This window comes from Diabrotica undecimpunctata, chromosome 8 (assembly GCF_040954645.1).
Source record: "Diabrotica undecimpunctata isolate CICGRU chromosome 8, icDiaUnde3, whole genome shotgun sequence".
Lineage (NCBI taxonomy): Eukaryota > Metazoa > Arthropoda > Insecta > Coleoptera > Chrysomelidae > Diabrotica > Diabrotica undecimpunctata.
This window is the reverse complement of record NC_092810.1, coordinates 96,607,423-96,679,511: the sequence shown is the minus strand read 5'-3', so window position 1 is coordinate 96,679,511 and position 72,089 is coordinate 96,607,423. Positions and strand designations below refer to the sequence as shown.

The window sequence follows — 72,089 nt, the reverse complement described above, 5'->3', positions numbered from 1 at the left end:
GCCATGACGAGTTTTATAGCGGCTTTTGTTTTTCTAGCCACCTTGGTTGTTATTCAAGAGAATCCACCTTGGTTTTTATTCAAGAGAATCCACCTTGGTTTTTATTCAAGAGAATCCATCTTGGTTTTTATTCAAGAGAATCCACCTTGAAGAATACGAAAATGAAATTGTTTTTTTTTGGAATAAGAAATCCATCTCGATTTTGAAAGTCCGCATGGCTTTGGATTGGAGAGGGATCCACATGGTTTCGGCTTAGCGGCATGGTTTTTGCAGACATTGTATGGTCCGAGTTGAGAAGGAAACAGCAGGAGGATTTCTCATAGAGTAGAGCTAAGTTTCTTTATTTCTTGAGATTTTGTATATAGATGCTTAATTCCCTGTTGTTAAAACCTCAATTTAATTGTTATTACATTTTGAATTATTAAAATATAAATAAATAAATATATGTGTTAAAGAAATTATTTTATTAATAATTCCCGATTCCTCAAATTAAGTTAGTTTATGCCGAACATCACCCCTGAGGGGTTTCAATGTGCAATGGGTGAGCTAGCCGTTACACAATTGGCGACCAACGTACGTAAACTATTTAATTTGTTGATTTTGGGTTTTATTAATGGATTTTTCTCACACTTTCTTTATTAAATTTGTTTCCGTAAAATCTATTTCAATTTTTTACATTTTTTTTTCTATCAATAAGTAATTTAAATAAAAAAACGAGAACTCATTTGAGTTATCAGTTTTTGTGTATATTGTGTATTTTGTGTAAAACAAGGTATTTGTTTGACCATTTATTTAAACGTTTACTTTAGATATTTGAAAAGCGAAGTTTTTTTTCTAATTATATATATATATATATATATATATATATATATATATATATATATATATATATATATATATATATATAATAAATCTTATTTTGATATCTACATAAAATAAGAAACTTTTAATACTATACTCACAACGATCTAAATCTAGATGATAAGTTTATAGTAATGGTTACAAAGATTCGAAGAAGATTTCAGAGGTGCAACAACAACTTTAAAGGAATTGACTACAATTATAAACAATTTCACTGGCACAAAGAACTTATCACCATATAAACAGTTAACGGATAGATTGACACATTTGTCTGGTAGGATTTCCAAATTGAATGCTACTAAGGATGAGGAAATTAAAATTAAGCGAGAAATTAGGAACAACCTCGTCAACTTAGAAGGAGTTTTGGCTGAGAAAATTCAAGTGGACTTACAAGAAGACGCTAATGATGAAATGCTTCCCCAAAACGCTTCTACGCCTATTGCATCAGGATCCTTTGGTACTGTTGTTAAATCCGTCCCGATTTACAAATGGGGAATTAAAAAGTTTTCCGGTCGAGAACAAATTATTCCGTTTTTAGAGCAAATTGAAGCATTAAAAGCCTTAAGAGGATGTACGGACCAGGAGTTATTTCTATCTGCTGGAGACCTTTTTGAAGGCTCTGCGTTTGTTTGGTGGCACAATCATTTTCTTTAGAGATCTTTTCACGATTGGTCAGAACTTGTTACAGCTCTTAAAAATACCTATTTGCCTGAAGATTATGAACGTAATTTATGGTATCAAATACGTTCTACCAAGCAAAGTTTTAGGGAACCCGTTACTACTTTTATTTCAAATTTTGAAGCGCTTTTCCACAGGCTTCCAAATAAAGTACAAGAATGTGAAATGGTTTCGGAAATCAAAAGAGGCCTTCTTCCAGACTACATTAAAGCCTTAGCCTTGCACGAAGTAAGCACAATTGCAGATTTAACAAAATTTTGTAGAAAAATAGAGTCAGCTTTATCTATGTCTACTATAAGGACTCAAAATCCTACGTTTCATAAAAGATTTCAGGAGACAAATTCTTTACAAGTGATTTGCTGGAATTGTGGTATTAAAGGACATTCATTCCCGGAGTGTAGATCTGAACGTACCGTATTTTACCATGGTTGCGGTAGTAAAAATGTCTATAAGAAGAATTGTAGTTGCTCTTCAAAAAACGAGCAATCTGGTGTCAACATCAACTTACCAGCCCCGTCTACGTCGAACACAGAAAAGCCGACAACAAAAGACAAGCACATTCCAGGAAAATCTCTACAAAAAAGGTCACGACAATAGACCGACGACAAATTAATTTGCATAATAGTGATTCCCATTCGTCTTCTAATACAGTATTGCATAACAATGATAATAAAATTGTCTCTTATTCTAAATTTAATTCAAACAGTAATATAGACAAAAACGTATCTAATTTATTACCTACTTATTCTTCAAAAGTTGACGATTCTGATGATGAGTCTATCATTTCTCTGAGTAATAATTTGACTTCAGATAGTAATTTAACTTTAGTTCCTATTTTGCCTTCTGAGAAACTAACTACTAATCCATTGTTGGACAAGCACGGTTCTGATAATCGTCCATATATATCTATTTCAATAGATGGTGAGGTTATTTCTGCACTTTTGGATTCAGGTAGCAACGTTTCTGTCCTGGGTTCATCATCATTGTATTTATTAAAAAAGTGTAAGCTAACTTTAAATTATGATGTTTCTATTTGCTTAACAACAGCTGATGGTAGTCTTCAAAATACTATCGGTTCTGTTGATTTACCCGTATCTTTGCAGAATATCACACATATATTGAAATTTTTAGTAGTACCTTCTATTTCTCAAAAAATAATTTTAGGTATGGACTTTGTAAGAATTTTTAAACTTAACTTAGATTTTTCCAATTTTACCTTTAATTCTGTCAATTCAATGGAGTTTTCAACATGTGTTGTTAACACTATTAGTGACAAACACAGCCTAACACCTTCTCAATCAGTTCAACTCGATTCCGTGATGAAATTATTTAAAGAAATAGGTCCAGTAGATTCTATTGGTAGAACTCATCTTTACACTCATCACATTGATACAGCAGGCAATAAACCAGTTAAACAGAGGCAGTATCCTTTGTCTCCTGCCATGCAAAAAATTTTAAATGAAGGAGTTGATGAGATGCTACGTTTAAAGGTGATCCAACCCTTAACTACTCCCACTCCTTGGCTTAGCCCACTGTGGCTTGTTAAAAAAAAAAGACGGTACATACCGCACATGTTTTGATGGTCGTAAATTAAACTCTGTTACGATACCAGATAGTTACCCTATGCCACTTGTTGATACTGTAATTTCTAAGGTTCGAGATGCAAAGTATATTTCATCTATTGATCTCCGTCATGCATTTTATCAGATACCTCTAGATGAAGAATCTAGATTAAAGACTGCGTTTTCAATTCCTAACAGAGGAGTTTTTTGTTTTAATGTCTTACCGTTCGGGTTAAATAATAGTGCACAAGCTATGAGTCGCTTGATGGACTATGTCATTGGACCAAAACTTGATCCATATGCATTTTATTATATTGATGACATTATAGTTGTTACCCCAGATTTCGACACCCATATAAGAGTACGCAAAGACCTGTTCAGACAATTAAAATCCGCTAATCTTACTGTTAATTTTGATAAATGTGAATTCTGTAGACCCTCATTGAAGTTTCTTGGTTTTATAGTTGATAAAGAAGGTTTACGAACCGACCCAGATAAGGTACAGTCAATTCTTGACTATCCTGTGCCGCAAAATACGACACAGATACGTCGTTTAATTGGGTTGATAGGATATTATCGTCGTTTCCTCCGTAATTTCAGTACTGTTAGTAGCCCCATCTCCGATTTGTTGAAAGGAAAGAAAAAAGGACAATCTATTACTTGGACCAAAGAGGCAGACGAAGCGTTCATCAAAATAAAAGAACTTTTGACTAGTGCTCCTGTACTAGCCAGTCCAGACTTTTCTAAAAAATTCTACTTAGCTTGCGATGCTTCCGATCATGGAGTAGGTAGCGTTCTTTTTCAAAAAGACGATGGTTTCGAACATCCCGTCGCTTACTTCAGCAAAACGCTAAATAAATGTCAGCGTAAGTACAGTACCACTGAGAAAGAGATGCTTTCAATCTTACTATCCATTGAAAAATTTCGAGGATACATTGAAGGTACTGACTTCTGTGTTATAACAGATCATGCTTCCTTACAATGGTTAACTACGATGAAAAATCCATCACCTAGGTTAGCTAGATGGATAATGAAATTATCTTGTCATAAATTTTCGATTATACACCGCAGTGGTTCATTAAATGTAGTGGCAGATTCACTATCTAGAATTCCCAATAACATACCGGAAGTTTGTGTCTTAAACTTGTCTAATTTAAAGCCAGATGTTTTTTATAAGTCATTAATTAAAAAGTGTTCAGAAAATCCAGAATTGTATCCTTCTTTTCGAGTACAGGACAATGTTCTTTATAAGCACGTTTTCCCGAAAACTAAATTTGGTGAATCTTCCACCGAATGGAAGGTTTTTGTTCCTGCACCGAACAGACAAGAAGTCCTTAAGATGTACCATGATGAACCTACAGCTGGTCACTTCGGGGTGTCTAAAACACTAGGGAGAATATCTGAAATTTACTATTGGCCAAGAATGAGATCTTCGGTGGTGAAATATATCTCCAAGTGCAAAATTTGTGCATCCTGCAAGTCATCAAATCTACCTCCAGCTGGTAAAATGGGCAATTATAGAGATATTAATTATCCATTTCAGTTTCTTTCCGCTGATTTATTAGGTCCCTACCCTCGGTCTAAAAACGGGAACCGTTATCTTTTAGTCGTCACAGATTGGTTTACAAAATTTGTGTTTGTTCATACCATGTCAAGTGCAACATTTGAGGGAATTGTTAGGTTTATGGAAAACCAAATTTTTTTGTTATTTGGAGTGCCTCAGATATTTGCATGCGACAACGGCTCACAATTTATTTCTAAGGAATTTAAAGATCTTATGTCCAGGTGTGAAGTGAAAAAAATTTGCTATAACGCAAGGTATTTTCCACAGATTAATCCAACAGAAAGGGTAAATAAAACCATAACTACAGCCATTCGTTCTTATATACACGACAATCACAAATATTGGGTTAAGGAAATTTATAAAATTGCACAGGCAATTCGACTTGCCAAACACGAAGTCACGAAATTTTCTCCGTCATTCTTAACCTTTGCTAGGAACATTTCTACAAACGGTTCTTTCTTCGGAAAAATAGGAGACAGAGCAGATAATGACATTAACATTAACTGTCATTTGTTTTCTCCCAAACCTCCTGAGGAGCTATCACCTTTGTTTTCTGAAGTGCAAAAGAGGTTGCGTCACTCGCATGCAATTAACTCTAAGCGTTACAACTTGTGTAAACGCACACTACATTTCAATGTAGGGGATAAGGTCTGGAAGAGAAATTTTGTACTTTCCAAGGCTGTCGACAACTTTTCAGCTAAACTAGCACCTAAATTTATACCCTGTGTTGTCCATAAGGTAATTTCACCCTTAGTTTATTCCTTGAAAGATCTGGATGGCAACATCCTAGGAGATTTCCATATTAGAGACATCAAGTTAGATGTTACTGACCTTTCTAAAGATGAGTCCTCAAAATAATCATTGTTTTGTTGCTTTACTTTGTCTATGATCTTTTGTACACTACATTATAGTGGATTATCTTTTGTTAGAAGAAAAAAAAAATTAAAATCAATTTATTACACCTTTTTATCTATCTGTTATCCTTGCCTTGTTGCCTAGTGTTTGTAAGGGATTACACGTGGTGTCATTTTGGTAATGTAAGAGATGTTCATTTTTGTGGTTGATTATTCTTTATTTTATTCTCTAGGATGATATTGATTTATAATACATTCTGGATATTCTATTTTTTGTTGATTTTGTTGATTGTTTATTAACCAGTAGTTATTCTATAACTATCTCGGTTGAGTTGCTTTTCCTATAGTATAGGTTAAGTTAACTTATTTTAGTGTCAAGACACTTTCCCTCTTCTGAAACTAAAGTAATTTTATGCATTACTCTTCATGAGACTCTAGTGTAAATTTATGGCGTTTTGGAGTAATTTTTGCTAGCTTTTAATAAAACTATGCACCCTTTGGTCGTATTTTTTCCGCATGGTTCATGCATTATGCAGTTTTCTAATTTGTGCGTAATCATCGTTTCCATTTTAACAGAAAAACTATGGCAGTTTATCTTCTATTTATATTTGTGTTTGTTCTATCTATTTCAACCACATACACTAGTTTTTGTATATTTTTTATCAAAAATATACTGGCGTCCAAAACAATTTTCTTGGTATAATTGAGCATCGTATTCTTTATTTCCACTCGTTTTAGATCTCAATAACAGAGTGTTTTCGTAGTATATTTAGGAAGACATAATATCAAGAAATTAAATTTTGTTTCTTTTTCTTCTTTGAATCTATATAGGATCTTAGATTATGGTATTATTTCATGTTTAAACGATTATATTTATTCATTTATTTTGTTTTCAATGATTATTAGTAGCGTAACATATTGAGACATACTTTTGTAAATATTTACCTTAACTTAATTAATCTATACTGGAATAATTTTATTTAGTAATTTTTATTTAACTAATACAATTTTATGTATTAGACCAGTATAGTTAGCAAATTTTATTAATACTGATTAAATTTTTCCTGGGATACGTTTAGTTACCTACCCCAACTTATTATTAATTTGACGGTGTATAATAATTTACACTTAAAATAGAACTTGTTATTTTTGTTTTAAGAATTATTAGTTCATTTTTTTTTTTCACTAAACTTTATTAAGAGTTATAGTTTTAGAATAGTTTTTTTAGTGCGGTGACACTATAAATCACTATTTGATTTTTGTTGACAATAATATTAATTTAATTAAAAAAAAAAATATCAATAAAATTTCATGAGTATCTTTGAGATATTAGCTATTATTTGTTTCTTGTTATTTTTGTTACCTTTAACGGATTAACCGTGATATGCAAATATTGTTTTAATTTCAGCCATAAAATCTCGCTCTTCAATTTAAAAGTAAAAGACAGTTTTTTTTTTCTCTATATTGCAGAATTTAATTGTTACAGCAAATCTTGATTAATATAACTAAACACAGCACTTTTTGATTACATTATCACTATTATTTATAATATGTTCAGCAGTTTAAAAAAAAAAAGACAAAAAATATTGTTACTTAGTGTGTTCACATTTCGGATCTGTAAAACTTTTATAGAAATATGTTGTAGTTTCGATTTCTAATTTTTTGCATCTTTAATTCAAATTAAAAGTTGTATTCTGTTATTTCACGTTGTAGATAGGTCGTTTCTAGATTTTTATTTTACAATGTGCATTGTATGATCCTTCGTATTTTTTTTTTCTTGATCGTTTCTTATGAAGTAGAGTTTTGTATTCCTTATGATTCGAATATATTTATTTTATAGGAGTCACGTTCGGTATTTCCCACTTCTTTTTATTTTTCTGTGTCACTTTTAAGCCTTCTTCTTTGGGTATTTGTACTATTGTCTCATTTTGCCTTCTGTTCTTGTTTTGTCTTAGTTCTGCTTTCTGATTAGTATTTCTCAAAAATTTTTCAGTCAGTCTTCAAAATTTTTTTTCCTGGTGGGGGGAGTGTGTAACGTTTAAAACGTTACATTTTTGTTCTTATTAATTTCAAAGTACTTTCCACTATTTGCTGCGCATACTATTTGATTTTTATTGATAATAAGTTCTTTTTCCTTTGTTTGTATTCCTTTATTTTATTTCAATATTTTCCTATTACAAATAAATCCGCTGATTAATTTCTTAAGTCCCCTTGTAGTCCTACCTTCGCTTATTTTATCGTACAAGAAACAGAAACCCCACTCCTAAATAATTTACTTCTATCAATCCGACCCGATTTAATTTCTTTTTAAAATGAGCCAGCAAACGAGAAGGTATTATTATTAAAAATATAAGTCCTCGTGGTCAGAAACTTCCAACGGTCTGGGTAAGTTAATACTTTGCTCTTTTTACAACAACATATTTTCATACTTTAATCAAGAACACTTTTAGTTTTTCGTATAATTTTGTGTACGCAAGTACTTAAAAACTGCTTACAATTTTTATTTTCTTTTTACCTTTGCTGTAATAATAATAATTCAATATAAATCGTATTTATCGCACAACTTTGTCTTTTTCATTTTTCATTTAATAATTTATCTATTAATTACAATTATTAATTTGTGAGTTTTGGCAACATCAGAGAATTCTGGATCGGTATACAGGTCTCGGAGAGAAGAGCTTTCCACTTGCCAGAATTCTTCTGTTGTTGGACAAAACTCGTGCCATGACGAGTTTTATAGCGGCTTTTGTTTTTCTAGCCACCTTGGTTTTTATTCAAGAGAATCCACCTTGGTTTTTATTCAAAAGAATCCACCTTGAAGAATACGAAAATGAAATTGTTTTTTTTTGGAATAAGAAATCCATCTCGATTTTGAAAGTCCGCATGGCTTTGGATTGGAGAGGGATCCACATGGTTTCGGCTTAGCGGCATGGTTTTTGCAGACATTGTATGGTCCGAGTTGAGAAGGAAACAGCAGGAGGATTTCTCATAGAGTAGAGCTAAGTTTCTTTATTTCTTGAGATTTTGTATATAGATGCTTAATTCCCTGTTGTTAGAACCTCAATTTAATTGTTATTACATTTTGAATTATTAAAATATAAATAAATAAAGATATCTGTTAAAGAAATTATTTTATTAATAATTCCCGATTTCTCAAATTAAGTTAGTTTATGCCGAACATCACCCCTGAGGGGTTTCAATGTGCAATGGGTGAGCTAGCCGTTACAGAGTAAACCCATTCACGGGAGTAAACCCACTCACATGAGCAAGTTTGTTGTACTTTGTATGTAGCATGTAAAATAAATATTACTTCAAATCATTGATTTATTCATTCGTACCAACTAGCTCATTTTAATTTCGGAATAATTATTTAAATAATTTTGCATACAATGACACATTTAAATACATTTAAAAACAGACAGGGTTATGTCTACACAAAAAGAAGAAGAATCTAACAAAACATTTTTAAAAACTATATTTTTAGTGAAAACTCGCTTCCTTGGATTAATTTTCCTTGCGATGGTGTATCCAAACCTTGACGCTTACGTTTGCCTTTTTTCTCACTCTTAAGAAAACAGATTTAACATAATGCTTTAAATTATTTTGCTAAATAAATCTGACCTTTAAATTAGAGCAACCAAGATTTTTGTCAATTTTGCGAAAAAAATAATAATAAATATTCGTATTATTAATTATCGGTAGTAATATCCCTAGGACATTGAAAACAGACGAGATAATTTCATGACAATCGAAAGCTCGTTCCTTGGTAACATCACGAAGCCGAAGGCCGAGTGCTGTTACCAAGCAACGAGCTTGAGAAATTTGTCATGAAATTATGAGGCATTCATCAATGTCCGAGGGATATTCGGCGGATAATTTTTCGAAAAAAAAAATCATAACTCAACATAACGAAACATTTATTTATTAAAAGTACAGTTAGTGAATATACAATTATTAAAATTTAAGTTAACATTAGATTCGTTGCTGTTCTCTACTATAGAAGATCTATTACCACGCATAATATTTATAATCTTGTTGTGGTGTTCTTTTCAAAACGTGACATTTTGAAATTTATTTGGATGAAGTTGTCAAACTCGATCGTGTTGTCATAGGGATTGAAAATTGCACTGAATGCAATTACCAGTCTAATGTTGACATGATTGGGTGAAATTGTTCCACATGACACAAAATGACGAAATTTGAATGGTTGTTAGAACAGTCGAAAAATTATCTATGTAATTAATCTGTTTTAATATATGTAATTATTATTGTTGGTATTTTTAATTGAATGTATCATTTTAAGAACAATATATGAATTAAATGTCAGATGTTAGTAGTTCTACTTTTCTTTCCTAGATGGTGCTAGGTTTTAAATCTAAAATAACGTAAATCTTTAAATTATTTTATAATAAATTCTACCTTAAACATAATATTAAAATTAATTATTAATAATATTAATATATAATTAATACAGTAATATTTATTAAACGTTTCGTTTCAAGAACAAAATATGATTGAAATATGGTAGTTTATATTTCTTTCCTATATGTCGCCGTATAAGTCATTAATAATCGTTAATAACTTAAATTAATTAACTTAATTAATAATAAGTTATTAAAAAAGTTATTTAAGAACAAAAAACATATTTTTATTATTTGTCTAAAAAGTGTTTAAAAAATAAATAAATAGTAATAAATAAATTAATAGTTTCCATAGAAAATTTTTCCATATGACAAAAATCTCAAATTTTTATTTAATATTTTTTATTATTAAAGCATAATTATGTAGAAAGAATTGAATAGGATAATTTGTTTTTTCATAAAATCTATTATAAATAAATTATATATAAAGTTTATTAAAGAAGTATATATTAATCATGAATATTTATGTTTTACAATAAAAATTACCTCAAACAATATTAAAAAAATTAAAAACTGAAAAAAACTTTGGTTTATTTAAAAATTTAATTATTTAACATTCGTAAAGTACGCAAAAAGTATATAGAAATTAAAAAAGAAACGTATCCATTAACAAGAAACAGAGATAGAGTTAACACCTTCCCCCTCCTACGCTCTCACTAGTGTCAAAGCTGGCCGATTTAGAGGACCGCATTTTTGAAGCTTTGTGAACGATTCTAATAAAATGCAATATTTTTCTAATTTTGCACATTAAAACTTTACAGCATGTTTTTTTAGATGACCCTAATAAGATCTTTTAATTGTTATAAGGAAAGCTGCTATGGATTTAAAAAAGCAATAATTTCGTGCCAAAGTGTCCTAGGTATTTTTTTTAATTTGTAACAAAATACAGCTTTTTAAATACGAAAAAATAATTTTCTTCCAGGCAGTGGTTAAAAAGTTATTCGAATTGTTTTGTAAGCAAAAAATCAATATGTATTTGCAAAATTCTTTTGCAATATTTAAAATTATTTTTTTTAACAATAATAATACAATAAAGTTTCTTCTTTTATAAAATATCCGTATATTTATTATACCTACATAAAGTTCTGACTTATATTGTTGCAAAAGAATTTAATTTGGGATAAACAAATTAAATAACTTTTAAACTATTTGAACGATCGCCTTAATTTTGATTATATCCACACCACAAGCACCACAAATTATTGTATCTAATATAAAGGTTATATGTTTATTTTAAAAAAGTTTTGAAAACCGAAATTTTTTAATTATTTTGCAACTTTATAAGCAAAAAATAAGGGTAAAAACATTTAAAAAATGACATTTAAAATTTTTTTATTCTCGAATTTGTTTCAAATGCTCCACTTTTTGCTGATTGACGTAAAAAAGCGAAAATTTACCGTTTTTTTTTAAATTGTAATTTGTTAATAACTAATTAAGTACAAAAAATCAACTGCAGCAAACGGTCTTGTATAGAGGTCTACGCTACTCAAAACAACTGTCGTTTGTCTGGACGGACGAGTGTCACGAAAAAAAGCTTATTTCCCTAGGCTATCTTGGCCATGAAGCAAAGTAGAATGGATGTAATATTTTACTAGTCGTAGTTCATACTTTCAATTCTCTTCCTTATCTAAAATGTTTAATGTTTTTTAAGTTCATAAAGGCACATGCTATGCTACTTTCTTAATTCCTATTTTAATTTATTTCGGTTCGATTCGGTTCATTTTTAATTTGAAGACTTACATTACGATTGTTTTAAAATACGATAAAGTGAGCATTAGTGTTAATCATTAGGCTGTAATATTCGTCACTATTTTTACGATTTTGGTTACGAATCTATTTAATTCAAGTCATTTTAAATAATAGCTTAATTAAAGATTGATTTAGTAGTTATGTGGTCTAAGTTAAATAGTATTGGTAATAGGATACAATCCTCCTTGTCGCTTCTTTCAATACTTATTTTCTTCATTTCATATTTCTTCGTTTTGTGTTAATGTTTTTTAGTTTTAATTAAAGTTAAAAGATGCGGTTTTTCTCTTTAATAACTGTATTAGTTTTTTATGTATTAATTAATTTGTTTGTTGCAATAAAAAAATATTATACATAAATAATTATATATAAATGAAAATAACTACATAAATACCTACGTGTTATAAAAAACTAAGGAATTTTTTAAAGTAAAAGTAAATAAATTTACAATCTGCATAAGCAACAATAACACAGGTACAAGTAAATTATTTAAGAGATTACTTAAGTTGAAGAGCTATGTAAAAAATATTCACCGTAACATACCTTTTGTTCAAAGCAATTTTATGGAGAGGGACCGGCCCTGGCAAGGTACGGTTAAATTGTACTGATATCGTACTCCTAGTTTTTAATAAAAACAAGTGGTTTTATTAAATAGTTTTTTAAAATTAAAGTGTTTATCTACTAGATACTACTACGTAAGTCATCTATACGTAATTATTATTTTAATAAAAAGAGAAATCAAACGATTTCTACTTAGCGAAACCGAATTCAAATCTTAACCACTGTGTTTCCTAAAATTTGCGAAACAAACAGCTGGATGAATTACTCGGCAAGGGAATCTAAAATTGCATTCCACAAGCCGTTCATCCTAGTCAAAATTCGTAGTGAATTCAGTTTCTCGTACTTCCAACGAAGTAAATAACAAAACAGAATGACGGTATTAGATTTTTGTTCTGATACAGTGCAGCAACAACCGCTGATACGTATTTCGACCTTCTTAGGTCTCTTCAGAACGGTATAGTCACTGCTCTGAACCAAAACAAAAATCTCTCCCGTCCTAGACAATAGTTATTAAAATAACTATATACGGACGTAACTACGCCATCTAAAAACAAAAAGAGAAATCAAACGATTTCTACTTAGCGAAACCGAATTCAAATCTTAACCACTGTGTTTCCTAAAATTTGCGAAACAAACAGCTGGATGAATTACTCGGCAAGGGAATCTAAAATTGCATTCCACAAGCCGTTCATCCTAGTCAAAATTCGTAGTGAATTCAGTTTCTCGTACTTCCAACGAAGTAAATAACAAAACAGAATGACGGTATTAGATTTTTGTTCTGATACAGTGCAGCAACAACCGCTGATACGTATTTCGACCTTCTTAGGTCTCTTCAGAACGGTATAGTCACTGCTCTGAACCAAAACAAAAATCTCTCCCGTCCTAGACAATAGTTATTAAAATAACTATATACAGACGTAACTACGCCATCTAAAAACAAAAAGAGAAATCAAACGATTTCTACTTAGCGAAACCGAATTCAAATATTAACCACTGTGTTTCCTAAAATTTGCGAAACAAACAGCTGGATGAATTACTCGGCAAGGGAATCTAAAATTGCATTCCACAAGCCGTTCATCCTAGTCAAAATTTGTAGTGAATTCAGTTTCTCGTACTTCCAACGAAGTAAATAACAAAACAGAATGACGGTATTAGATTTTTGTTCTGATACAGTGCAGCAACAACCGCTGATACGTATTTCGACCTTCTTAGGTCTCTTCAGAACGGTATAGTCACTGCTCTGAACCAAAACAAAAATCTCTCCCGTCCTAGACAATAGTTATTAAAATAACTATATACGGACGTAACTACGCCATCTAAAAACAAAAAGAGAAATCAAACGATTTCTACTTAGCGAAACCGAATTCAAATCTTAACCACTGTGTTTCCTAAAATTTGCGAAACAAACAGCTGGATGAATTACTCGGCAAGGGAATCTAAAATTGCATTCCACAAGCCGTTCATCCTAGTCAAAATTCGTAGTGAATTCAGTTTCTCGTACTTCCAACGAAGTAAATAACAAAACAGAATGACGGTATTAGATTTTTGTTCTGATACAGTGCAGCAACAACCGCTGATACGTATTTCGACCTTCTTAGGTCTCTTCAGAACGGTATAGTCACTGCTCTGAACCAAAACAAAAATCTCTCCCGTCCTAGACAATAGTTATTAAAATAACTATATACGGACGTAACTACGCCATCTAAAAACAAAAAGAGAAATCAAACGATTTCTACTTAGCGAAACCGAATTCAAATCTTAACCACTGTGTTTCCTAAAATTTGCGAAACAAACAGCTGGATGAATTACTCGGCAAGGGAATCTAAAATTGCATTCCACAAGCCGTTCATCCTAGTCAAAATTCGTAGTGAATTCAGTTTCTAGTACTTCCAACGAAGTAAATAACAAAACAGAATGACGGTATTAGATTTTTGTTCTGATACAGTGCAGCAACCACCGCTGATACGTATTTCGACCTTCTTAGGTCTCTTCAGAACGGTATAGTCACTGCTCTGAACCAAAACAAAAATCTCTCCCGTCCTAGACAATAGTTATTAAAATAACTATATACGGACGTAACTACGCCATCTAAAAACAAAAAGAGAAATCAAACGATTTCTACTTAGCGAAACCGAATTCAAATCTTAACCACTGTGTTTCCTAAAATTTGCGAAACAAACAGCTGGATGAATTACTCGGCAAGGGAATCTAAAATTGCATTCCACAAGCCGTTCATCCTAGTCAAAATTCGTAGTGAATTCAGTTTCTCGTACTTCCAACGAAGTAAATAACAAAACAGAATGACGGTATTAGGTTTTTGTTCTGATACAGTGCAGCAACAACCGCTGATACGTATTTCGACCTTCTTAGGTCTCTTCAGAACGGTATAGTCACTGCTCTGAACCAAAACAAAAATCTCTCCCGTCCTAGACAATAGTTATTAAAATAACTATATACGGACGTAACTACGCCATCTAAAAACAAAAAGAGAAATCAAACGATTTCTACTTAGCGAAATCGAATTCAAATCTTAACCACTGTGTTTCCTAAAATTTGCGAAACAAACAGCTGGATGAATTACTCGGCAAGGGAATCTAAAATTGCATTCCACAAGCCGTTCATCCTAGTCAAAATTCGTAGTGAATTCAGTTTCTCGTACTTCCAACGAAGTAAATAACAAAACAGAATGACGGTATTAGATTTTTGTTCTGATACAGTGCAGCAACAACCGCTGATACATATTTCGACCTTCTTAGGTCTCTTCAGAACGGTATAGTCACTGCTCTGAACCAAAACAAAAATCTCTCCCGTCCTAGACAATAGTTATTAAAATAACTATATACGGACGTAACTACGCCATCTAAAAACAAAAAGAGAAATCAAACGATTTCTACTTAGCGAAACCGAATTCAAATCTTAACCACTGTGTTTCCTAAAATTTGCGAAACAAACAGCTGGATGAATTACTCGGCAAGGGAATCTAAAATTGCATTCCACAAGCCGTTCATCCTAGTCAAAATTCGTAGTGAATTCAGTTTCTCGTACTTCCAACGAAGTAAATAACAAAACAGAATGACGGTATTAGATTTTTGTTCTGATACAGTGCAGCAACAACCGCTGATACGTATTTCGACCTTCTTAGGTCTCTTCAGAACGGTATAGTCACTGCTCTGAACCAAAACAAAAATCTCTCCCGTCCTAGACAATAGTTATTAAAATAACTATATACGGACGTAACTACGCCATCTAAAAACAAAAAGAGAAATCAAACGATTTCTACTTAGCGAAACCGGTCTCTTCAGAACGGTATAGTCACTGCTCTGAAGAGACCTAAGAAGGTCGAAATACGTATCAGCGGTTGTTGCTGCACTGTATCAGAACAAAAATCTAATACCGTCATTCTGTTTTGTTATTTACTTCGTTGGAAGTACGAGAAACTGAATTCACTACGAATTTTGACTAGGATGAACGGCTTGTGGAATGCAATTTTAGATTCCCTTGCCGAGTAATTCATCCAGCTGTTTGTTTCGCAAATTTTAGGAAACACAGTGGTTAAGATTTGTATTCGGTTTCGCTAAGTAGAAATCGTTTGATTTCTCTTTTTGTTTTTAGATGGCGTAGTTACGTCCGTATATAGTTATTTTAATAACTATTGTCTAGGACGGGAGAGATTTTTGTTTTGGTTCAGAGCAGTGACTATACCGTTCTGAAGAGACCTAAGAAGGTCGAAATACGTATCAGCGGTTGTTGCTGCACTGTATCAGAACAAAAATCTAATACCGTCATTCTGTTTTGTTATTTACTTCGTTGGAAGTACGAGAAACTGAATTCACTACGAATTTTGACTAGGATGAACGGCTGGTGGAAAGCAATTTTAGATTCCCTTGCCGAGTAATTCATCCAGCTGTTTGTTTCGCAAATTTTAGGAAACACAGTGGATAAGATTTGAATTCGGTTTCGCTAAGTAGAAATCGTTTGATTTCTCTTTTTGTTTTTAGATGGCGTAGTTACGTCCGTATATAGTTATTTTAATAACTATTGTCTAGGACGGGAGAGATTTTTGTTTTGGTTCAGAGCAGTGACTATACCGTTCTGAAGAGACCTAAGAAGGTCGAAATACGTATCAGCGGTTGTTGCTGCACTGTATCAGAACAAAAATCTAATACCGTCATTCTGTTTTGTTATTTACTTCGTTGGAAGTACGAGAAACTGAATTCACTACGAATTTTGACTAGGATGAACAGCTTGTGGAATGCAATTTTAGATTCCCTTGCCGAGTAATTCATCCAGCTGTTTGTTTCGCAAATTTTAGAAAACACAGTGGTTAAGATTTGAATTCGGTTTCGCTAAGTAGAAATCGTTTGATTTCTCTTTTTGTTTTTAGATGGCGTAGTTACGTCCGTATATAGTTATTTTAATAACTATTGTCTAGGACGGGAGAGATTTTTGTTTTGGTTCAGAGCAGTGACTATACCGTTCTGAAGAGACCTAAGAAGGTCGAAATACGTATCAGCGGTTGTTGCTGCACTGTATCAGAACAAAAATCTAATACCGTCATTCTGTTTTGTTATTTACTTCGTTGGAAGTACGAGAAACTGAATTCACTACGAATTTTGACTAGGATGAACGGCTTGTGGAATGCAATTTTAGATTCCCTTGCCGAGTAATTCATCCAGCTGTTTGTTTCGCAAATTTTAGGAAACACAGTGGTTAAGATTTGAATTCGGTTTCGCTAAGTAGAAATCGTTTGATTTCTCTTTTTGTTTTTAGATGGCGTAGTTACGTCCGTATATATTTATTTTAATAACTATTGTCTAGGACGGGAGAGATTTTTGTTTTGGTTCAGAGCAGTGACTATACCGTTCTGAAGAGACCTAAGAAGGTCGAAATACGTATCAGCGGTTGTTGCTGCACTGTATCAGAATAAAAATCTAATACCGTCATTCTGTATTATTTTAATATTATGAAAAGAAAACGTTAAATAATAAATATACACTACCGTACAATCATTTTGTGAGGTAAGCTGCTATAAGTAGCTTATAGTAGCATGCGATTGGTTTTTCATTTACCAGAGTCGGAGTAAGGCCTTCGCCACCGCAGCTTAAAATGACTTCACACAATGTAAACACACCTTCCGATCTAACCAGTCCAGTAAGTCAACGTTCGAATATCACAAACAGTTATGCTTCAACCGCTTCGCATTCTTTTCCGAGTAAGAACCAAGCAATTGTATTTAGTTGTATCGATAATGCTAAACTGCAGGATTATCTCATTCTTTTGGGTACAATCATTAACCCAAAAAATATTATTTTTTTATCTAGATTATCTCATAATAGAATATGCATGTATTTGGCAAAAAAAACCGTAGTAGATAACTTCATGACACAACATGGCTCTATAGAAGTACTCGGCGAAGTTGTAACAGCACGAAGACTTGTCTCTCCAGCAGAAAGACTAGTCTTGTCTGGAGTCTGCCCGTCAATTCCTCATCAAGTATTAGTTGAAGAATTACAGAATATCGGTTTAAAGCTTATTTCCCCAATAACATTTCTGAAAATTAGCTCGACTCTTTACGAATATAGTCACATATCGAGCTTTCGGAGGCAAGTTTATATAAGCCCTATAACATCGCCAATTCCAGATTCTATTCTAATAAATTTCGACCAAACACCTTACCGCATAATTTTGTCACAAGGTACACTCACCTGCTTTATTTGCAAAAATACAGGACACATATCATCCCAATGCAAAAACAGTTCAGTAACGGAATCAACTCATATCGAGTCAAACAATGAAGTACCAAATCAAACAGCTTCAACAAGTATACTACACAAGGTACCAAACACCCAGCAGTCATCAAGTTATCCATTATGAAATTCGAGTATATTACCTACACCTACAAATCTCCACGACAAAGAAACTACTAATACTCCTACTCATAGCAACACTTTTAATTAACCTCATTCAGCGGCAATACCGTTTTCACAAACTTTGGAAGCAATATTTTCCAATCTATCAGCTCCTTTTCCATTAGATACAACTGCAGAAAATTCTAATAAAACTGATACATCACCACAATTTTTTGAAACAACCATTTCAACCAATCTTACAAATAAAACTACAATCTCGACTTCTGTCACTACCAATGAGTTTGCTCCAGTACTTCCAAATGTAATAAAGCCACATCATCCAAGTGAAAACTCTAATAGCAATTGCGAAAACGCAAGTTTTTCCATAAAACGCAGTATTGGTGAGATCGACACTCCTCCTTCAGATTCAGCAATTTCATCAGAAAATCTGTTTGCAAAACCCAAACTCTCTAAACCAAAAAAACCGCTTTCATCTAAAGTCCAATCTACACGGGAAACTCTTGAAAATTTCATTGATAATCATACCCCACCATTCGTTTTAAATTTCCACCAATTGTCCTTACTGATTGATAATGTCCAAGGCTCCCCCGACACTATTAGCGTCGTTAAAGAATTTACAACTGATATGTCTGGTTTACTCCCTCTTTTACAAAGCAGCTATCAATATGCAAATGATAGATCTATAAAAAGCAAGTTTACAAAACTTCAGAAGAAACTACACAACCATTTAGAGAAAGAGATTTCTGACTTAAATAGTGACTCTTTTGTAGACAATTGTTCAGTGTCATCTAACTCTGAATCTGTTAACAACATTCAACTCGATACATCAATGGAACATTGATGAATTTTTCCATCGTCTTCCTATGCAACAGCTCCTTTTATCAGAATATTGTCCAGAAATTATTTGTCTACAGGAGACAAACTTAAAGACCAATCAGTTGTACAATTCAAAAAATTTCACTTGTTTTCGCAAAGACCGTACAGAACTTCTTAACGAGCTTACACTCACAAAATCCCTGATCACAACAGATTCCCTTAGCTCTCTAAACTCTTTAAAACACATTTTTCCGAAATATCCTTTTGAAAAGTTGCTAAAATACCAGCTTTTCCAAGCTCATGAACATGGAAGAAGCGTCCAATTTTTATGGGTTCCTCACATGTCGGAAAAAAAGGAAATGAAGAAGCTGACAGGAGTGCACGAGAGGCAATTTTAAGTGATTTGTCGGAGCCGATAGACAAATGTGTTTCCAGTGACTTAAAAGCTTATTTTAAAAATAAAGTGTTGTATTTGTGGCGAAATGAGTGGTCTTAAACTAATTCCAATCTAAATAAAATCAAAAATAAGGTGTCTCAGTGGTTTCTATCATCGCGCAATAGACGTGAACAAATTGCGGTTGCGCGTTTACGTCTAGGACATACCAGATTAACGCACTCCTACCTTTTCACAAAGAAAAATCCACCTATATCTGATCAATGTAACGTCCGATTAACAGTCGAACACTTTGTAACAATTTGTAGTAAATATAACCAAGAAAGACAGCGCTACAAGATGCCAAACGCTCCACCACAGGCTCTAGGTCAAAACTGTTCCTGTGACAATATAGTGAATTAATTTAGATTTATAAACATTTTGTACAATCTGTAGGTATTTAACTTAGTTATTTATATTTTGTTCCATCGCTAATAACCTTTTGGTGGATGCGACATCTTTTTCTAATAAAAAAAAGTAATTTTATGCAAGTTAACTGTTGATTTAAAAGGAAAATTCACGTTGAGTTCACATCACTTTAAAAACTATAAAACTTCCAATAACGAACACCATCGGGGAATCAAAAGCTGCTTGCTAAAGAATAGTGCTTGTTCAAGAGGAAACAGAAATATTAAAGCAACTGATCTGTATTTAACGTTGTCTATTTACATATTAAATATAATTTTAATTAATTGTAATTTCAATTTATCAGATAGGTACATAAACTAATACAATGACATATATTTAAGAATAGGCTGCATGCTTCTTTGGATACATTGTATAGTAAAATTTTTATGTTTTTTAAATAATCGGATTGCTTAATACTTTTATACTTTAAAAAAAATCAGATTCACAGTTTATTAAACAGTTAGAAATATTTTGGGACATGCCAAATTTTTTCACATTAGAGACTTACACACTTACACAGGTTTCAAATGGATTTTGGCTTTTGGACCGCAGGCCTATAAAGTAACTTTTTCAGATCAATTTAAAATTCTGGATAATACCTTGGTCCAAGCGTTGGCAACGTGAGGTAATATTGGTCGGCAGAAAAAAAGGTAATAATAGTCATATCTTCATAATGTCCGCTGGTATATATGCCTTTTTATTAGAGACCCATTAAAGAGACATTTCGATATGTGCCCCCTTAAAACATCGATGATGTTTGCTAAGTACTATTGAAATCATAATTTCATTCTTTCTTATTAGAATGTTCTTAATACTTAGAATAGTCTCTTTTCCTTAAGAAAGACAGCATTAAGGAAACCCACCTCTTTTAGTTGTTTGGATGAGTATAATACTTATTGGCATATTGTTTCACACTTCACGTAATGTGTGTCACGGTCTTCAACTTGTAAACATTGTAGTGATTTTACGTAATCACTAGTTTGATTACATCTTTTTATATATAACATCATTTATTAAAAATTATTACTATTTTCATTGGATGATGGACGGAGTGGGTGTTTACCAATTCATCTACATTTGCTATCATGTATTTCCTTCAAGCCTGTTCCCACTATTTTTTGAATGCCGTCATATATTCTGCATATTTAGAAAGGCTTTTTGGGGATATCAACTTTGTTAGCTTATTTTTAATATAAGTTGGGTGCTGAATCTCTTTACATTTATACTACTTTTCCTTTGTTAGCTCGAAAGACACTACCTACTGGAAACTTATTTAACACACTCACATTTTGACGATTTTTTTTTTCGGTTTGATAGTATGCATAATTTTATTATTTTAGTATTATTGTCTGGATTTGCTCGTATTCATTTGTTCCCAGAAACTTTTGACGTGACCTATCTGGTCTCGGAAACCTAATACCTATTCGGGGTCGAAAGAAAAAAAAATTAGCTAAGAGAGGCTAATAGGAAAGATCAAAGATTTGCACTCAAAACAAGTAAAAAAAGAGTAAAATGTAAAGGCCCCTATTATCCGCCAGGGCGTTTTATAAGCGTATAAGTATTGATACACATAGCATACCATAGAATAGAGGACAGAGTGTACTCTATTTTTACAATGTAGATACCCCCACTTCATGGCCTGTCGAAGTATTAAATATTATCATGGGTCAACTAATAAAAAATGGATTTTAATAAAACGAGCCAAATAAATAATTTATCATTGTATACTTTCCAGATGATGTAGTGCTAGTTGCTAATAACAAAAATAATCTGTAATATCTTTTTTTTTATTTAAACAAATATACCCGCAACAACCACTAAGGGTTATTAGCGGGGGGACATACACAAACAGTAAGATACATATTGTTACATAAAAAAATATTTTTTACAATCTGGTATATAGTTTAGTCATTTTAAGATAACTTAATAAAGACTGTAAATTTGACGTTAGTATACTTTTTAAATTACCACTAAGGGCACACGCGATACTTTCGTTCTGGTACACTGGACACTCAACAATTATGTTTCACTGAAAACTGAGTGTTGCACTTGGTACACATCGGAGCAGCCTCCTGGTTGAAGATATGCTTGTGTGTAAGGAAAGTATGTCCTATTCGGAGTCGGTTGACGATGACTTGGTCTTTTCTATTATTTGGTAAGATGAGTTTGGTTCCTACTTGACTTAGACATTCTTTGAGTTATTTAGTCAGTTTCGTCAGTAGAAGAAGGACTGTTGGGAAGCAGTTTCTTCTTCAATCTGGTGATATTGTTTTTTAAAGTTTTATTTTGTATTTGAGAATATATAAAGTTTAAAATTTCTTTTATTTCTTGGCTTTCATTTGAATAATTTTTAACAATGCGTTCAGGATGTTTTGAGTCAAGGGAATTTGCCAGAAAATCACATATTTCATGAAAAGTAAGTGTGAAGGAAGGGTTTCTATTTTCAATTTTTTCTTTAATTTGATTTAGAATAATTGGAATATCTTCTTGGGTTTTAAGCTTTTTCTTAGGTTTTTGAGTATCGGGAGGAGGTAGGTCATTTTCAAGAATTTCAGGAGAGGATATTTGTCTTTTAGTTGCAGGAGTAATTTCAGTGGTTTTTCTATCGCTTTCAATCGTATTGGTTTCGTGGTTGATCTTGTAGCTGATTATATTTTTCATTGGTAGAGTTATGTATATTCACGTGGTGGTCAGTTTTCATTTGATTAATTGAGTTGCTTGATGATGATAAAGAAGACAGTCAGAATCGTGATGTCCGACAATCTTGCATCTGGAGCAGTTTAAACCATCTATGGAAATGTATAGTCGATATGATGTATTGTCGAATGAGATTGGAAATGAGTCAGGAATTGATGCATTTTCTAAAGGACTTATGAACATTTGCCTCCTAAAGCTGAGTACGTGGCTGTATTATGAGTCTTGCATGCCTACTCGTAGAAACGTCATGTTGGAGGCGGATTTTATACCCATAGTTTTTAAGTGCTCTTCAATTATGCTATTAGGTATAGTAGGACATACATTAGATATGATGAGTCTCTGGGCAGGGGTTATGAGACTTCTTACTTCAATCTGGTTACCATCAATATTTATATATTTGTGGGAGCTAAGAAATTGATCAACTACATATTTAGAGGAGAGGTAGATGCAGATGCGGTTGTTGGCTATTTTGGATGCCCAAACAACATTTTTGGGCTGTACTATTGATTCAACAGCTTTTATATATTCGAAAACTTTTATTCCTTGTATGGTTGAAAGTATAATACCTTGGTCTTTTAAAGGATATTTGAAACTGTTTAATGCATTGGAGTAAGATATATGTGACGTAGTGGGTATATTTCGTGAGGTAGTAGCTGATTCCGGTTCATCCATCTTCCCGCTGAGAATTTACGTACATTGGCACAGAGGATCTGAAGCCGGACCTAGCCACTTAATAAAATTGAACAGCAGCCTTACCTAATTACCTGTTAGAAGCAATAACCAGCAAAAAGTTGTTGTCGATAATCGATAAGTTGAATTGAAATCGATAAAATATTTTGCCTTTTAAACTTCTGATTTTAAGGTTATTAATAATGCAGTTTTGTACTCACAGAATTCTACGATTTTCAGTACACTGTCACATTTGACTTTAAGTTGCAAACAGTATAAAAATTAAATTATATTTTTAATTTTAACTACCAGTAATAATTAACAAATTTGTCAGAACCGATATAAAGCTGTATGATCTGCTAGATATCGGGGCCGGACTCCCTGTAATATCTATTACATTAACAGTTTAATATTTCGACCACATTATTTTGTTCTCTAGAAAAGCAAATGCAAAGTGAAAACAAAATCAAGATTCTTTAAAACACTTGGGACATATCTAAAGAGAGAAATAAGTCAAATAATACAGAAAAACAAGGTTAAAGAGATTAATAACTAAATAACAAAACTTGACAAAAGCTATTTGACTAAAATCCAACAACTCATCTAAAATCAAGAAGGCGAAAAACTGTGCAGAAGTTCACTATAATTTTTGATGTAGAAATAATTTTTTACTCTTCTTTATATTCAATAATATTTAATAAACTCATTCGTGCAATATAATGAGAAAGTCTTTGTGGTGAAACAATTTATTTTAGAAATAACATTTAAACTCAAATGTTAATTTAATACAGTTGACAGAACAAATCGGCGCTAATACCTCGTCAGCATAATTGCATGTGCATCATTCATGTTTGAAAATGTTTGCTCACCTAACTACGTTCGCTTCCTAGTTTAAAATGGATGAATGTTAGCAATGCCAACCTCAGAGAATTCAGATACGACGAGTGTTAAGACACGTGTATCTAGTGTGAAATGATTAAAATAGTTGGATCTCCGCGAAACTACTACATATGTTTTGATTATGATTTGCATCCAGGGTACAAGTATTAAAACACACAGTTTCAGTAAATTATTTCAGTATTTCGTCCTTGATTTATGTCATTAAGTTCAATAAATAAATTGCTCTATAAGTTTTATTTATATTTAATTTTCCTAGTTCTAAGTTTATTTGACCTCTAAAAATCATACAATTAAGGTGAATTTAACTGAGAGTGTCAACTTTTGGATCACAAAAGATGCAAAAAAAATTTGCTACTCCTACCCCGGGTTCTCCTAAAACCCCCCTCGTAGTCTCACGTCTCCGAAAATACCTCCACGAAGACGTCATTAAATAAGGTTTGTAGATAAAATTGTATAGTTTCAAAAAACTTACTTCGTGACGTCGAAAAGAAAGAGTTTTAAATATTTTATATCGTTTTTAATGTAAAAGTTTAAATTCAGTGTTTTTTAGGCATATTTCAAATGGCTCACGTTTGTTAGCAAAACACAAGATCGAAATTACATGTTATAGGTTTTAAAGATTTGACTCTAAGAATGGAAATTCCATAGAGACCGGTCAATGAAAGTAATAAACATTTTATTGGTTTTATGAGAATCGTAAAAGAAAGTGAAACAGTAGGCGGTACTGTAGACAAGCGCGAAGCTTGATACTAAGTTTTCTTTATTTTTAAAATGAAATAAAGTAATTTTATTACTTATTTACTTTTTGCATTTTAAACAAATTCAATAGATGTTTATGTTTACTCCTAACTCTACCTGTTAACTTATTAACAAATCATACGTTGTTTACTTCTGACATACCTGTAAAATTCAGACCAAATATTAAATTAATTAAAAAATATGTATAGGGGACGGAAGGGTAAAGTGAAATAGCACGTTTTCAAATTCTTCCGCGAACGGAGCCGACACTGTTTACAATCTAGTCAATATTTAGAAGTAGGACGTGCTTATCGAGCATTTTGTGGCAGTCGTCTGTCGATGTTATTGAAAATATCACTGTTTATACATTTTTGTGCGACAATTTGTAATATCTGCAGGTGACTGTAATTGCTAAATCTTTTATCTTGTTTAACTAAACATATTTTTGAAAATAACACACAAAACCAATTATAGTCAACCATCTATTATACAAAATATAGATTTTTAGGTTAGGGTTAATAATTTTTACTGGACCAGTATTGCTTTTAAATCCATTTGGGGCAATGTGAAATGATAATAGATGGGGCAAACTGAAATATCGTTTCACTTTGCCCCACATGTAATTATACTTGATTACCACCATTAAATAAAGAATATCTGTCTTTCCAGGTGTAAATGCGAAATTATAAACGAAAAACGACCCAACAACAATGGTCTGTGGAGTCAATGAAATCTGCAATCAGGTTTGTGCGAACTGGCATCCTTAGCAAAAATCAAGCTGCTAGGCAATACGGAATTCCTGTTGCTACGTTAAATCGGAGAATCAAATTCGGTAAAAATGAGGAAGAAGCGTCAAGAAAGAAGCTAGGCCAATTTCAAACCGTATTCAGTCCGGAACAGGAAAAAGCATTAGTTGGCCACCTTATTGGTATGGATAAGTTATTTTTTGGTCTTTCTTATTTAGAACTAAGAAGTTTAGCTTCCCAGTATGCAGAAATTAATCAAATTCCAAACAACTTTCATAAACAAAACTGTTTAGCTGGTAAATACTGGTTGTACCTATTGTTAAACAGGCATCCCCAACTGACATTGAGAACACCAGAAAACACATCAGCAGCTAGAGCTTCTGGCTTTAATAAAGTTTCTGTCGACACATTTTTTGCTCTATTGGCTGAACTTCAAGATAAATATGCTCTTTCTGCCAGCAGAACCTACAATTGTGATGAAACTGGTATAACTACTATCCCAAATAAGCCAACAACAATTATATCCGTAAAGGGTAAAAAGCAGGTGGGGAACTTGACATCTGGTGAAAGAGGCATTCTAATTACAGCCGAAATTTGTGTTAGTGCTGCAGGTCATTACGTTCCACCTCTTCTTATTATTCTTCGTCAGAGAAGAAATCCTATTTACGAGATAAACTTGCCTCGAGGAAGTATTGTGACTTTCCATAAGTCTGGATGGATGCAGACAGAAATAATGAGCAATATCTGGTTCCCTCATTTTCTGAAACACATACATCCAACTGAAAATAATCCTGTACTCCTAATATTAGATGGACATTCAACACACGTTAAAAATTTGGCTTTAATTGAAACAGCAAGACAACACCATGTTCATATTTTATTAACTCCTCCACATACGTCACACAAGCTCCAGCCCCTTGACGTAAGTTTCATGTATCCTTTAAGCAATTATTATACAAGTTAGAAACTGGCAGAGAAACAAATCAAATAAACTTATTGAATTAAAAGGTGTTGGTCAAATATTTGGTAAAGCGTATGCAAAGGCAGTCACACTCTCAAATGCAGAAAATGGTTTTAAGTCAGCAGGTATTGTCCTATACGATAATACCAAATTTTCATAGATTTTGCACTGTCACAAAAAACAGAACGAGAAAATATTTTTGAAAAAACCCCAGATTATTTTCCAGCAATAGCTTCTATTCAACCTGAGAAAATGAGTTGTGAATCTTCGGCTTCTCGTGATTCAAACAATCAGGTAACTAAAGAAACAGTTGAACCTAATATTTAAACATCAGCAGGTAACAATAATGAAAACGACCAGACACCTCCGAGCAAGAGTGATTATCAATTTCTTGTCGTTTATTTTATAATGTAAAGAACACTTCCGACAGCTCACACACATCTCCTTTAAAAGAATTACGATCTCCAAGTGATATTCTTCCATTACCAAAAGCAACATCAAAACTGACAAAAAAGGGTGGAAAACGTAGGCATGATAAATCATCACATCTTTCCCGTATTTGTTAGAGCTAAAGCAGAGTTTCGAAAAACCAAATACAAAAACCGTAAAAAATGTTAAACGAAATTTGAGCCAAGAAAATATTAAAAGTAAAGCTAAAAAAATAAAGTCCCGAAAAACATCGATGGAATCTGAAAGCTCTTCGGAAGAGTCCACGAATATATGCCAGGATTCTAATTCAGAAGAACTTATTTCACTAGATGATGAACTCGAAACAACAGAGGTACTTCGTCGAAAAGATAAGTAATTTACTTTAATACAGAAGAATATTGAAAATAATGATTATGTAATTGGTAATATATATATTGTAATTTTAACAGATAAGAAAGGGAACAGCCATGAAATTTGTTGGAAAAATTAAAGGATAGTGTTTAGAAAACATATTTTATTTTATTTTACGACAATATTTTAAAACGAAAAACATCATAAAAATTTAAACGGGTAGTTTTATGATGACTTTTTGACAATTGCTTCAAATCGAATATTTTAGTGACATATTCTTTTAGTTTTTTACTTCCCATTTAACGTCTATATTTTATCAATAATATTTCATGCAGTTTTTAATTTAAACATACTTAGAGTAAATATATTACGATGACTAGAAACGAATTGATTGAATTTAATATTAATTTCTGTAATAGTAATAATCTTAGATCTAGGTTTAATTGTACTAACCGCGGAAACATATATATATATATATATATATATATATATATATATATATATATATATATATATATATATATATATATATATATATATATATATATATAAGAATGTAATATATAAGGTGCGCACAAGTCCAAGTCGCATGGTTAATGCCATAAAATGAATTTAACTTTCATACATAGGTGTGATTTTTAAACACAAATCACATTCTATGATTTTTCTGACAGACGTTCTAAAGTTAAAGATTTTTTTATGTATGAATGAACTCATCACAAGAACGCAACATAAAAATATTGACAATATTAAATCTTGACAATATCAAATATTGACAGTATCATTTGAAGGTTATGTAATTTAAAAGGTATAATATAGGACTGAATTGTCAATATGAATGAGGCAGATATAATTAAATTCATAAATAATTGATGTGTAACCAAGTAATAAAACAAAATTTGTTTAATTTGTATTTGGAGAAAGGTATATACACTCGAGGGAGTCGAAAACGCCTACAGGGCGCATCACACCAAGTGATAGAGAAGAGAATTATCTCGCTAGAATTTTCAAGTGATAGGAAATATGGTTTTTGAGATGATATTTTAAAGGGGGATGACCAGTAAGAAGGCCAGTGACCATTTTAATAACTTTTTTACTCATTTCAAAAAGGTGGTCGACAACGAGAACCTCGACCCTGGAATGAGGTGTTAACCCCTTTTTTGTGGGGCTGTGAACTTCCTTATTTTATACAATTTCCTTGTGACCTGACACTTACACAAAAGTTACTTTGATGCGCTACGAAAGTTTCTTAAGAGATTGTTTACAGTCTCACAATAAAGTTGACTCGCAAGTTCATGACTTAATAGCTTATAAGACAGCTTGGCTGTCTGATAAAATAAATACTCCTTCCCTATGAGTGTCTCGGTTAAGATATTTTTGTGCGCTAATGTCGATAGCATGTATTTCCGCCTGAAAAATAGTTGGGGCGTTTCCAAAAAATTTAAGTAGCCTGAAATTGAGCCAGCAACTCCCACTCCTGCTCTTTTATCTATCTTAGATCCATCCTTATACAATAGTTTGAGTTTAACTTCTTTACTCATTTGATGGTTTTTTTGACTACTTTAAAGGGTATTTCAGTCGAATTTGACTGGTATGGCATCTGTCGGCCTGTCCTTAAAATCCAATGGAATTTCTTCCAAGTTATTAAAGTGATCAACTGGATCTTCACATTTCGTTATTTATGCCTGTCGCAGTTTTAAGGCGATGGTTACTACCTTTCTTCTAATGCAGAACTGCAAAGGAAGATGCTGCACTTTCTGCAGCTTGGCATTATCTGTTGTTTTTTGTATTTTTGGGCACCATACGAGTGATGCGTATCTGACCAAGGGCCGAATAATCGTTAAGTATGACCAGAGGGTCATTTTTGGATTTAGCTGTCAAGTCTTTCCAAATGTTTTCTGTCTATTAAGAAGTGTGTTTTTACCCTATTTTCAAAGATATATAGCCAAAACGAGAACATCTGCAATTATTGTAAAAATCAAGGTTTTAACTAACACCTAATTCGAATTAAGTACTTACTTATCTACTCAGTCACCGTTATCAATAGTATTACTCGTATCTTCTAAATTTTTAGTTAATTTGGTTTTTATTCTTGTAATGTTTATCCGTTTCGGATGTTGGCGACAATCATGGTAATCTGTATTTTGCAAACTGCGGCTCTGAAAAGATTTGTGGTTGTTGTGTTGAATCACGCACGTAGTTTTTTCAGCCAGGAAATCCTTCGCTTTCCTGGTCGTCGGTTTTCTTCTACTGTTTCTTGAAGATTTAATTGCAGTAACCCATATTTTGCGCTGTTCCTCATGATGTGACCGAAGTATTCAATTTTGGCTATTTTTATTGTGGTTAACAACTATTTTCCTTTTTGCAATCTTAAAAAAACTTCGTGGTTAGAAACGTGGTTGGTATAGGATATCTTCAGGATGTTACGATAAAGCCACATTTTGAAAGCTTTAATTTTCTTACAGGTAGCGTCTGTAATAGTCTACGGCTTACAATAGCATAGAAAAGATATAACATCGTAGTAACCTGATTTTTATCGGTACTGATAAATCGTGGCATTTGAATAGCTTAGCCATTTTTTGAAGTGAAGATCTTGCTTTCTCTATTATAAATTATTTTTAGGGAATAGTCCCAATTTTCATTGACGTTCGTATCAAGATAGGTGTATATTTTTCTTTTTTTATTGGTTGACCATTCACCCTGATTCTTTCAATTTGCTGTTCCTTCTAAGAGATCGTTATACATTTTCTGTTCTCAATGTTCAGTGAAAGTCTACATATCTCACTCTCTTATGTGATTATATTTATTAGCTCCTGAAGGGCTTCATATCTGTAAATTTCGTTATTGCTGGTAAATATTTAGCATAGTCATTTTCCACTCATATTACATGTTTGACTTCATTTTTCTAGTTGGTTGCTGTGATCTTTGTAACTTCTCTTCTAATTAAATGCAAAACTGTAGACGAAAATTTAGGAGCCAGGTTTCTTCTCCTTATATGTTCTTTAAATTGAGTCCCTATCAACTCTAATGGGTTTAATATACAATAATAAGGAGAAAGTCTAAGTACGTAATGCCCATTACTGCGAGCAGAATTATTAACAAGAACTTCTTTCTGGTACTCTCTACTATGAGCAACCTCCAACAATTGCTTTTTACTATCTGATGCCTCAAAATACAAATCTTTCTCAAATTTGTTCCAAGTAATACTTAAAATTTTTTTTATTAATCTTGAATAGTATGTGCGTTGTTCATGACAATAACACTATTTTTAGGTAATTTTGGAAGAAGAGATTTATCAAACCATGATTTATAAATTATTGAACATTTCATATCCTTATGATAATCTATCGACACGTCTAATTTTTTTTTGCAGATATTATTGATACACCGTGGATCCATCCATTTTTTTCACCGCAGTGTAAAATTATAATTTTCTGTCGTTAATTGGACAGTACTGTATATAAAATACTTTTTGTTATCATTCGTTAAACTTTTTTCACGGTGTCATGAGTATCATACTAGGTCTCATTTAAATAAACAATATTTAGTTTCGTTTTTGGATACTTAGTTATATTTGTGATATAATTGTTTCTTAAAGCAATTATTCTAGTACTTTCCATTAGTGACTGGCGCTTGTCTATAGTTTTGTACTTAAAATTATTGGCTTCAAGAAATAATCGAAGTGTTCTTCCTAAACACGAGAGAATATTTTTTCGAACCAATTCACTTCGAAGGCTTTCAATAGCTTAAAAAATATTAGCCGCAGACATTTTGTATATTGTTCTGGTTATAGGCTCAATTAAGTCTAGTCTACCCAAATGTAAAGAACTGGGTGGTTTAAACGTGTTTTTTTTTTATAAACTACTGTATGGTTTCGGTATCGACATTCAGTCTGCCGATAAAAGATAACGCATTATTATTTTGTCATAATAGCGATATATGATCTTTTTATTTGCTCTTGGTCTACCTGGACTGATTAACAGTTCGAATAAAACTTCAACTGGGTTACTGTCCATATTTTTAAACATAATGCCAGGCACATCTGAATATAAATATCGATGAGAATATTAAAACTTTGTATTATTATACATCTCAATCATTGATAATTTTGCAATTAATAACTACTCTTGGCAGAGTACTTTTATTTTAATGTTTATTGCCTGCTTTTATATATATTGTTTTAAACACTCTCACCGAAATACGAGGCGACCATACCTTCAGATGTTTTACTCTTTGGAATAGTCTAATGCAATGCTATTCATAATTGGAGCGTGTAAATTGTATTTAAGTCGTTTTTCTTATGTTCCGATTTAAGCCTTTCTTCGAGCAGCAACTTTTAATTTCGTTAAGAGCAGTTTGCATGAGATTAGAAATAGCCTTGTTATGCTTGCTCCTAATTGAAACAATTAAGTTCTCTGCGTAACCTTGCGTTGCAAAACCAGAACAACCTAGAGAGAAGATCATCCACGACTACAAACCAAAGCAGGGGCGATAGTACTCCTCCTTGAGGGCACCCTTTTAATGTCGTCAAAGTCTTGGATTTTCCCCAATAATAGTATTGAGCTCTCCCTGTTCTTGTAAAAAAATAAAAGACGTTTACATGAATTTACAGTTCTCAAAGTAGATATAGCAATTATTACTTAAACAAAAAAGAGGGCAACCTTAAGATGGCAGCTTAAAAGTTTGGGAAAATACGATCATTTCTACAGTGGAATACCAAAATAATATACCTAGAGCTTAACAAAGAAATATCAAAAATGTGTCAATCACGGGAAATAGTAATAATGGGAGATATTACTAGTAAAGTTGGAAGAAAAGGTAGGGATGAAATAGAGATAAAAATAAAATATGATTATGATATCACGGAAAACAATGGTGAAAGATTCATGGATTTATACAACCAGAATCAACTCAGAATCAACTCAGAATTTGTACACAGGTATACGTGGATTCAAAAAACAAGACATATAAAATTTATATTTAAGTATATTGTAAAAAACCAATAACCTCGACTGGTAGTACAGTATGTAAGAGTTCAGAGATGAGCGACATCTGATAGTGATCTGATAATGGCTATTTACTAAATTCAATAATACAATTCACAATCCGAAGACAAGAGAGATAAGATAAACACGTACAGGTATAAACAAAAAATAAAAGCTAAACGAATGAGAATAAAATATCAAAAGCCTAGATAAAGAAAGTCCCCAAGAATTGTTCAAAAACAGATTGGACTGCTATCGACAAATCTAAAAATTTCCGTTTTTAATAAAATATTGATCAACTATAATAATTATGGTCATGTAAAAAACTGTTTACAGAAAGAAACATTTGAAGTAGTGGAATAATACCACGTAAAACCCAAAATAAAGAAACCATACTGGTGGGATAATTTATTAATGGAGAAAACAGTCAAATGTAAAAGCCAATTACGCCAACAATATTTAAGTTTTAATTTAGTACAAGACAAAATCAAATAAAAAAAAAGCAATACGTAAAACAAAAAAATAGCAATGCAGTACAAAACTTAAGATATAGAGGTTTAAGTTATAATATTATTATTGTATAATAAATACTTTGAGGTTATTATACGATAAAGATTAAATGACAACACTGTAGGAGCATTGCATAACGATAATGGAGAGGGTATAAATGAGCAACGCGAGTTAAATAATCTATGCATAACTAACGGGTTCTATCGCCACAAGGACATCCATAAATATACCGGCACCCAGGGGAAAAGGAAACTAAAATCTATTATCGATTATATAATTACAAACCTTAACAGTATACCACAGTTTAGATCAAAAACTAGAATAATTCAGATTTGAAACCACTAGAGTAACATATGACAAAAACCGATTAAAGAGACCATTATCATGCATAAAAACATAAAAAAAATACTGTATCAAAAAAATATCAGCATAAATCTACACTTCTAGCGAAGTCAACATTAATATTTTGGTTTTACAATTGGTTGTGTGATTTGACGCATTCTACAATATTTATCCTTTCTTTAATGTTGTTGCTCATGATTTTTCTTTTGTTACCTTAACCCTGCTTTACCGTTCGAGTCAACTATGCAAATGTGCTGTTAGGGTCAATATGACCCAACTATGGTTTACGGTCCTTAATCGAAATAAAATAAGCTAACGGTGCTAAACAAAACTTTATTAATAAAAAATTATAGTTAGGTAAACAAAAATTATGTTGCTAATGTAAATTAAACCTTATTAACAAAAATAAAAGACATTTTTTTCTTTCCCAGAAAAGCCTAAGAACAAATACCTACAAAATTTAATTTAGTTTAAAACTGGGAGAGTAATAAAAATAATGGGTTTTACAAATATGTTTGTGACATATACAACATAAAATATTAGTCTTGTTATCATTTTTAGAGCAAAATTTACAGCGTGCTCGTTTAGCATGCAGAGTTGGATTGTCCATAGACTGTTCTTGTGAGTCTTTAGTTCTTGGTAAATTTTTCCTGGAAAGGATAAGTGGTTTCACCAGTATATTTCCCATTTCCTCAAGAAAAATTCGCCGTTTTGTAAGTTGGTTGGTGTTTTATTTGGGATTTATTAATGTTCATAAAACGAACGCATTGTAGACAGAAATGTCCAGCATATTATAAAAAACATTCATAGTCCAACGATTTGCCTTCCCTTTAGATGTATATGTACCAACAAGCTGATCTAGAGTATCCACACTGCTCCCTTACTGGAATTGTAATCTAAAATAATTTGGGACTTTTTGTCATTTCTGTCACTAATAGCCTTACCATTATTCAAATTAATCATAAGAATAACATTTTTATTCCTTTTGGAAATATAGTTAACAGTTATAACAGTAGTATCTCGCTTGGAGTAAAAAGAGGAACTACGAACTTCTGTATTCGCAATTTGTGCTGGAAGCTGTGGCTTATTTTTTCTTATATTCTTCAGCATTGTATTTTTTCTTTTGAGAAGAAGTTGTTTTAAATATTTTATGATGTAAAAAAGTTATCACAAGTAATATTGTGGTCTTTCAAATCACTACACAAGTCGCACTCCACACGCATTCCCTGATTCCGTTCCGGCGCGTCACCTGCTTCCTTTTATGTATAGATCTGCAATTTTCGAGCACACGAACTTTTACTGTCACATAACGCCCAAATTTTTATGCCATATTTCGCTAGTTTGCTTGGAATGTACTTGAAGGGACAGCGGGCTCTAAAGGCAACTAATTGCTCGTCGACGATAACATTTTCATCAGGTTAAAAAATTTTGGTAGATTTTTTACCCATTTTTCCCAAATTTCACTTATTGCAGCAAATTTATCAGTACGTCTCCTATCCTGTCTAGTAGTCTTGTTATCCTAACGTATTACTTGCGAAATTTTTGTAAATACTTCAGGGAACATTGTTGCTCGAAATACGCTACGACCCGTTTCTTTATTCCACAAACTTTTAGTTGATTCGCCACGGGACTTAAAAACTCCAGCTAACAATAAAGGACCAATGTATGCTTGAAAACCAATTTTATCCAAGTCTTTCCAGTTGGTTCCAAAAACATGCTGTCCTTCCATGTTGGTCATATTTATAATTTGGTTTGCACCTATGTCAAACAAGAATGCGTCAAATGAATTTTTGATATCGACAATTGATGCACGTGCGTACCTTGTAACTCCTGGAGCATTATTTATAACACTGGTCGTGGAAAACGACCGCGTTAATAAGAAGGATCGATAGACCACTAGATATTACCGTGTTTTGAATAAACTGTTACAGAAGGTTCTACAGGATGTTGTACGCAGAGCGGAACAGCAGAATCATCACTACTTTCTTCCTCACTCTCACTACTTGTATTGTTTTCTGTTTCTGATATGCACTCATCACTCTCCGACACGTTCGCGAGCTCGCGAAGCTCATCTTCGGTTAACGTTCTTCGATGCGACATTATCAGCATGCAAACATATACTGAACTTTAAAATGTAAATGAATGCGCTTGGCATATCAGTGTCCTACCAGCCTACCACTTTTATATTCCTTCCTTCTACGTAACACTTCCTTCTACGTAACATGCCCTTCTAAATAACATCGTTCAGCTACACTACACATTTTTTATAAGTTTTAGCTTGCAGAAACTTGTTTCTCTTTATAGACGTACCTAAATGACAGACTGTTAGAAAATATATAAAATACTGCCAACTAAACATACGTACACAGGTAATTTTTAACGGTGTTAACACGTGGGTCATATTAACCCGAACGTACTATAGGAACAATTTAATTTCTATCAAAAAAATCAGGAAGTTGATTTTTTATCTCGTATGCAATTGAAAGACCTCATATTAGGTAATAAAGTCACGAAACACCAAAATGTTACGCCGTGTAATAATTTGCAAAGTAAGAAATAAATTTTTTTGGGTTAACTAGGCCCGAACATTACAGCAGGGTTAACATTAACACATCTTCTTAAGGCTCGAAAATATCTGGTTTCTCCCATCTAGTTTCCTTCCTGGTACTCCTGATTCTACTGGTCTCCGTTTGTTGATTTTCCTGATAGCTGCTTCTGGATTTCTCCTTTCTAGATGTCCATCTCAGTCTCTGTACCTTGATAAATCTGACGATATTTTCTTCTTTTAAAAGTTCTCTTACTTCGTAGTTTATCAGTTTTATAAATTTATTATTATCTACTTTTAGTGGGCCTGCTATTCTCCAAATGATTTTTTTCTATAAGATCCTTAATCTATCCTACTCGTTCTGTGTAAGGTTTATTATTTCAACACCATATGTGATGACGGTATAATTGCTGATCTGAAAATGTTCAGTTTAGTATTCTGAGGTTTGGTCTCAAGTGGTTGTATTTTCAGTAAGTTGTGCAAAGAGAAAAATATGGTAGTTAAACAAAGCACAGGAAAAGAAAATGATAAAAAGAGGGAAAAGTCATGCCAAAATATCAAGCAATATCGTGAGCTCTGAATCTTGGAGAGTACTTAAGTCATCAAGAAACATCACTATATAACTGATCAACATTGGAAAAAATACTACGGTAAGCTACCAACAGAAAACCGACCCATTTTCGTAAAAAAATACAAAAAGACTAGAACATAAGAACTAAATGCAAAAAAATTTGTCTATAGATGAGGGCTATTAAGATAATTAAAAAGAAATCAACTGAGCCTGACAGAGTAGCGCCGAAACTAATTTGATTTTTATCTGAACTGATATTTCTCATAACATATTTTATTAAATGTTTCAAAAATCCATCAAGAACCATCCATTGAGACTTACTTGAATAGTGGGCAAATGCTTATTACATCAAAATTCAAAACAGAAAACCAGACAAATGTGAAAATTATAGTGGAATTAGCATAACCTAATTAATAGGTGGAATGTATGGCAAGGTTGTCAAAAAAAAACTAGAAGAGAGTATCAGTTATAAAATTGACGAAGACCAAGAGGGCGAATTACCATAATCTCATTAACGGCTCGATTGTATGGCAAAGTTGATACAAACAAACAAGAATATATTGGTAGTATAGCTTGTGGATTTTCTAAGCAGCTATAACCGTGAAAATATCGGCGCGCCAGCTCGTTTAAAATTATTAAAATTTGTACGGTCGAAGCGTAAATTTAAACTTTGCGCATGCATGGCTCACAGCCGTTTAAAAAATAACCTACCTCTAAAATTGGCCAACACCAAGCATGGTTTTCTGCAGGACGGTCCTGTATCGACCAGATTTACATGTTTCGACGGTAATTGAAAAACAAAAATCACAAAAAACGGGGCAATATGGTGGGCCCCCTATATATAGCTAAAGACAGCATATAACTCCAAGTAACAAGAGTCAATTGGAGTTACAGTGCAAAAGTCATAAATTCCGCACGCGTTTGGTCAGCTAAAAAGTTTTTATAGCTTTTATAAATTGTTTCGTTGTGTGTTTTGTCACCGTAGGATATGTACTGGGTGACAATCGGGAGTCAGATGATTTTAAAACGCATAGAACGAAGCTTGAGGGGATGATGGTGGGAAAACCGCGTGGTTACTACCTCTGTAGTAGTGTGCCATTTCAGTAAACATGGAGTAGTGGACGGTCGAATATCGCACGTTGGCATACGATACGTTTATCCGAAATCAAAAATTAGTGATCACTACAGCAGCTTTTTCGCACTCAGTTTAATATTGGTAGGCGTGGAGCGGTTACATCTCGCAACACAATCTCAAGATTGATAAAGAATTAAGAACAACAGGCAGTGTCATGAAAGAAAAGCAACAAGGTCCAAATAGAACAGTAAGAACTCCTGTAAACAAACAGTAAGTGAGAGATGCCATCGTCAGAAGCCCTACATGGTCCGCCCGAAAACATGCAATTGAGCTAAACATTAATCGGGAAACGTTCAGAAAAATGTCGCATAAGGACCTAAAATTTCATCCGTACAAATTTCAGATTGTCCAGAAATTAATGAAAAGAGATGTTGAATAGTGTGAGGATTTTGCTACGATAATGCAAGTTCTTTTGGAGGATCAGTTAGGTCAGCATCTTCTAATAAGCAACGAAGCTTATTTCCATTTGGACGGAACCGTTAATAAACATAATTACAGGTACTGGGCTCCTGAAAACCCACGAAATTTCTATGAGCGTCCTTTACATTCTTAAAAAGTCACAGTGTGGTGTGCCATTGGTTCGACTGGCATTATTGGGCCATATTTTTTTGAAGAGGATGGCCATGCTGTCACCGTTAATTCTATGCGCTACGTTGATCCAAAACTTTTTGGTTCCAGAACTACGCAGAAAAGGGATAAACCCAAGGAATGTGTGGTTTCATCAGGATGGTGCCACGGCATATTCTGCCCATGCTTCAATACATTGTCTCCGCAACCTATTCCTAGAACAACTCATTTTACGTTTAGCAGATTTGTCGTGGCCTCCAAGGTCTCCAGACCTGTCAATTTCTGATTTTTTTCTATGGGGGTATTTAAAGAGTCGTGTATATGCTAGTAAGCCTCGTAATTTGATCAAGTTGAAAAACGCTATTTGCCAGGAAATCCTGACTATTGTTCGAGAGATGTTAGAGCATGTTATGGAGGATTTCATAAGAAGGATCGAAAACTGGACCCAACATGATGGTTACAATCTTGATGAAATTATTTTTCATACTTAATTAGATTGTAAATGGCATAATATAAGCTTTATTTTGATGTTAATAAAATAATATTTTCTTGCAAATTTCTTGTATACCATTTAGTTCAAAAAATCGTCCTATTGCCAATTGTCACCCTGATTTAAATATATTGTCATCCTGATTGTCACCAATTTAAATATACTATTATACTTTTGGCCTATTCTTTGGTAACCTTTTAAGTATACCTCTTTGTCTTTTATTGCAGTTGGAAATTCCGCATGTGACATCAAATTTTAAATTACTTTGCTTACTTTGCAGCAAATTACTATTACGATATTTCATATTTCCTTTTCTTGAGCATCAAAAATTTATTTTTCAAAATTTTTTAGTTTCAGCAAACATTTGCCTGTAATTTGTTCCCCTTTATTTTCAGAATTGACCATGAGCAAAAACACAGGAGACTCTAAGCCCTCCTGAAAGAAGAAACGTTTTATATAGAATATGACGACGATGATGATGAGAATAAAGTAAATCCGGAAGTTAATAATGGGAGGACTCAAGATTCGGAAACCGAACCGGAACAGGATTTAGAGGATATAGGAAAAGTTATACTGAATAACATAAAAGAAAAAAGTGCTTTTAGGGAAAAAGAGGTACAATGTGGAGAAAGCGTCCAAAAAGAAACAAAAGAGTACGTATAAGCATCACTAATATAATAAAACATTTACCTGGCTCTATTAGGTCAACAAAAGATATGAAAAACATTTATGAAATATAGAGGTATTTTATTGATAGGGACATTATTTACGTAATTGTGAAAAACACTAAGAAATATATTGAAAGTATAGCAAGCAATTTCTCAAGAAAGAGGGATGCAACGCATACAAACTCATCTAAAGTTTGCGCTCTTATAGGCCTTTTATATTTAGCTGGGACACATAAAGCTCATCACTTAAATACATAAAATATATATGGTAAACTAATGGCGAAAGTATCAAAACATTTGGACTAGTTATGTCTATATTACGATTTCGGTTTCTTCTAAGACGTAATAGATTTGATAATAAAGTCGATCCTGAAGAACGTAGAAGACTGGGTGAGATGGTTGTTATCTTACTTTTTGTTTTTTATTTCGCAAAAAAGTGTAAACAGTTCAAAGTTCAAGCCGAGCTTCTATCTCGCGCTCGGCTCAAGCTTTTGACAAGCTTGAGCTCGGCTCGGCTTAAGTCCATCCTTATTTATATGATGCCAAAATGTATTATACCATAAATATAGATATTTATTATGTAGGTGGTCAACCAGTTGGCCCATTTATATAGACAATTCTCCAGACAAAGCTATAAACAAAATATGTGCGCTAATTAGGCGAAGAAACCAAGCACTAAACCTACCAATTTTTCGCAGCAAGATGAATATATATGAAACTTTTTTCATTTATTTCGGAAAGGGTCAGGAAATATTCTGAATGAAACGATTAGTGTTAAAATGAGAATTGCATTTTGTGCATAAGAAAAATGCATTTTTAAAGTGCATAGAAAGTGAAAAATTTGTAAATAAGAAAATATCGACAGGAACGAATTTAATTTTATTAGTCAAAAGGATTTTCGAAGTCGCTAAATACGAATATGATAACGACAATGATCCTTGAGCTACCTGGAGGCCAGCGTGAACTTCGTCTCCTGAAGTATGTTAATTTGATTCCAAATCAATCGACAGTTATGACTCGTGGATATTCGGGGTAAGTACAAATATGATAAAGACTATGATCCTTGAACTACCTGGTGTCCAAATTAGTCGAAAGTCATTACTTGAGGAGCTTTTTAGGTCGATGAATACGGATGTTATGATGGTCATGATCGTCAAACTACCTTGTGTCCAGAGTCAACCTCGTCTTTTAAAGTTTCAGTTATTTTCATTCGAAATCAGTTAAAAGTCATTACTCGAAAACCTTCGAGACATGACTTTCGACTGATTTAGAATAGAGATACCATAAAACTCCAAAAGACGAGGTCTACCCTGGGAACCAGGTAGCTTGTGAACTATCATCGTTATCATATTCGTGTTCAGCAACCTCAAAAATTTCCGAGTAACAAAATTAAACTCATTCCAGTTGATATTTTCTGAGTGTCAAATGTTTAGTTTTCTTTGTACTTTGGAAATGCAGAACAGAGATCTGAAAATGTCTAACACAGACGACAATCCAACGAATTGAAGAGTATATGATAGATGCTACTGTTCTGACCACAAAACGACTGTTTTCTACTCTAGATATAAAAAGCTTTTGTGCAGACAGTATACATGTACATTATGCAAAGAGTGCCAAACTCAACTTTTATCGGATTAACTAAAAGTTTCCTTTTTTTTATCGGAGTACAGAATAGTTTTTTTAGTGATCTATCCAGTGTTCATAACATTAGTTTTTTTTATATTATTTTGTAACATATTACTATACTTATTAAATCGTAATATAATAGTGTTTTACTTAAACTGTTTCCGAATAATTTTATTCACACAAGCTAAGAAGTAAAAGACGAAGCGGTCGTTTGGACAGCGCGCCACTACTAGTTTTCAAAAATTCTTATCGACTACTAACGGGTTATTAATGTTTTATTTAATATTATTGAACGAACATATTCATCGAAAGTAACAGAATTCATTAGTCTTTCTAATACATTGTTCCTGTCTTCTTGAACTTTAGCAATAGCTGATTGGATATTTTTATCAATGACTGTACAAGTTGGAAATCTTTTCCGTGCCTCAGACGATTTAATAAAATTATTATGATCAGCAGAATTTTCATGCTGTTTTAAATATTTACTTAAATGTTTTCACTTAAAATGACCCTTTGCTTTTAAGAGCGACTTGTCTTTATCTGTGTAAATTAATTTACGAAAAATACAGAATACCTTATTTTTCTTGAACATTCCTTGAATAAGATAAATATGAACGTAGAAAACGGTGATTTGAAGTTATGCATACATTGTTTTATTAAAATTACGATTATTTAAATCTCATTGCTACGTAGTATTACAACCAATTTCTTTTGTTATACTACTACTATCGGTTTACAGCGTTCTCCGACGCCTTCCGACTCCTAACCGCCATTCTTCTCTATTCAGCCATAGGCCTGGAGGGATTTCTCTTTCCTCTAGTTCTTTTTCAATTCCCTCTCTCCAGCTTTTTCTCGGCCTACCTCTTTTCCTTCTCCCTTGTGGTGTCCACGTCAAAATCTGTTTTGGAATCCTGTCATCTGGCATTCTCTGTACATGGCCGTACCATATTAACTGTTTTGTTTTTATGTCATCAACTATTGTATGCTTGACTCCCATCATTTCACGTATTCTCTCATTTGGTATCCGATCTCTGCTTGATTTTCCTGCTGCTCTTCTCCAGAAGTCCATTTCTGTTGCTAGTAACAGTTTCTCTGTTCTTTGTTTCAATTGCCAAACTTCGCTGCCATATGTGATTACACTTTTAAGTATGGTGTTGTATATAAGTTGTTTGTTCGCTTTAGATATTGTTTGGTCCCACAGAATTCCGTTCATCATGGATATGGCTTTTCTACCCTGTATGTTTCTGTCTTTTATAGCAGCATCGAGTGTTCCATCTTGAGTTATCTTCATACCCAGGTACTTGTATTCATCACAGTTTCTAATTTCTTTTGTTATGAATAATCAAATGCAAGAATATGATCTCTGTATGTAGCATTTAGTTCAAATAGCCAAGTACCCAGATCATTATTTTTAAAATATTTATTTATTTAAGGTTGGTAGTTTTTCTTCGAAACCAGATGCAGAAGTCTCGCCGGAATCCAGACTCAATTGTAATTGAGAATTGATTTCAGTTAACTGGATCTCGGTTTCTTTTGGTTTAAAAAACCAATACTTTTTTTTGCTTTTTTTTACTCTTCTTCTCGTTGCTATTTTCTTTTTCGAGTTTGATACCTTGATAATTATTTGAAGTCAATATAGTAGCCCTTTTAGCTGGAAATTATATTAGTATTAAGACTTTTTCCATAAATTTAATCATTAATTTATATTTATTATTATTATATTTACATTTATTACGTGGTTACCTACTCACCTAATTTTATGTAAAATTTATGTAAAAGTAATAAAAAAAAATTAAAATCACAAGCATTTTTAATACAATGCTTACAGAAAGACATCCAGTACCACTGACTATTCATAATTTTGTTTCTATTTGTAATTTATAAATTTGATCTTTGTTTATTTTTTAAGTAGATTGTTGTTATACGTAATACTGATTAAAAATTATTCTTACAAAAAAATAAAAACAAAGGTTTTTAGAGATTAAAAAGCATGGGTCTACATCAACGTTGTGTGATAAAAGCCACAAAAATTCTTAGGTTTTATTATTTTCATTAATGAATTTTTGTTTTTGTCTATTAATATTTGTTTGGCTTCTCATGAATTCTGACTATACAAATAGTCGTCTTATAAACAATATAACAATTCATAAGAATTCGACGTCGAACCTCTGTCGTTAACAGACGTGTTTAATAGCTAGTCTAATTACACCTGGTTTTTTGCGATATTATTTGTATCCAGTTGTTACAATTGTATAGTGTTACTATAAAAATAAATTTGAACTACTTGGAGAAAGACTGTAAGTAGTATTTATTATAATATAATTAGAGATACTTATATCAAAACAAGTTCCTGGTACCGGATTTATCAACTTCACAACGTTTGGTACCTCATTACTGATTATGTTTTTATGGAAACAGGACCGTCTGAAGAATAGAGGTGCCAAAATATGAATAATATTTTTAAAAATGGATGAAGATTCTGTTGGTTCTGGAATGGAATAAAAATAAACGAATATGTGATAGCAATAGGAAATATAGTAAAACCAGAAAATATATTATTTGCATCCCGCATCTCGAATAACAGAATTTGTATTTACCTCTCCAATACCGAAGTCGTCAACACATTGCTGAAGACACATACATCAATATCCATTAATGATTCAGTAGTTGAAGTAAGACGTCTAATTACTCCTGCTACAAGACTGGTCATCTTAAATGTTTGTCCCACCATACCAAACTCAGTACTTGAAGTTGAGCTGAAAAAATTAGGACTTAATACTGTATCCCAGATGACTTTTCTGCGCGTTGGAATGCCGGACACTGCCTATAACCACGTTTTAAGCTTTTGAAGACAAATTTCTATCACTCCTATTGAAAATAACACTATTTTTTTTTATTATTAATTTTTATTTATTTATTTATTAATTTATTATTTTTTTAACACCCAGATTTCAGTACAATATCTTTTGACAACACCAACTATCGAATTTACCTATCCACTGACTTAAATTGCCCTAAGTGTATGTCAAAAGGTCATCGCGAAACAGACTGCCCTGTTTTATCACAACTGACATCACCTGAAACACCTATTGAATCTCAATCTACAATATCACTCCCGTCTAAACCTCAAAATCTTACAACAGAAGCAGTAGATCCTATTAATAATAACACTAACTTTCAAATAACAGCAGAAGATATTCACAACGAAACGACTAAAAATAACAATCCTATTACTTTGAACACTGATGCCTCCCATCAAAAAACAAAGAGACAAATATCTACTGACTCTCCTGAGATACATGAAACGCCACCCGATCCAACAATTTTTACCAAACCCAAAAATACGGTTAAACGGCCAAAATCATCACCACCTGATATCTTCGAATCACTTGAATCTATTAAAGGTAGAATTGAATCTAAATACCCGACATTTCCTCTTAAATTTACAGTTCTTTGCGACGCGATATGTAACGCATTAAACTCAAAATATCCTACACCCACAGTAGAAAATTACACAACCGATATGGTTTCTTTTAAAGAGATACCTCTATTCGCCCACGACCATATTCCTGATCGCAGAATAAAAAATAAACTAACAAGACTTCGAAAAAAGATACAATCCTCAGTTACCGATTCATCCTCGGATATTGAAAGCGATAACTCCCTTTCCCACGTTGTAAAATAAAATGGATAATACATTCATGTTACAGTTGAACCTTAATGGTTATTTAAATAATTTAGAATCCCATAATCTACTTATAAACGATCTTTCTCCTCTTATAATATGTTTACAGGAAACCCACCTTAAAACTAATAACTTGAATATAAAATATTATTCCCATTTCCTTAAAAATCGAGACGCAACATATGCCAGTGGAGGTGTTGGTATTTTTGTAAAAAATCACATTCAGAACAAAGAAATTAAGTTACATACTAATCTAGAAGCTGTAGCTGTATCGGTGTCATGCAATATCAACTGCAAAAACATCAATATTTGCAATATTTATCTACCTTATCCTAATGAAACCACACTAAAAGATCTCCAGTATCTAATTCTAATCAAATTCCCAATCCCAAATTAATGGTAGGTGATATGAATTGTCACAATATCGCGTGGGGTAGCAACAAAACAGATAAAAATGGTCGATTGCTCATGGATATTATAGATGCCCAAAATTTAATACTCATGAATACTGGTAAGCCTACATATTTCAGCTCTCAGAATGGTACTTCCTCCGCCATAGATATATATCTATGTGAGCCCTTATTATCAACCTCCTTCGTTTGAAATAGTCTAGATTATCTTTATAATAGTGATCATTATCCTATAATAATGAAAACCACTATAACCGACACACCAAACACCCCTATCTATCAAAAATGGAAAGTAGATTCCGCCGATTGGGAACTATATCAACATCTTGTAAGAAATTACATATTGGACTATACTCCAGAAGAAAATATAGATACTAACATACAATATTTTAATGATATCATTATAAAAGCTGCTAATATATCCATAGGAAAAACCAAATTATTTAAAAAAAAAACCGGTTCCATGGTGGAACCAAGAGATAGCTGCTGCTATGAAAGCTAGCAAGAATGCATTTAATATTCTAAAAAAACATAAAACTTCTGAGAATCTTCTTAATTTTAAAAGCTTGAGAGGAAACTAAATATCTGATTAAAAAAAGTAAAAAAGAAACCTGGATGCGATATGTTTCATCGATTAATTCATTAACTCCGATGCTAGTTATATGGAACAAGGTACGCACACTAAAAGGAGAACATAATTCAACTCAAATTAGTACCTTGCTTAATGGTAATAATTTAATAACATCTAAACAAGAAATCTGTAATACACTGGCAAAAGTATATAAAACAAATTCTAGCAATACAAATTTTAACCCTGAATTTTTAAATTTTAAATGTGAGAATGAAAAAGAAAATATCCGAATAATAGACAATAATGATCAATTAAATTTTCCTATCACATACCAAGAGTTTGAAGAGGCTTTGCAAAAATCAAAAAATACTTCTCTAGGCCCTGATGATATTCCAATTATTTTTATAAAACTCCCACTCTCAGGTAAACTAATCCTTCTAGATATATTTAATCAGATTTTCATTAAAAAAACCTTTCCTATAATCTGGTGTCAATCTATAATCATCCCCATTTTAAAACCATATAAAACAAAAACTGACCCCTCTTCTTACCGACCAATTTCTCTTACGAATAATATTTGTAAATTACTTGAAAAAATCTTAAATAATAGATTAGTTTGGTTTCTAGAGAAAAACCAGCTACTGACCTCCATCCAAAATGGATTTAGAAAGGAAAGATCTACAAATGATCGACTAATTTCTTTCGTAAATGATATATGTGAATCGTTTAGAAACAATCAACAAGTAATTTCCATATTTTTCGATATAAAAAAAGCCTTTGATACTGCATGGGGACATCGCATTCTGAAAATAATGGTTAGCTGCGGCATACAAGGAAAATTTCTAGTCTTTGTTAAAAATTTTATGAGTAACAGAACATTTCAAGTTCGTGTTAATGGCATCAATTCAAAGACTACGCACTTACAAAATGGAATTCCACAAGGTTCCACTCTAAGCCCTACACTTTTCTTATAAGCTATTAATAATATTGCACAAGAAATAGAGTTACCATTAAAAGCAAATTTGTATGCTGACGATCTAATAGTTTACACTAGAAGTTGTAATATCTCTCTCGCGACAAAAATCCTTCAGGCATTTCTTCACAAACTGGAAATATGGTCCCACAAAAGTGGTTTTACCTTTTCAAGTGAAAAGACCTATTTTATTATCTTTAGTAAAAATAAAACCAATAGCAAACCTACCCTAATTCTAAATGATATTAACATAAAACAAGTAGATTCAACAGACTTTCTAGGATTGAGATTCGACAGTCATTTGAAATGGACAGACCATAATAAAAAATTAGCCTTATCCTGTCAGCCAAAAATAAACCTCCTTAAAATACTTTCTAACAGAAATTGGGGTGCTAATACAACTACTCTGCTATATTTATATAAATTACTGATATGTAGTAAATTAGATTACGGTACAATGTGCTATTCTACTGCTAGTAAAAAAATTTTTAAAGTCTTAGACGTTATCCAAAGTGCATCTTTGAGACTTGTGCTGGGTGCCTTACGTACTAGTCTGGTGGCAAGTCTTCAAGCTGCACTAAATGAACCACCTTTGTTTATAAGAAGACAATATACCACACTAAGATATGCTGCTAAACTATATAGCAATAATAACAACCCTAACTACCTACTCCTACATACAAATAACACCACTCACAAAAGTAACAGACAATCAAGATATTTAACCTTTAAAGAACTTGTAATGAATTGTGGATATAATACCAATTTGTTGACATACTCGCTATCTACATACCCAACTGAACCCCCCTGGACAATTAATACTCCTACTATTAATACATCTCTAGTAGCTTACCCAAAGAATACCACAAATCTTACCCCCGTTCGTACATTATATAAATAAATTCTATCAAAATATGACAATTATGTTAAGATTTTCACCGACGCATCAAAAACCAAAAATGGCTGTGCCGCAGCCTTTTTAACAGATGATATCGAATATGCTATACGAATACCTACTTTTTTCAGCGTATTTAGTGGTGAAGCTATTCCAATTTTAAAAGCACTTGAATTTTGTCAAAAATATACAGATACTAATCTTTTGTTTATCTCAGATTCATTATCTGTACTCCAAAGCATCAATAAAGTCTACCCAACACATAAAATCGTCCAAAACATAAAATCTATGCTTCATTACTTACAAAACAAAAATGTAAACATTCACTTCCTCTGGATACCATCATATACAGTGATGAGTGCCTTAAGAACCGGCAAAATAACGCAAAAGATAGAAAACATAATACTTTGTGAAATAAAAAGAGATGAAAGCAGTAGAGTTGGGAAATTATCGATAGAAACCTCTAATTTACATTACATTATATTAGGACTATCGATAGTTTCCCACCTTTAGACGTTAGCTTATGAGCTAGTTGACTTCAGTCATAATATTACAAGTATGACGTAGAACATTAACATTTTTTAAATTTCGCATAAAGTAAAAACTGATTGAAGGCAATAAAGCAAATGTAAATAAACAGTTTAATGATTAGTAATTTGATAATTAATTCTGTGTTGACGAATACAGAATAACAAGCTATGATAATTCTGTATTGAGAAAAGTGTATGCGACGTCTCAAATCATAGTTTATTATTGATCAATAGTTTAATTTTGGATAAAACAATACTCCTACTTAAACTGTTTTTACTTACATTACGTGATACGTATTACTATGACCAAAGTCAACCAGCTCATAAGCTAACGTCTAAAGGTGGGAAATTTTCGATAATTCTAATGTAATGTAAAGTAAATTATAGGTTTATATCGATAATTTCTCACCTCTACTACTTTCATCTCTTTTTATTTCACAACGTATTAGGTTTTCTATCTTTTGCGATATTTTGCCGGTTCTTAAGGCACTCATCCCTGTATAGGTATTTCAGGTAATAAAAAGGTTGATGCCTTACCGGTTAAAGCAGCCTCAAATGAAAGCATCGATATTATCAAACAAATTCCAGTCACAGATATCTACCTTAATATCAAACAATACTGTACAGAAGTTAGGCAGCAATGCTGGGATTCAAATAACTCAAATTTTAAAGTAATTAAACCCTCTATCGGTGTCCGGCTCCAACTTCTAGAAAAAAGAAGAGAATAGGTGGTTATAAATCGCCTAAGAATTGGTCATACAACATTAACCCATCAACACTTATTATCGAAGCAACTACCTCCAGAATGCTTATACTGTAGATGCCAAAAAACAATCCAACACATACTTACAGACTGTCCACTTTACTCATATGAACGAAGCACCAACAACATTTCTGAAGAACCAGGTCAACTTAAGAATATATTAAACTGTAACTTAAACAATACGATCAAATATCTTAAGGACATTAAGCTATTGCATAAAATGTAATTTATCTTTTAGTTAATAAATTTTTTGTTACCTAACCTTATAATATGTACACTGTACACTACCATATATATTGTAATCAACTTCCGCTAATAACCTTTTACGGTTGATGCGGCTTTATGAAAATAAAAAAAAAATAAAAAAAAAACAATTCATAACACATAATGACGGTATTAGATTTCTGTTTTCATATAGAGCAGCGACAGCCGCTTTTACGTATTTCGACCTCTTTAGGTCTCCTCAGAGCGGTATAGCCACTACTCTGAACCAAAACAAAAATCTTTTCCGTCCTAGACAATAGTTATCAAAATAACTATATACGGACGTAACTACGCCATCTATATCAATATAACAATTATTCAATCAATGTCTTGTGGTGAGATATTGAGATATTAAGATATTAAAGATTCATAAAAATCCCACAAGAATACCTATTATAAATTACGTAAATTGTTTACCTATTTTTATTAGTACAATTAAAAACTAGAACGCGTTTTGCGTATTATGTTATTTACACACATTCTTGAAGCAAAGTGCAACCTTGCAGGCTAAGCAATTTCAATAGTATCTAATCTATTGAATAAGCCGATTTGTCATCTATGTTATGATATAATAAGACTAGACGTAAAATCGAGCTCAATATAATATTAGTTTGTTAGTCAATTATCATAGTTCATTTATGCGAGATGTGACTATAGTTACTCGTAAGCAGTAATTAAAATATTAAGTAATGTCATCAATACGCTATTCCGTGTGTATATAAGTAACATATAAACGAGATACATCACAAGTTTACTATGTAGTTATTATCCATTATCCAGGGCGAGATGTAGTTTCATTAGAGAAGGATCGCCAATTGATTTATACAGGTGTGGTACGATGAAGATATGCAAGAGAAGATACAAGGGAAGAGAAACAGCTCATTAGAATTATTCAGAAGCGCGGCCAATAAAATTAAAATAGCGATGATGATCTAAAGAAGAAGGTACGATGAAATGCAGGATTCGTTTACCAAGTTATGCAGGCATATCTTTATTCTTCTATTTCAGTCTAATGAAAAAGGATCGATTTTAATTTATAAAATATAAACAAATAATGAATTTAAAAAAATATTTTATTTTTGTATCGGTGACCCTCAAAATTCTGCGCCGCAAGCAGTCGCCCGGCTTGCCCACCCCTTGATCTGGCGCTGACTCCAACATTTAATAACAGCTGTGAAAAACATGTTTAGAAGTAGTATAATAAAAATAAACATGGAAACAAAATTGTCCAACAGCTTTAAGACAACGAAGGGTTTACGACAGTGATGATCTATTACGCCAACGCTTTTTAAATATTTTTAAAACAGACCTCATACTACGTTGAAAAAGGAATGGTTAAGGAATGGGGTTGAATGAGAAATGATTTATGTACATTAAACTTTGCAGACGATCAGGTGGTCATGGCACTTGATTAAGAAAACTTAAAGCATATGGTCAAAAAATTGAAAGAAGAGTACGTGAAAAATGGTCTAGAAATAAATTTTTAGAAAACAGACTAGACAGAAAAATAGATTCAATTATTAGAAACGACGAAATTGAAGAATAAAAAAATAATAATAATTTGCTAAAATATATAGAATAAAAAAGTGTTAATTGATATGAGCACGTCAGAAGAACAGATAGGACTAAGTCGATATCGGAAGGGGAATACTTAGTTTTTGAAGATATTCTAAAAATGTGTCTTTATTGGGAGTGTTTACATTTAGATAAAAGTTTAAAATAATTTACTGCTGGTTGATACAAATTAAATCCATTTACTTTGATGAACATAAATATTTTTAAAGCATAACAATCAAACATAATACTAACATAAAATAATTACTTGAGTGAATTGGATAGTCCAACGACACTCACATATCGTTGGACTACTACAAAAATTCGGTAGGTGGGAAAAGAGATTAACGAAAAAACAAAATATACCAACATGATAAAAACACGTAAACAAAGCTCTAGTTAAAACAAGTAGTGATAATGAATTAAAAATCAAATACAGAGAGATAATAACACCAACTATTATTTTGAATTTTTGTTTTTATTTCTCCTTTGTCACTCTTTTATTGAAATTTATATCATTAATACGACCAAATGTTGTTATCATAAGATGCTTAAATTCATCAATGTCAGATATCGTATTAACACAATTTGATTCTGTTATTCACATCATTTCTTTCAATTCTCTTTTACGTACATTAATTTCCCTTTCCAGAATTATTTCTTCTTAACTCTCCGTTGTCCATGCAGCGGCACGCCACAATTTTAATATTTTAATAATTTTTACCAATATTCTTCCGTATATGCTACTGTCTATTAAAATATGTGCACGTGACTTTATTTAAAATATTACCTACTGATGTCGCATTTCCTAAAGTGTTGTATCAGTTGGATATTGACCATTGAAGTGGGAGTTGTTCAATAGCGGCATTCCTTACCGTAGCGTAGCTTGTCATGAAAGTAAAATTTGTGCATACGGTTTTTTAGTACTTAAATTAATTGATGTACTTTTTGTCATTTTAGGGGTGCAAAAAGGCCAATTAAGTATTTGACAGAGATTGAGTTGCAAGAGATTGTGAAAAGTCTGTCTGATTTTGACGAAGATTACGACAGCAAATCGGAACTTTCTGGTAGCGATGATAACGATGATATTTACGTCCGAAAGAAACAATTTGGAAAAGTAGCCCCATAGCTTATGGCAATAAAACCAGAGCAAAAAATATTATGAAAGAAGTTCCTGGGCCAAAAGGTAATGCAAAAAACGTACTGAATCCATTAGATTCGTTTCTTTTATTAACTCCAGCTATTATGGACAGTATTGCTACTTGCACTAATATATATATATATATATATATATATATATATATATATATATATATATATATATATATATATATATATATATATATATAATATTTATATATAACTGTTTTGGATGGGTTGGAGTCAATAAAAGGGCTATTGGTTAACTATTTTTTATCTCGAGCTTTCAATTGTGTTTACAATTATTATCAAGAGCTGCTAAAAAAGACAAAATATCTTACAAAGTTAAACTAGAAAGAAAAAACAATTTTTGTTAACTCACCAAATAAAATTAGTTTAGTAAATAAAAATTGCTGCTAATACATCTTAAAAATATTTAATATAAAAATATCCTAATCTAATAAATGCTTCTCTGAACTTTTTAGTATAATTTTGAAAACATTTTTTTAATACAAAAACAATTGAATTTATAAATAAGTTAAAATAGCAACCAATTACAAATAAGCCTTAATGTCATAAATGCCAACTAAAAATTTTTATTTTTGACAATATAAAATTTTGTTTAAAAATTTTTTTTTTTATCCAGATTTAGCCATACGGCTCACACTCCCTCTAAGGGGAAAATTCACTCATCCCAGATACCTACGGTATCAAAAGGATTGAGCTCTGGTGGGACTCTTTCCGTGTTATCGAGCCCTAGGTGACTTGGTATGCTGGAGTATCTCCCAGAAATTTTCGTACACATCTGGACGTTGAGAGTAGTACAGCTTTCTGGATGGTCTTGTAGAGATGTTCATTCAGACCTAGCTTTTTTATGTTTTCTAGGAGGTTTTTTGGAATGACTCCAGTAGTAGAGAGAATAATAGGAATTGTCTGGGTACTTTCCATTCTCCACTGTCTTCGTATTTGAATTTCCAGATCCCTGTATTTGGCGATTTTTTCGTTCTGTTTAACACGAAGATTATTGTTGTTGGGTATCGCCACATCAATTAATGTTGTTTGTCTCTTTAGTTTATTAACAAGTATGAGATCCGGTCTATTATGTGCCACTGTTTGATCTGTGAGCACAGTGCGGTCCCAGTATAGCTTGTAGTTGTCATTCTCAAGTATACTCTCAGGAACGTATTGATAATATGGAAGATGGTTTGTTTGAAGAAGTCCCAGTTTGATAGCTATCTCTTGGTGAATGATCTTTCCTACTGAGTCGTGCCGTTCCTTATATTCAGTTGCAGCAAATGCCTGACAGCCCCCGGTAAGATGTTGGATGGTTTCCTGAGCTTGACACCCATATCGGCATTTGTCATTTTTGACCTGAGGGTCTTTGACGATATATTTTAGGTAATTTTTGGTTGGTATAACCTGATCCTGAATGGCCAGTAGTGAACCTTCTGTTTCAGGGAACATCTTTCCTGATGTCAGCCAATAGTTCGACGCTATATTGTCGACATGGTCTTGACTGACCTCATTGGGATGTCGCCAGTGCAGAGGTTTACCCATCCAGATGCGCATTTTTTCGTCCTTATTAAGATGGTTTATGCGCATTTCTGGTTCCCTCAGTTTGATCGGTGTTGTATCATCTACTGCGCAAATCGCGCGATGTAGAGTAGATGTCTCAGCCTGCACCTGAAAATAAGTTCTTAAATTAGTAATTTGTTTTTCTAGTTGCTCACTTATATCCATAAGCCCTCGTCCTCCTAAATGCCGCGGTAATGTCGTTCTTTCTACTGCACTTCGAGGATGGTGTTTTTGTGCCTTTGTGAGGTGTGTTCGTACTTTTCGCTGAAGATTTTCTATATCGGTTTTTGTCCACTTAACAATACCAAATGAGTAGCTAAGCGCGGAACATGCGTAGGTGTTTAGTGCCTTAAACAAATTTTTACTGTTAAGGTGTGAACGAAGCAGCTGTTTTACCCTTCGTATAAACTCAGTAGTTATCTCAGTTTTCATTTGCTTATGGTCAATCTTCCGCGCTTGCTTTATTCCGAGGTATTTATACATATCATTTTCACCCATGGCCTCGATGTTCTGGCCGTTTTGCATATCGAATCCGCCGGGCTGAACCTTTCCTTTGATTATATTTAAGACACGGCACTTGTCAAGACCGAAGTGCATACTAATATCATTAGAGAAATTTTCTACTGTTTTTAGCATCTGATCCAGGTGACTTCGAGTGGAAGCTAGTAGTTTTAAATCATCCATATACAATAGATGATTAAGCTTTGCAACAACAGTGGTGTTATTTTTGATGCTAAAACCTGTGTCAGTTGAGTTCAGTATCTGGGATAGGGGGTTCATCGCTAGACAAAACCACAGTGGGCTCAACGAATCTCCTTGAAATAGGCCCCGGTTGATTGCAATATTTTCAGTTTCGATATTGTTTTCACCAGGTATTTTGAGGTGAATTTTTGTTTTCCAATCTGACATTATATGTTTTAAAAAGGTCACTATGTTATCATCGACTTTATATATTTTTAATATATCTATAAGCCATTCATGTGGCACTGAATCAAACGCTTTCTTGTAGTCGATGAAAGCAGTAAAGAGATTCCGTTTTTTGCTATATGCTTGGTTAGAAATGACAGAGTCGATGATAAGTTGTTCTTTGCAGCCCATGGAACCCTTAGCACATCCTTTCTGTTGTGGCTCTATGATATTGTTTAAAGCACAGTGTTGGTTGATACGCCGGGCTACACAGGATGTGACCAATTTATACAGAGTTGGAAGACAAGTAATTGGGCGGTACTTGGTTGGATCTTGGGTGTTATTTTGATCTTTGGGAATTAAATAAGTTGTTCCCTGGGTTAGGAAAGATAGTATTTCCTGCGGATTAGAAATAGTGTTATTAATTACTGCTGATAGGCACTCATGAATACTCCAGAACTTTTTAAGCCAGAAGTTCTGAACGCCATCTGGTCCAGGAGATTTCCAGTTATGAAGCTCTTTGATAATATTTGAAACTTCTTCAGTGGTGAAGGGTTCGTAGGGAGCAGTAACGTAGTGTTGGCAGTTGTGCGCCGTATCTTCGATCCATCCAGCATTGGTGTTAAGAGCGGCTGGTGTGGAAAGTTGATTTCCCCAAAACTCATGGATTTCTTCTCGGCTTGGGTAAGATTTATTGGCACTTTCTGCAGTAGAATTGAGTTTCCGATAGAACGCCTTCTCGGCATTTTCAAAAAGCGTATTGTCAGATTTTCGTTTGTTACTAATTTTGTATCTCCTTAGTCGGCCTGAGTAAACGGAAAGCTTTTGTTTTAATGTATCCAGGCACTGTTGTGCTGTGTTGTTTTCTGGGTTATATTGTGAGTGTCTTGCGGTGGTTAGCATTATTTCTTCAGCTCTTCTGATTACTTTTCTACTTGTTGTTCCTCGAACATATTCCGTGATTTGACCAATGTCCCTACGTAATGATTCAATTTTCGTTAGCAGCCGTTTTTCCCAAGGTGCAACTCTGTTATCTGTCCCTCCGATATTAGTACCCCGTCGTGTTCTGGTCTTAATGCCCATAACATTAGCAATTGCTGTTGCTGCACAGTAAATCAGCGTGTGCATATATTCCAATGTATGGGCTTCTACGACATAATTGGGCAGAACTTCAGTGTTCACAATTTGTAACAGCACTCCTAGTTTCTTACAAGAGTTTACTCTTGGTAGCGGTGGTCTGCTAAGTGGGTTTGTTTCATTAAACTCTTGTACGGCGCGTGCCATTTCGTTAACTAGGCTATCGCGCAACTCGTTCTCCTGCTGTGTATTGTCAGGTTGTGTTTCTTGTTCTTGTATGACAACCTCAGGAATTGGCTCGTATTTCGTTAAGGGCTTGATTTCCAACTACCTCTTGATTATGAATCTCCCGTTCGACTTCGCTTCTGATGGTATTGCGTCTAGTCTCTGGGATGAGATTATTTCTGATAATTACCCGGTATTGATCTGCTACTCGTTGTTCAGATACTTGGATTTCTGGGTACTCTCTGCAAAATTCGGCATACAGATTTTGTCGATAGCCGATCGTTTCTTGACCGAGGTTTGTCACCTTATAATAAAAGCGCAAAATATTTTCATTCATGGACACAGTCCATTTCATGCGCTGCCTCGGTCGTCCCGCTTGAGTGAGCGCCGGCTGATGTTCCAGCGCAGCACCTTCAGCGAGCAGAGCTCTTGTTGTTGTTTGGCTCACTTGTGGTTGTTGTTCTTGTTGGGCTGTAGCTGATTGTATGACAGGGGCCCGCCTCCTCAACACCCTGCCACCGACGTCCCGCATGCTGTCACGTCCAGCGCCGGCTCCAGACGTGCCCTGGCGATCCCCAGGCAGCGACCCTAAACATAAATTATTATACTCCATTATCATGGGTGTGCATTTTATACCTACTGCCAGGTGTCAGTTTTTGTTCCACGGCAGGTATCCCTGCTACCCTCTGGGTATCTGCGCTACGAATACCCAGAGAGTATCCCCCATTCGCAGGGGGCCGCGCCTGATAGAAGAACTGACAAAAAACTCCCACATGTTTTTTTTTTATTATTATTATTATTATTATTATATATATATATATATATATATATATATATATATATATAAATATATATATATATATAATATATATATATATATATATATATATATATATATAAACAACAGAAGAGCAAATAATCTATTTTGCCAGAGAGGGATCTAGTTTGGGATCTTATTTATTCTTGCATTAAAAAAAGGAAATCACGTAACGTTCAATAAATATGGGCAAAGGACGGAACCGGTATGATATGGGCCAGAGCTGCATTTGGTTGAAAAGATTCCTCTTTCTCCTTCCTGCTCTTCGTTTCGATGATGTTGGAACACCAAAAGATCGTGAACAAAATGATAAATTAGCTACTTTTAAAAGTATATACACAGACTTTCTGAATAATTGTATGAGTAATTACTGTTTGGGGAAATACGTCACTATAGACGAAATGCTTCACCCTCTTAGAGGACGATGTAGCTTTGTACAATCCATGCCACAAAACCCAGCAAAATATGGCGTAAAACTCAATGCACTTTGCGATAGCAGGTCTTACTATACTTGAAATTTCGAGATATAATGTAAAATACAACGTATAAATGTTCAAATAAACCATTTGATATAGTATAGTGTTTAGTTTTCCTAATAAAAAACTCTAAAAGAAATATAACTATGGATAATTATTATACTAGTTATCCTTTAGCTGAATTATATCATGCAAAATGGCCTGACAGTTATTGGCACCTTGAAGAAAAACAAAAACGAACTTCCCCCCCAATTTCTTCCGAATAAACTACGAGCCATTGGATCTTCAATATTCGGGTTCCAAAATAATATGTCCCTAGTTTCTTATGTTCCTAAAAGAAATAAAGCTGTAGTATTGCTCTCTACCATGATCGATACATACGAAATAGACGAAGATACAGGAAAACCAGTAATGATTTTAGAATACAACGACACAAAGAATTACCAGAAGATGGCCATTAGCAATATTTTTTCGCATACTAGATTTAGCTGAAATAAATTACGAAGTTATTTATAATTGCACTAATCCAAATATGTCGTCACAAGGAAGGAGAAAATTCTTACTTAAATTAGGTTTCTTCCTGATGAGATATCATTTAGAAGACCAAGCGACGATACTAATGCTTCCAAAAACTGTAAGAGATCTTCTGCTGCCTTTTTAAATTGCCAAAGAACCCACCAACACGGTAAACTAAAGTCAAAGTGGACGGTGCCATATTGCAGTGCGCATAAAAACAATAAGACAACCGTTTCATGTGACTCATGCCAACAATTTGTTTGTAAAAATCATAGTGAGAAAAAAATTCAGTGTAATATGTGTTTTCATCTTTCACTGGAGAAAGACCAATTTAATTATTTTGTATTTAGATATTTTTCTTTTTGAATCTTTTGTGAGAATATTTTTTATTGTAAACGTTTTCTTTGTTTTAATATTTTTGTAAAAATGACTATTCGTTTTTATATTTTGAGCCTGAGTGGTTAAATTATGTTAAATTGATACAAAAAATTGCTAAAAATAGCGCTTTTCTTTTATGTGTCGTTTATGAATTTTTCTAGCAGTTTTGATAATTTTTAACTTTTAATACCATTTTTTCTATGTGTGGCATTAAGTACCGCAGTGTGTCCAATCATGTAACTTTAAGAGACGTGGCTGCCGAAGGATTAAAAAATTAAACCATAATCCTCATTGATTATATGCTCTGTCAGAGCACACGATTTGGCTTTATGCTGATGTCACTATCTCTCTCTAGTTCCATCCCTCCTTGTAGAGTAGAGTATCGGGTGCTTATGCGTTTTTTGACTAGAAGTGTAAGATTGCTAACTGGCCAGATCAGCGCATTTTTTTTGTTTATTCTCTAGTTAAACTGTGTACTAGTTCCTTTCATTCTCTTTTATTTCTTGCTCTGTTTTTAATTTTTCCCTACCTTAGTACAATTTTTTCGTGTACTTCGTTGTAGTTCTTTTCCAGCTGTTTTCTGGTCTTCATCTCTTTCCATTTTTATTTTTTTTTTCCTTGACTGTAGTAGATATGTTAGTTTTTTGCCTTTTCCCATAGTTTTCTATTATTAATTCTGTTGGGCCCGTATATTTTCAGGATTTTTCTTAAAGATTTGTTTACATAAGTTTGCAGTTTTTAAGTTGTGGTTTTGTCCTGTTTCCCTGTTTGTGCTCCGTAACTTATATAAGTAACGTATACTCCGTAACGGATACTTTTGATGCAACGATTAAATATTTTTATTTTTGTTGTTTTTGATATTTCTTTTGTTTGCCAAATTTTATTTAAAGCATTAAATGTATGTTGAGCCTTTATTATTCTCGTTAGTATATCCTTTCTACATCCCCTTGTTCCTTGCCTTGTTTAATCCCAAATATGTGAACTTGTCTATCTTTTCAACTTCCTTACCGTTTATCATTACTTAGTTATTTGGGTGGTAATTGTTTTTTAAGAGTTTGGTTTTTTATGTGTTTATTGGGAGTCCAACTTTGTTTAAGTACTATGATAACTTTTAAATTTTGTGTTTAAATATAACTTCGGTGTTCAGTTAGTAGGCAGATATTATCCGCAAATTTAAGAGCTTCTAGCTTTTTAAATATGTTATATCTGATAATTGAATACCTCCCTCTAAAAAGGTTGCAAACAGCAAAATCGCTTTTTTACAGGAAGTGAAGAAAACAATAGAAACTTTCCCTGTTACAATAAAAAATTTTATAATATGTTTATATGATGCTTATAGGTACATATTGTTAAAGATTGTTATTATTTTTTTTTATTTTTAAAATTTACTTTAAGACTATTAGACAGTATTAAACTTTTTCAATCTAAAAACATTATGTAACGTTTTTACATTGAATCTAACTAATATTAATTAGATACTTAAAACGTTTTACAACAGAACTCAGTTTACATTAAAGGATTATTACAGGAAAAATAAATGCACGGTAAAATGTAAGATTAAACAAATAGTTTATTAATATAAACAATACAGAAAATGTATGAAGTTTTTTGTATTTTCAATTTTTAACTGTTTATTCTAAATAACATTCGAATCTGCACTATATAACGATTGATAAAAAATTCTTTTATCTGGAGGTAACTAATCTATGTTTTAAAAAATCAGTCATTTTTGAGGCATTAATAAGTAGTTTATTAGGATAAAAGATTTGCAGATCGATAGGATCAACTATGTTGTACACATGTTATGAGGCAGTTTGTGATCTCTTTCCTTTGGGTTTCTTTATTATATTATAAACCATCCAGTTCTGCATTTCATTGTGGCGTGTTCTTATACGAATGGCAGTTGGTTCATCGTAAGTAAACTGGATCCATTTTGCTTCAGTAATCTTGATATCGGGATGTTTATAGATCTGCAGTTCAATCGACGACATATCCAAAAATTTTCCTTCCATTTCCAAAATATCAAATGGATTCGATTCTCTTGTATTCCTAATCATATTTACAACATCTTAAAGATCATGATGGGTTGCCGTTTTTTTAAATTTTTCAATAATGGCGAAATCGCGGTCACATGGAAGAAAACTCATTAATGATACAAAGCTGCCATCCGCCAATTATTGTTTTGGCCTACACACCTATAAGACCATACTATAAGTTTTCTCTCCTGATGTGGACCCAGGATTTCAAAATTATTTTAAATGTACCCTTATCCCCGTTTTCCTACACTTTCATGCCAAACACACATCGTTGCTCTATTCTTTCCCATTTTATGAATACAAAACTTATAATTAGAATATTGTCTTAAGTAATAGACATCTGAATGGCTTAGATTAGGAGTAAAAAGAACCTGTTGCAAATCAACGCAGAGAACAACTAAATTTTCATTTTCAATATTTGCCTGTGTATTTTTTGCCAACGTTTTATAACCCTTTTCTGCTTTTTTGTGGTGCAGTTCTGACTGAAATTGTAGCTGCTTTAACTCTTCATTATTCTGGCCTGCAACCATTTGTATAGTAAATTTGTCACAAACTTTACATGTATCAGATCTGAAAACACCAAATCTTAAGTTAAATTTTGTCATGAAAAATTGACGTATACAAGTGTAATTGCACCCTTGTGGTAGGGTACTTATTTTGAAATAATTGGTACATTCTAGTTATGGATAGATCTGGAACAAGACATTTCTTTGTATTTGAGTTTCTCGAATAATGGTTTTCTTGCCAAGAAAAAGAAGAAATATGCGTAATGACAAGCTCTTGATCCGCATCAGGAATATTTCGTGGTCTATTGTTATGTTTACCACGAACATCGTCGATGCTGAGACCTTGCTTAACTTTACTTGCAAGAGGCTGCAATTTACGCCGAGTTAAATTCAAAATAGATATAATTTGTTTTTGACATACCCGCTGCCGTTGTAAAGCAGTAATATTTACTGGAAGTGAATACTTGATAGCACATTGGCGTTTGGATATATCTTCAGGCGCAATCCTTCGTTTAGGTTCTCTTAACTCCATACATTCTGCAAGGAACCGCTGCTGTTCATTATAAGAATACTGGTAAAAACGATTAAATATATTAACTTTTATTTCCAAATTCTGGTTAAGTACGGAACAACCATCATACTTGCAAGTTAACGAACAAGTTGAATCCTAAAACAGACGTGCTGTAGTACACAACAAAGCGCAGGAAAAAAATTTAAGGTTAGAGTATACACATGTAACGTTTTTAGACTCACCTCATTTGGACACTGTTTTTCGGCTTTTACAATATTTTTGTGGCCCATATAACTTTTTCCACTATTCTTTAAACTTTTATTCTATACCTGCTGCCATTGCTCACAGTATATTTTTCGTTTTTTACCTTTATTTGCCTTTTTTAAAACACTACACATTGAAGAAATAGACGTTGTTTCTGCCATGTTTCTTACATATGTAACCTTTTTACACTGACCTCAAATTTCAGTACTAAAAATTATAATAGTTTAATTCAACTAGCGACTAAAGGATAGTACCACTGTATATTAAACTGCATAAGTAACCATTTTACATTAAAACATCACTTTATGAAAAATTGTCAGTTGCAACGATTTTAGAGGGACCCCTTCGATCGTTAGTTACTTTTCTTATTATCCAATCTATCATAATATGGAATAGGGTAGGAAATAATACACAACCCTGTTTGACTCCACTTTCTATGCCTATTTTTTTTTGTTACTCTACTGGAGTGTTCCAATTTGGCTTTGTATTCTTTGTAGAAAAGTTGTGTATCTAATTAAGTGTATGGTTTTCAGTGATATCCATTAGAATCTTGAGATTTTTCACCGCTAGAAATTTACACGGTCGAAGCCCTTATGTAACATTTTTTTTAATTGCTCAGTATCTGATTTTATTGGGTCTATGGGTATATTGTCAATTCCTGCGGATTTGTCATTTTTTAAAAGTTTTAGTGTATTTCTAATTTCTTTTCTTGTTATTTCTCCAATATCCACTTCTAGCTCTGGTGAATCTTCTTCATGTTCTATACTTTGTGCTATTTCATGTTAAGCATATATTTCCTCAAATATTCTTATACATTTCGTTGTGCTTTTTCTGTTAGGTTTCATATGATTATATGTTGCGTTCGTAGGTCGTTTTCATGAGCTACTTTCTCTAATAATAATAAATATATGTCCTTATCTTTCACTTATAAAACTTACAGGAGACACGTTGCTTAACTTTCTGCTTTTAATGAAAACCTAGGTTACAGCTAAACAGACATATTTCGAAAATTTTACAAAGATATCAACTGATTAAGAGGGGTACCTGACTTTGTTTGAGTTCAACTGAAAGTTTGTGTATTTGATCTTTTGTATTTTTAAAACATTTTTTTAATTTTTATTAACAACAAACAGTTCGAAACAAGATATAAAAATAATTGCAATAATTAAAAGTCATAACTAATTAAAAACACAGATTTTGTTCAAATATTTTTTAACATTTTTGACTTAGTTGGTACATCGAAAACTTAGTTTTCAGTTACCGTGCCATTAAAACTGTTGAAACTACTGTGTAACATTCGGTAGCGTTTCCTACATGATTAATAATTAAAAGCTTACTTTTCTCATGGATGTCGTGACAGTTGTCCATTAACTCTTCAAAATTAGCAGTTATTGCGTATGCGGCACGGGAAGTTGGAAATGTAACCATTAGGCTTATTAGCTAATTTATCTTATTATGGACTTTCTTGCAGACTCCTTCCATTAAATATATTTGGATATGTTTCCTTGTTTTATATACTTTTTTAATTTTCAATTTGAACTTAGAAGTGAAGGGCTTTATTAGGAGTCTAAGCAAAAACTTTATATAAAATATCGTATCATAAATGAACACAATAGTAGGGAAAAAGTTGGAAAACGTCTAAGTTTAGAGCCAAATTGTTAGTATTTTTAATTCAGGCATTCCTATATAAATTTATATATAGTTGTTATATATATATATATATATATATATATATATATATATATATATATATATATATATATATATATATATATATCATCATTATAATCATCATAATGATCATCATTCCGAGTATATTCTATCAATTATGGTGTAACCTCATAGTCCCTGTCTAATATTCGGTTTTCTGTGCCATGTTGTACCGACTTATAGTCTCATCTTAAATTTGGACGTCTTCTTGACGCCTCTTGGATACCACAGTGTAATTCTAGTGGACTACCTATTGTCAGTTCTTCTTGCTAAATGTCCCACCCACTGCCATTTTGAAGATATGATTTTGTGGATTACATCAGTGACCTCGGTTTTCTTCCTGATTTAGTATATTCCTATTTAATGTCCCTTTGTTATAACTAGCATGCAGCGCTCCATTAACCTTTGAGTGTCTTTCCTTAGGGCCCAAGTTTTGCGGCCGTATGTGATGAATGGAAGTATACTCTGATATCAAATTCTTTTTTTTTTAATAAATTGGCATTTTTAAATCGAATCGAACGCCCAAGTAAGTTTAATTCTTCTGTTAATTTCTGGGGCAAGAAGCCAGATTTATGTATTAATTGTCCCAGGTATACACACCCGTCTAGAGTCTCAATTGCAGTGTTGCTTATTACTACAACTTGAACATCCACTAGCTCGTTGCACATGGTTTTTGTTTTTGCCAAGTTTATGTTTAGGCCATCTTCATTGCTAGCTGCATTAAGGTCGCTCATAAGTACTTGCAGTTCTGCAGGATTATTAGAAATCAGAACGATGTTATCTGCAAATTTTAGATGGCTGAGCTATTCTTCATCAATACATATTCATTTATTCTGCAGTTCATTTTGTTAAATATATTTTTTAGAAATGAAGTTAAGATCTTTGGTGATATTGTTTTCCCTTCTCGGACGCCTCAGCTAGTGCGAAATTCTGGAGTGTTTTCATAAATTTCAAAAAAGCCTTCTCGAAATGCATGAAGATTAATGCTAGCGGTATTTCATTTTCTTTAGCTCTACTCATTGTTGATCTGTTGTTAATAATCTTTGTGAATATCTTGTATACGTCGCGGGCCTTCGATTTATTTGGTACTAGTAAGTTAGATTTCCATTAGTTGAGAGCTGTCGATTTAGTCAAGTAATCCTGTCTTAAGTGTCCTTTGGTAATGATCTAAATTTTCGTTTAAATTGTTAACTTAATACCGGTTATTTTTGGTTTTTTGACTAATTTTATTCTTTCTAATTTCAGATCTAGAACAATTTTTGCTTTGATTAGTCTATGATCGCTGCCTGTTTTTATTTTTTACTGAAATTTATTTATTATACTCACATCTTTTATTGTAGCAATCTTGTTGGTAAGAAGAAAGTTAATTTTGTTCTTAGTGGTTTCATTTTATGCCATCCAAGTCCATTTTTAATCGATTTTTTTGTTAAGAATTTATTTGCAATTGTCTTTTTCTGTTTAGAAACAGAAAACACAAAGAAATAATAAAAATTTATAAACTAAGGGAAGAAACAACAAAAATAAGACACTCAGAAGGGCTAGAGAAAGAGATGGACAATGAACATGAAATAACAGAAACAGTAGAAGAAGAATGGGGAATATTTAAAAATGCGATGATAAAAACAGCTAAATCAATATGTGGAACTACAAGAAATAACAATAGAGGGAAGCGAACATCTTGGTGGAACGATGAAGTGAAAAGAGAAATAAAAGAAAAAAAGAAATTATGGAAAGAATACATACAAGACAAAACACAACAAAATATGAAAATTATAAGAGACAAAGAACAAAGGTTAAAGAGATAGTTAAGAAAGAGAAAAAGAAAAGTTGGGAAAAATTCGGGGAAAAAAGGGAAGAAAACAGCACAGAAAATGTAAAATTATTTTATATAATACTAAAAAACCTAAGGAGCAACAATGAAACGAAACTGAAACAAATAATGAACAAGGAAGGAACAATAATAAACGACGATAAGACAATATTATACATATACAGGGTGGTCCTTAAGTAATTGTACAAACAGAAACCGTAGATTCTGCACTTTAAAATATTACGATTTAAGTCAACTTGCTTTAATAAAATGTTAATATTAAGAAAGATACAGGGTGTTAAATTGGAAATTTAAAATTTTATTTTTCGCAACTTTTAAGTTTATACAGATTTTTTAAACAAAAATTTCCAGTTGGATCCAGTCAAAAGAAAAGATATATGGGAAAGCCTAAAGAAGAAGCAAGTAAGTGAAGAACTGATAGAAGCAAAAAAGAGTATATACATGAAAACAATAAATACAGCAAAAATGTTAAATATACAGTCAGAACCATTTGAAACAACTCAGGAAGTTATACAAGGGGGAAGTCAGCCCAGTGCTATTAATAAATGTAATAGATGAGATAGTAAAAGAATGTAAGAACACATTCAAGAAATACTGCATCGGTTGGAACATAATGCAAATGATACACGCTGAGATGTGTATATTTGCAGACGACATAGTAGTAATTAGAAGAAGAACATTTTGGTTAAAGAACCTCAGAATCTGGTTCAATACAACATCTGTGCAGCTTTTCCGCGCTGCTGCAGATAAGATACAGATTGCCACGATGATCGCCAACATTCGTAACGGATAGGCACATCAAGAAGAAGAATAGTATTAATTGCGGAAACTGCAGAAAAACTGAAACACAACTTAGAGAAATGGAACCTAGAAGCAAGCAAATACAACTTAAACGTAAACAAAAAGAAGACTCCGATAATGAAAATATCAAGGAAACAAGGGACGGAAGATCAAATAGAAGTAATGATAGACCAACAAAAAATAATACAGACAAATTCATACAAATACTTAGGAACAGTAATCAACAACAAAGAAGACATCAAGGACGATCTTAACAACAGAATGGAAAACACAGGAAAACTATTCCAAGCATTAAATAGAGGATTCCTTAATAACAAAGAAATATAAACAAACACCAAGATGACAATATACAAAACAATATATAGACCTACAGTGACATATAAAGTAGAAAATTGGATATTAAACAAAAGACAGAGCAGAATTCAGGCAGAAGAGATGAAATACCTCAGAAGAACGATCGGAGTAAAAAGAACTGATAGAATCAGAAATAAAGAAATAAGACAAAGACTCAAAATCAAACCGATACTCGACTCAATCAAGGAGAAAAAATTGACATGGTTCGGACATCTAACTCGGATAGACAAGTAAAAAGAGTGTGGGACGCCAAACCAATAGGAAAGAACAGATGAGGAAGATCCATTAAAAAATGGAACAGTGATATCTCATAGATACTGCAGAGTAAGGTTAAGACTTGGCAGGAAGCAACACAGATGGCATCCAATAGGAAGGAATGGAGAAAGTTCGTTAAGAGATAGGACACCTCAGAAGACTGTAAATTATTGTAATTTAATGAATTGTATTATAAACGACCCAACACCAAAAGGTACAAATGGGTCTACTGATTAAGTAAGTAAGTAAGTATTTGCAATTGTCATGTTTTGATAGTGTGCAAACTGAACCAGTCATTCTCTCCTATTATTTCTCTCACCGACTCCATACTTTCCCACGCCTTTATCCTTGTCGTTTCTCTCTCCCACTTTGGTATTAAAGTCAAGAATTAAATACTTGAAGTGACTTTTATTGTTATTTAATATTTGATTGATGTTACTGTAGAGTTCCTCTATTTCTTCATCAGTGAGTTATCGTTGGGGCGTATATTTGTGTAATTTGTATATTGTATCTCTTTAATAGTTGTAAGGTTAAGCTAGCTACTTTATCCAAGATACTAGTTATTTCTTCTACTCTTCGTTTTCGTTTCTTGTTGAATAGGAATCCAATACCGCCTGTTCTGCACGTTGTTGTGCCTCGGTAGTAGAATGTGTTTCCTGACATTTATTTCAATAGCTTGATCTTTCCGGGTTACTTCGCTAATTTCTATGACGTTCCATTTTATATTTGCGGTTTAGACTCCGCAAATTCTTAGTTGAATGTTTTGTTGATGTTAGGGGTTGTGAGGAGTACCTTACTACGCTGCCTCAATGTTTACGTGTTTACGTGTGTTCCGATTATACGGCGGCGGAAATAGCCTTTCACCTTTCTCTTTCTGCTATATAACGTACTTCCATAATACGCCAGATATTGCTGGGGATTACGCATGTCTTAGTGGACGTAGATATATATATATATATATATATATATATATATATATATATATATATATATATATATATATATATATATATATCTATATATATATATATACTAATCCCACCTACGTTTACGAAGACATAAGTCTCGTAATCCCCCGCAATATCTGGCGTATTATGGAAGTACGGTATACAGCAGAAAAAGGACGGTATTGGCTAAAAGATTTGTCACTTGTTCGGATAAACCTTTTATATATTATGGAAGAATTGTATAAGTAGTTTTGATATTGCTGGGTTTATTGTTATTCGTATTGTTGTAAAATTTATTAAGTCTTGATTTGAAAATAGTTTCGATTAGATGTTCATGATATGCATTCTTTAGAAGGGCATTTTTTGCTTTTTTTATTGCAGTTGGTCTGTATTCTGGCTCTGTTAGTTGTATAGATTTATAAGCAAGACTTATAATTACAGACTTCTTATGGGAGAATGGATGATGAGAATTGTAGTTGAGATATCGTGAAGACCATGTTTCTTTTGTAAACCACCTGGTTTTAACTGTATTATTCATGCGATGTAAGGTGATATCCAGAAAATTTATTTTATTATTTTGCTCAATCTCTATAGTGAACTTTAGTTGTGGATGGTAACTGTTGAATTTATCTAAAATTTCGGTCATTTTATTTGTTGGAATAGCACAGATACAGTCATCGATATATGACATTATGACATTATGATATTATGACAGATTCTTCTAAGTCTTCCAGAACCAGTTGAGCAATGACACAAGAAATACTTGCACCCATTGCACATCCATCCATTTGTTGGTATATTTCGTCCTTATATAAAAATTATGTCGAGTTTAATGTTAACTTTACAGATGATTGGAATTCTTGCAATGGGATGTTAGTGTACTCTTTTATGTCATTCCACTTCTTTTTAATGATGTCAGTGGTAATTTTTATTGAGATGTTAGTATATAGTGAAATGACATCTAAAGATATTAATTTATACATAGTTATCTGGTACGTGAATGTTTTTAATTTTAGAAATAAGGTCATTGGAATCTTTAATATAATAAGAATTTTTATTTGTGACATTAGAGATAATGTTTTTCAAGAACTTTGAAAGATTTTCGAAGGGTGATTGAATGTAGGAAACGATAGGACGTAGAGGTATATTCTTCTTGTGTGTTTTAGGTAAACCATAAATTTTTGGTGAAATAGCGTTGTGTAGCTTAAGTGATTTTGCTATATTGGGTGATATATAACCATATTCTTTTTTTGAAAATTTTGGAAGGATCATTTCTAAGTTTATGATATATGATTTCGTCTTTTAAAAGACCATTCATTTTATTGTCGTGATCAATAGATTCCATAATAACGGTTTTGTTGGTTTTATCAAGCTTCAGTACAACTACATTAGGATTTTCCCCTCAAAAAGGCTTTTGTCTTTGAATTTATATATATATAATGATTATAATTGTTATGGAGTTTTTATTTTATTTCTAGTGATTCTGATAATTTATTTCAATAAATAGGAATCAAGAATACAAATAATATTCAGGTCAATCCCTTTTACTTACAATGTCGTTTTAATCTCTTATTACATAGCACTTTTATACATAATGTAGGTAAATCCTTTACAAAGCTGGTTTTGGCAGAGCTACATACATACATATTTAAATTGAATTTTTGTTGATATAGGAATTTTACATTTTAAATCACTTTGTCCTGCAGCCAAATTTCAAACAAACACGAACAGGATAGATTTTCCAGGCAGAAAATCCTTGAGGCTAATTTTCAGCACAAAAAATATTATTTGATGAAAACAGTTGATTTAATACTAATAAAAGGGTTGTTGAATAAATTTTTACAAAATGTTTATATATTTATTTATTTATGTCTCAACCTCAAAAGGTCATTGACGTAGTACAATTTAAAGTTTTACAATATATTTATGGAACATTAGTATGACAAAACGAATGATTTGACGGAAGTGACGGAAATTTTTGTATTAGATAAAGCACCGTTAACTCGTACATTGAAAGTTCGATGAGATAGGAATTTTTTATGAATTGTGCTATATTACCTTTTATTATCCATCGACTAAGTGTTTGAACAGTACCATGTCGCCAAACAGTATCGCATGCTCTAGTTATGTCAAAAAATACTGCGATACATTTTTGTTCACATGCCATTGCTTTATGAATCTGAATCTCTAAACTAATAAAGGCCATGATCGACAGGCGAGTAAAACTGCGGTTTTGTGGCTCGTCGGTAAAGCTCGTCAGTGTATCATTGCAATACCGCAGTTTTATATACCTACGAGCCTGGCTCGCGGCTCATCAGTTTGTTTTATTTTTTACTTGGCTCGTCTGAACACAATATTATGTTAGCTGTGGACGGTTGAGAATGACCGTTTTGCTCGCTAGTCGATCAGCACCAACGAGCCGCGAGTAAAACCGTCGTTCTTAAAACTGCGGTATTATGGCTCGCACGTCGATCACCCACTTAAGATTGTCCAGTGTTAAACGATTTTTCAGTAGTCGGCTTTGTTCCGGGCCAAGAATTTTTTTATTTTATAAAAACCACATTATTCTGTTATATATAATTTTCTCGAGGACTTTATATATTACACAAGAAATATAGGTATATATGAATGTGACAGAGATTTTGGTTGATTTTGTTTATAAACATGGATGATGATAGATGAACTCTAATTTTTTTTTTCTAAGAGGTTAATATAGTTTGGGGCTGGTATTTTTTCCGTATGGCCATTTGCCATACTGTAATAATTTAGTGTAGAAGAACTTAATTCTGAAACAAAGTTTTTCCATGATTCACGTTTATTTCTTTTAATGATGAATCTAGCTCGAGCTAATCGTCGTTTGAATTCTAATTTATTTTCAAGTGTATTATATTTTCTAAATGGATATAATGCTGGTTTTAAAAGTTTATTGGACTCTTGACATTCAGAATTCTACCATGGAACTGATGAATTTAATTTTTTGGAAATTATTTTACCAACGGCTATTTTGGCGGCATTTAATAATACATTGGAAAACTCTTAAATTTATCTATCAATATTACTATGTAATTTTAAAAAGTCATGTAATATATTTATTTCATTTGCAACTAGATTATAGATATCTTGCCAATTTTTATTCTTAATATTCCATTTTGCATTACAAGAGTTCTGTTGACTATCAAGATTTGTTATTACAAATTGGAAAGTGATCACTGTCATTTAAAGTAGAAAGTATATTCCAAGATAAGGTAGCAGAGAATTTGGATAACATACTCAAAGGTCTATAGCAGAGGATTTACTAGTTTAAAGCCAATATGAGTATTTCTTTCATCATTTAATAGGTTTAATCGAAAATTGTCCAATATTATTTCGATTCTACCATCTAATAGAATTTTTTTTTTTTTGATCCCCGTATGTGTTTAGGTGCATTAAAATATTCAGTGTTTTCATAATTGCTTTGGTTTTGTCTAGGTGAAATGTATATGTTCACATATGTTCATTTGTATCGGCCCTTTAATAGTAATTGCAACTGCTTTAAATTATGTTTCGATTTGGAGAATTCCTACATCGATGGATAAATGAGTGTAGATCGCTACGTCACCAATAGCATAATCTACATTTTCTCTATTTTTGGATGTGCCGGTGAAATTTTTTAAATTATGAACTGGAGAATTTTTAAAATGAGTTTCCTGTAAACAAAGTCTGGATGGTGTAAGTTTTTTAACCATTTGTTTTAACATCTCTTGACGAGAGTGTAATATCCTCGTAGGTTCCACTGGATAATAAAGAAAGCCATTATAATATATACAGTATTACGTATATTATACGTCAATTTAAATTTTTGAATGACCATTAATTACTATATATGTGTTGGACATTACGTCATCAGTGTCGGCCGAATGACGTAATCATTCGAAAGGTCTTCGTATCGTCTTTGCAACGATGTAATCACTTGAATACTTATTTCTACAGGGTTCACCAAAATTATGAATTGATAAGTAACATGGAATTACACTGAATATTTATTCACTGAACTAAAATACACTATGGAACACCACTGGGAATAAAACAAAATAGTGTTTTTTGCTGGTTCCGAAAAAAATACATTGATAACAAACAATGCTACCTTATAATCTGAAAAATTAATTTTTGTAGTAAGTATTCCAAGTTATTTTTCAAAAATATTTAAATCAATATTGTCATTGACTCGTCTTTATTGGTCAATGATCAGTGAATCTGTCAAACAATAAACGTCAAATTTACAAAAATGAAATTAACAGAACCAAAACAAATCGAGATTTTAATCATGATTGGTTATGGAGATAGAGTGAGGACTCAAGCAGAAGTTCGTAATTTATTTATTGCTAAATACCCCAATCGCAAACCAATTACTTAATCAACAGTGAGTAAAATTGAAAAAAAAAAATTAGAGAAACGGCCATGTTAAAGATCTTCCCAGAAGTGGTAAAAAATCAATATCCGAAACCAAGAAACTGGACGTTGTACTGGCGTTTCAAAAAAATCCCCATAAAAGTTCTAGGCAGGTCGCACTAGATAATAATGTCCACCAATCAACTGTTGTAAGAGTGCTAAAAAAGGAGAAGTGGCATTCATACGAAGTATATCTGGCCCCGTAATATACGGAGTAATATACGGAGCTATTAGAAGATGACTTTGATATAGAAGAATCGAATTCTGCGAAACCCTTATGGAAAAATATAATAGAGACAAGGGTTTCATACAAAACAAAAGGTACTTTTTTCTGATGAAGCATCTTTTATGCTAAACGGTCACGTAAATCGCCAGACATATCGATACTGGGCAAGTGAAAATCTACATTGGATGGAAGAGTATAGGACACAATATCTCAATATGAGAAGGTAAATATTTGGGACCGGCATTATAAACAATCAAATTGTAGGTAGGTGCATGGGTAGAAGGAGGTCAATCGAATGTCAAGGTCCCCAGATTTGACCCCGTTAGACTTTTTTGTGGGGATATTTAAAGAGCAGAGTGTATCAAAATCAACCGAATAATGTAGAAGAGTTGAAGGAACGCATCAGAACGAAAATTGCACAAATGACACCTGAAGTCATCGAAAACGTTAGGAAAGAATTTATTGCCCTTCTTTCACATTGTATTATTGCTGAAGGTCGTCAATTTAAACATTTGTTGTAATTTAATTGTATTTGAGTAAACCTTTATTGTAAGTTAATTGTATTAATAAACCAACAGTTGTGGTTAACCCTGTAAAAATAAATATTCAAATGATTATATCGTTGCAAAGGCGATAAGGAGACCTTTTAAATGAGCTGTCGCGCGTTTGTATTTAAAAACATCGTCGATTACGTCATTACGCCGACACTGATGACGTAATGTCCAACACATATATAGCAGTTGATGGCCATTCAAAAATTA

The 72,089-nt window shown here is 32.7% G+C and overlaps 1 protein-coding gene across 1 annotated transcript; it reads left to right on the top strand.

Moving 5' to 3' along the window:
• The first annotated feature begins 25,453 nt into the window (after positions 1–25,453).
• On the top strand, positions 25,454–26,488 carry LOC140449010 (uncharacterized). Its single transcript, XM_072542151.1, has one exon. It carries the CDS (start codon positions 25,454–25,456, stop codon positions 26,486–26,488), a length of 1,035 nt encoding a protein of 344 aa, XP_072398252.1.
• Positions 26,489–72,089: the final 45,601 nt, after the last annotated feature.

What these genes read in the sequence shown, in the direction of transcription:
- LOC140449010 (XM_072542151.1), top strand. Translation starts at nt 25,454, where the DNA reads ATGCGAAATTATAAACGAAAAACGACCCAACAACAATGGTCTGTGGAG.